The sequence below is a fragment of the Pelecanus crispus genome, chromosome 2 (genome assembly GCF_030463565.1).
Source record: "Pelecanus crispus isolate bPelCri1 chromosome 2, bPelCri1.pri, whole genome shotgun sequence".
In the NCBI taxonomy this organism is placed as follows: Eukaryota; Metazoa; Chordata; class Aves; order Pelecaniformes; family Pelecanidae; genus Pelecanus; species Pelecanus crispus.
This window is the reverse complement of record NC_134644.1, coordinates 160461638-160522585: the sequence shown is the minus strand read 5'-3', so window position 1 is coordinate 160522585 and position 60948 is coordinate 160461638. Positions and strand designations below refer to the sequence as shown.

Sequence of the window (60948 nt, the reverse complement as noted above, 5' to 3'; positions counted from 1 at the left end):
AATAAAATGAGCAGGAACAGCTATTGGCCGCTGCAACATAAGAAAGCCCTGCTTTGCCAGAGGAAACCACATAAAAGCGTGCGTGTGTGTGTTTGGGGGGAGGGCGCAGCGAGGGATGATGCCTGGAGCTTCTTGCACTCGGAGCTGCGATTTGTGAGCGAAACATGATGAAATCACCCCCTGGACAAATCACACGAGCCTGTCAACCTCACCAGGTGGGATTACTTGTAGCTAATAGCCCGAACTCCCAGCGCAAACAGAGCTCTGCGCTTACTATAAAGAAAAGGCGACGGTGCAGCACAGGCTTTTCAAGAATTCTCTAGTATGGCTAAGAAGGGCTGCGTCCACTCACACCAGGTAGGGGAGGAGAGGAGAGTGTTTGCTTTTCGAGGAGGAGCAGCCCATCTCTCCCGAATAAGTTCCTACAAAAAGGAGCGTTTCAGCTTCGGACAGAGATGTTTTATTCATAAACCCCTTCTGGTTTGTGTTACTCTCCAACGGTGACGCTGTCAGCTGCTGCTCCAGTGATGGGAACTGCAGTGCTGGGGAGCTCGAATGTACAGAGGACCATCTCTGCCCCTTTAATCGTCATGCTCTTAGCTCCAAAGTCCTGCTTTTTGCACAGTTTGCTCACTTTGCTGTTTTACTTTTGCAGGTTATATCTTTATTTGCTTTTGCCTTTGGAGTAAACGTCTGCATGGGATTTACAACAAATCGATTTAGGAGATCTGAAGAATGGGATGAGGGCCCAGTCTCAGGTACAGTAACGGTCATAAATTGTACATCGCAATACCCTTATGTTATATACTGTGGTTAGAAACCACTCCTACTCCGAAACAGTAGTTTGCTTGTTCCTTTTCCCTCTAGGATATAGAGAAGAATAAATAACTCACCGAGCCCGAGTCAGTTGACCTTTGGGACTCACCTATAGGTCTCCTATTTACTTAAACTTTTGCTCTGTGTGCATGTGACTATGGAAAATCTAGCTTATTTTAGGACTGAGCACTGTCAGTCTCACAGAGACCAGTCTCATCAGCTCGTACATAGCATTTGCTATGTTTTGTGCTCCACACAGTCTCCTTCTAGAGCTAAGAGAAACACCCCGATGAGTTTAAGGGTACTGTTTTGATTTTGGTAGCTATTGAAGCGGTTTTTCGAAACTTGATTAATGCTTTCAAGAGGCGCTGGTGAGAAAAGCTTTGGGGATTTCTGTGGCTCCTGAGGTCATGCTGGTTTGTGAACAGTAGACGGCAGACATCTGACGGCAGAGAGGGCTGGGGAGAGGAGAGCAGGTGTTCGTGCAGATGTGCTGTCACCGAGCAGTCTGTTTTTCTTTCACCTCCTACTTTTTTCTTTGGAGGAAAGCAAGAACATGCCACAGAAGGGACTGTTGTTTGTGTTCTGGGGCAGTATAGGGTTTTGTGAGCTCAGGCATAGTCCAAGTGGAAAAACATGTAAAATGGAAAACTAGTCTTTTTTCCTTTAAAAAAAAAAAAAAATAGTAGGCTTGACTTGTGTCTCTGTTCCTTCCTGTGGCAGGAGAAAGGAAATCTGTGGTCACTGACTTAGCGGTGGTTAATACAACTGAAGTGAAAGGGTTTCACTTCCAATACCTGTCTGTAATGGTAGCTTGTGAATTTTAATTATAAAATTGTTTACCGTGGCCTGAGTTTGTTGCGTCCCTCGTAATGAATCTGTGTCCCTCTCTCCCCCGTCTTTCACAGGAATTGGTGTCTAATCACAGCCACAATCAGGGCTGCTGATCACTGAGCAGAGGCATTTTAGGTAACCAAAAAGATAGCGGCTGTTGCTTTTGATCTTTATCTATGCTTGAAAAAAATTATTTCTATTTTTGTCTCCTCGTATGTTAACTGTAGAGCAGTTGCGTAGTGTGTGTAATCGTGACGTGAAGGATTTGTGTTTCATGTCTTCAACACCTGAGTGCCAGTTGCTTTGCTTTCGCTGGTGACCGTCTAGGCTTTAGGGCAGGACTGCTCAGCTGATTTTTACTCAAGTCCCAAAGGTTGGATATCAGGGACCCATTGCAGCTCATCAGTGCCAACTCTGCTGAGCCAACCAGCACTGTTCAATACCGCCAGGGCTGGGATCAGTTGCTACGGGCTGTTTCTGATAGGTTTAGCTTAGCATTCCAGGAAAATAGGAAGAAAAGCAGGATCTCTTGCAAGAGGGCAGGACATGGGGTACTTTTGGCAGTCTATTGAGAATTTGCTTACAGGTGGGATTGGACCAGCATCTGGCATTGAAATAGTCCAGTCCAGGGTGCACCAAGGAGAGACAGAAAAGTAATGGAGGGTTTTGTCCCTTCTGTGTTTATGCAGCTTGGTTACTTTTATTGCAATAAGAAAAAGGATGTGATAGCAAAGAATAAAGTATTATAATCACATCTGTCTAAAGGAGAAAGTAAAATGTTACACTGGAGAGGTGCTTTTCTTAATAAAATTAAACGACTAAAACACTGTGATGAAAGAACCTGTTTAGGCTCTCGTACTTGCATGACTTCAGTTGTAGTTCTTCAGAAGCCCAGTGCAATGAAATATCCAGAATGAGAGATTGTTATAAATTCTTTTTCAACTCCACTCTGCTTTGGCTTATTTATTTCCATGTTTCTTGGTGTTTAGAATTAATTATTTTGCATTGACAGAACACTGTCTCTTTACCAGCCATTACTGTATATGACTAATTTGTTATTTTTCCAGGGGTATGCCATGATTGTAAGGACATTTCAGTTTTCATCTAGCATAGAACTCATCTACAAGTCAAAATCAACTTTTTTTTCCCTAGTCCCTTAAAAATGCATGTCAAAGAAGTACCATAATGCCTAAACCCTCCTCTTGTTCTCTTTTTACAGTGTGTAGATATATATGCCTCTATACATTTGAGATGTTTAATATTTGTACCCAACAAATTATTTCACTGAAATAATTTTTTGACTTAAAATTTCTAAAAGACATTAGAGAACGAAGGATCCTATTTTTTTATAACTTCGCCTTTGTAAATTATTTGCTTTATGAGCTTTCTAGACATCTTTGTAAGCACTTTCAGGGAAAATTGCCTTAGTAGTAGTCTCCTGAAGCATGTTCCTTGGTCATGATAGGATGATATCTGACATTTTGGAAGGAGAAACACTGAAGTTTTTCTATCCCTTCTCACTGGATTTTTAAGCATGTCATTAAAAATGGAGTCATAAATTTCTTGTATTGGAACAGTTAGGAGGTATTTTTTCCCTTATGTGACATTTCATTGAAATTTTACTCCTTGCAATGGCATTCTGCAAAATGAAATGCAAGTTCATAATACGAATATTATGTAGTAAAACTGGCATTCCAGATATTTTGTACAGGTATTTGGTTGATCCATATAGGTTCCATACAGGATTCATAGGATCCAAAATGACAAATTCTTACCAGGTAGCCTCCTTCCTGTAATGACTGTGTAGGCATGTCTATATTGTGTAGTCCTATGATTGAAATACTACTGGAAGTAAATGGATTTGATTTTTTTTTTTTTTTAAATATTGTAATCAGACAGAATCAGAGCGGGTAGTTTGATATGGCATTTTCCAAGGTAAATATAACATATTTACAATGGAAATGTAATAACCTCCATGGACTGAATCAGGAAGGCACTATTGCCCTGTGTAACTTCTCTCTCTACCCTATGACATAAGAGACAATCCTTAGATGATTGTTTTGAGCTTAGTTGGCCAAGAAGAGAATGCATGGAAGAAGATAAGAGAAGTTTTATGTATTAAATAAGGAGGGGAGGATCTTCACGTTGCGGTCGCTCTGCTATCAGACCATGCAGCAAGCAGGAGCTGTGGAGGGATGCAGGAATTTTGAAAAGGACTTTGAAATTGTGTGTGTTTGTTCTGTACAGGGGCTTCTGTTAATTTGAAAATGCTCACCAGGGATGGAGCTCCTGATGATATATTTTCAAACTATTCTGCATGCACCAGTACCCATGCCATGGCATTGTGCACGACCTGAAAATCATGGTCTGGCTGCAAAGGCAAGGTCAAGCATGATAAACAAAGGAATGATCTTAATGTATTCAGAGATCAGAGGAATTAAACCAAGTCCTCTTTTGTGTTGTGATATGCAAAGTGTCCTACATTGACTCATGAGGTGTGACTTGATTTTGCTAAGTAATGTGGGATAATTTGTCACATCAGTAATAAAGCGGTTGTCAACAGATGTGAATAACAGACAAGGTAGCTAGGCTAAACCTTTCTTATGTGAAACAGAAACCCTACTTGCAGTTATAAAAGATGGAGCTAGAGGAGACCTTGAACAGCTATGTAGACCTTCTCTATATCCCAAGACATGGTCAGTTATTACTGAAGTGCTCCTGACAGATCTTGGTCTAACCTGTTCTTCAAAATCTCCAGGATCAGAGATTGCACAGCCTCTGTGGGCAATCTGTTCCTCTGGTTTCCTGACAAATAAGCTGGTCTTTGCAACAGCGAGACATTCCATGAGCTGCAGTTGACTCTGTCCCTTATGTAATCTGCAGTCAGATTTACACCTTCTCTTTCCTAAACACATGTTGACATGTGTTTTTTGACCTTCTGAAATTATGTCCCTCTCATCCCTTTGAAATGAAGAGGGCAATGCCAGTGTAAGGGGTATACAGTATATGCTAGTATGTAATACCTTTGAATACGTAATACCTTTGATTTGCAGCTTACTGGATCTGTGATTATATATTACCTAGCTTCCAAAAAGGGAAGTAGTAGAAGAGGTTAAATAACACAGAAATATTCTTTAGTAACAGATTTTCAGAAGCATTTGGCAGGAAGCAGCTGTCATTAAGAATAAGGAACAAGACTTCATATCTCTGAAAATCTGAGTGTTAGCATGCTTTGAAACAATTCTCATGTGATTAATTTCTAACATAACTTTGTGGCCTGTTTATGTGAGCAAAGAAAACACCGATCCATGTGTTGCCACCATAGACACACAACCTTTAGCTTCTTGGAACTCCAGACAGCCAAAACATTGATGGCTCATTACAAGCATGCTTGCAGCATATGTACCTATAGAGTGAAACTTCACTGTGTGTATGATGTTACTTGCTGTGATCATTACTGACCTGACTGAAAAAACGCAGAAGCAGAGAGAGACATAGTTGTCTACTACTGCCTTTTCAGCAGTTGTATGAATGTGCTTTGCCACTGCCATGATCCATGGCTGCAACCATGGTAGGTTTGTTTTTTTCACCCGTTATCTTGCTGTAAGGTTGATTTGCTGCCAGGTTTGCTCCCTGAAGTGGTTTATGCTGGTGTCCAACCAGTGCCAGTGCCACTCCAAGGGAAGCGGTGGAGTAGTAGTGCCGGGGATGGGAGCTGGTGGGACATCAGCTACTACAATGTCACCTCCAAATTCCCCCTTCATCTTCTTTTCCATTCATTCTCACAGTGTTGGGATAATGCCATAAAGAGATTTTCCCTCAGTTTATGTGGAGACTAAACTTTCAGCTATGTAAAAGAGTAGGGGAAAAAAATCTATAAGAAAAGATCAGAGCAACTGTTTCCCAAAAGTGCCATTGCATCAGTCCTCTTAAAATCATACTGGTAATCATGGTGAGGTTTGCCAAAACCAAAACCAAACCCTGGTCTAAAAGAAAACAAACCCCCAGACAATTTCAAAGACTTAATTTTAATAGGTCTCTCAAGGAACAAAGGGCATTGTGAAATTTTCCTTGGAGCACCTCTGTTTTTAAAGAATAACATACCTTTGTTACTCTGTTTCATAAAATATGATTAATCCTGGAGAGTAGCACACAATTTTCCTGCTTCATATAAGCTGCTATGTAGGATTCTCTTATAGGAAAAATGCATAAAATGCATAAAATATATAAAGTGTATAAATTACTAAGTTTTGAGAAAAGAGCAGAGACATACATATCAGCTTTGACAGTAAGGGCCCTTACTAATAACTAGATTATTGAAGTCTAATACATTATTCATGGTTTTCAGACTGGCAGTCCTGCATTTAGTTATACACATCAAATAGATTGTTTTCTTACATGCTTTTGTATTTTAGTAAGTTTTTATAATTTAATGCTCTGCTGAAGCCCACCAAAAAGCCTTGCTTTGTCTCTCCATTAATTTATAGAGCATCTTACAGTTTTCTTTCATGCTTGACATTGATTTGGCGCCTTCCAGTATAGCAAACCAAGTCCTGCTGACTGCATGTAGATTAATTGCAGTCCTTTCCTATGCAAACTGCCCAGCCAGCCATGAAAATGTCACTTGTTTCTGAAAACAAAGGCCTGCTTCTGAGGAATAGCTGCAGCTCCTGGACTGGGGCCTTGGAGACTTCAATGCATTTCTGCTAATGATCTCTTGATTGTTACAGAGGTAAAGCCAGGGCTGTTTCTTTGCAGGACATTATCACAGCATGCTGCTTCCTCCTTCCCCTACCTCCCCCCTTTTCTTTCCCTCCACAAAAAGAGCAACCTTTCTGAAATTTGTTCTCTTTTTTGTTTTTGTTTCTTCAAGCAGCTCTTCTCCTCTCCCTGCTCCCTTCCCCATAGCAGGCAGCCGAGGTTTTGCTCATCTGAGTGGCTCAGGGCTGAGCCACCCATCCCACCACTGCTGGCCTGACAGATGTTACCCTGTTTCTTGTTCCACACAGTCCTGTCAGATTCCCCCTGGATCAGTACCTCCGGCTCCTGCAAAAACAGATGCTTTGAACTTCAAGAGGCAGAGCCTCCTGGCTGCCGCTGTGACAACCTGTGCAAGAGCTACAACAGCTGCTGCTTCGACTTTGATGAGCTGTGCTTAAAGACAGGTATGATGGGTTTCCTGTCCTGCACCACCAGGCACTGCTGATGCCTGGCTTATGCCAGCAGTTGGAACCTGCCATGATAAACCAGAGCTCCCTGCCATAACCTGCATCTCCTCTGCATGTCACCTTGCCAGGCAGGCGTGGCTCAGCCCAAAATGCAGCCCATGTTTCCTTGCAAGGAGCAGTAGGGATGCGCACCTATTGCTTCTCTCTGCTGGGCTTTGCCCATGGTTTCCAGGGCAGAAAAAGCAGGGTACTATTCGTACCACATGAAAAATAGGTCTTCAGATACTCAGTTAAAAGCAATAATCAGCATTCAGGCACCAGTTTGACCTCCAGGTTACAATGAAAAGAGCCATGGTAAAGGCTGGAGGTTGGTCATTCCGTGTCGGCCATCCTTTTTTCTCCCAAGTGATAACTTAATATTGGAGCAATTCACGCTTGCTTGTGGACTGAGCATTACGGTTACTCATGAAGGCACCTCTGAAACTGGGAGCGTTGAAGCGGCGCGGGTCCTCTTGGAGTCAGCTGCAGGTGACAGGCTGGGCTCGTTACCCTTGCCCCAGACTCCGATTTCCAGATGTCAGGATGCATATAACACACTGGTAAAAACATTTGACTTCAATTCATTGGACCCTGAGGGATGGAAATACAGCACTGGGCTCATTTTCTCTTTGTTTTTTTCATGAGTCATAGTCAAGGAAAACTTCAAAGAGGGCCATGAGTTATGTTTTACTTCTTAGCGTAGTGCATTTAAATTATTAGTTGTACCTATCTCCTTGAGTGTTTGCACAGTGGTCAGAGTTGACACAGGTGCCTTCTACTTTTGCCATTAAACATTTTCTTGCTTTATCAAAGAATTACACTTACTAAATGGCCAGAAGAGAAGTCTAATGATTAAAAATATCATTGTCCATGGATGTGCTGTGCTTGAGAGTCCTGACTTCCTTAGTTCTGTTTATAATGATATCATTTTAATAGCTTGGTACCAAAGAATGGTGAGCCAGTCCAGTATGAAAAACTACTTTGGTTCCAGGCCAAAAACTTCTGAATTGCTGACACTATTTTGCTCCTGATGTAAATGACTGTAGAATGAGAGGCTCTTTTTGAAGACTTCCAGCACAACACAAGATGTTTGCTACCAAAGGGCAGATTTTCAATTCCTCAGCCTCCTGTCCGCAGCACACCATGTCCACGTATGTGTATGGATACCTGCATAGCCCTTGGGACTGTTGTGTGAATTGTCATATACTCCCATAAGCATTTATTAAATGTATAATCTGTAAATATTACTTATTTATAGAAAAAAGCCCCAAATGAAGAAGAAAAGGGCATAAAAGACATTGCTCTGATGTGGTGTGGTTTTTACTGGGTGCATGTTGTCTAAAGTGATTTTTAAAGTTCCTTGTTGGTTGGGCCAGGACATGGAAAACCATATGCTTACATCCTTAGGCCCTTAGGCCCTATTCTAAAGTATAGCAATGTACTGCCCTTGAGAGAGCACCCTAATTTAGACAGTCCCTTAGATCCTAACTTCATTCTCAAGATGAAAAGAGCTGGAGTGTTTTACAGCAGCCATGCTATGCTCTTCCTTGAAGAGCATCTCTTGTTCTCATAACTTTGCAGTTGGTGCTGAATCTTCTCCTGTGGGTGAGGAACCCATGGGAGTAAAGCATCAGTTTGTATCTACATAGTCTGTTTTCAACTTTCTCTTATTTCCCATGGATTGAACTGGGGACTCGAATAGTTGGGGGAAAAAGAATGGATTACCCAAGAAACACCAGAATTCTTAGTTTGTGCTCCGGGCCCCACCTTTTATCTTTCAAGATCCTTTCTTGTCATCTTCTTTCCACACTCCTTCTGGCATTCAGGTTATACAAAGCCTGGAGTGTAACACCTGAGGGTAGCAGAAGCACTTGTGTGTGAGTGGAGGAGCCCTCCTGCACCTGCAGGACACAAGGGTCCTTTTTGTTTCTGGTTGACATGCCTACTTCAGAGGTCTTGAAATCACTAAAGTAGGGCCATAAACTTTACATCCAACTTTAACGACTAGAGTGTTGTCATTATGGCTTGAGTGAGTACTTTTTGTTTTGATTATAATCTCTCATTCTTGCTTACCTTGTGAATATTTTAGCTCGGGGCTGGGAATGTACCAAAGATCGCTGTGGAGAAACCAGGAATGATGACAATGCTTGTCACTGCTCTGAAGACTGCTTAAGTAGAGGAGATTGTTGTACTAATTACCAAGTCATTTGCAAAGGTACGACTTGGGTCTTTCTACCTCTTATCTTTCCAAACCTGACAGAAGACAGCCCTGTGGGTATATAATTTTCTTCTAAAGAAGGAACAGTCTCCCTGTTTAGTTCTGATTTTGGGGAGGAGCGGGGGAAGAATGGGGAATTACATGTGTAGTTTTCTGGGCACTAGCAGAGGTGAATAATTCTAATTTGTTGATAGCAGAAGGACATTGTCTTTGCCTGTAGAGATACTGAGAACGAGAAGAGGCGTGGGTGGATGAAGGAGAGTTTAAAGCAAAACTCAAAAGTGTTCAGATGCATTTGTCTGCATCACAGGGAAAGCAGGGATATCTGATGGTCTCAGAAGGAATGGAGCATTCCTAGATATGTTATCTCCATCTCAAAGACTTCCCCCCACCCCCACCACAAAAGCTCCAGCTCAAACTACTTGGCCTAACACCTGTAGGCTTTGTTTCTTGTGGGAGAGGGGTTGTGAGAATACAAGGGCTGTATTTCGCAGATGGGTGGCATGGACTTCAGATAACATGTTGGGGATGACCATGCCAACTTCTAGACACACCATGGATGCAGTATGGCCTGCACTGGTTGGTAGGTGGATGGGCTGTGAAGGCTTAATTTTCATCCTCTGCCCTGATCACTTGGAGCATGTCCTGCCTTGTGTAATGTGTCTCCCATTCAGAGCAGGTCTGCTGATCCTTGGTAAGGAGCTTTACAGGTTCTCACTTTTGTATCCCATCTAGTTCGTAGTTTTTTCATTGATTAACTTTACTGGTGGAAGGGTTACATTTTGAAATTTTTTCTTCCACACCATTTTTGCCAACTGCATATGTTCAGAAAATGATAATAGTCCAGATCCATGCTTTCTTTACTTCTTTCTTCTTTGCTTGAGTTTTGCTGTTGGCAATCCAAATGAAATATGTATCTTCCAGCAAGTCCCCTTAGATTACGTTCTTTCCCTTCCCAAGGAAACCCAAGGCTGAGACCACTTAAATACTGGTATAGTTCCTGCCTTTTTTGTGAGCTCCCTCTTACAAGGGTCAAGACAGAGGAATTTACATGTCTCCAGCTTTAATGTACATAATCTTTGTTTAATGGCTAATAACAAATGATCTCAGTGACCCTGGCACTCTGACAGGAGTAAGCCTTATGTGAGAACAGTGTTTCCTCTTTATTCGTGCCTTGCCTATCTGAGGATAGTGTGGTGATTTTTTTCTTTTTCCTTGGAAATTGTCCCTCCACCTCCTGTCATGGTCAGTTGGAATTGCTGCAGGACACATTTCCTGCAGATCTTTTCTATGGTGCTTTTTGTTTTGTTCTTTTAATTGAACTGCAGTTCCTTTAATAGTGCCAGGTTCGGGAAGCGAGACTCATTAGCTAATAATTTGTTTTTCAATTGACCTGTGAAAGTGCAAGTCACAAGCCACTCTATAGTCAGCATTCAGCAGTGAAAAACCTTAAGAAAATAGTTGATTACATAAGCAATTTTAACTAATCTAGCTCTGAAAGAGTATTAATGCTTTTTTTAGCTGTGTCTGAGTCTCACCTGATCCATGAGCTGATCATCTCTCTAAACCAGATGGAAACTATTTAGGGTTGTTTTTCTTCCCCAGAATGAATTTTGTTTTGTGTCTTTAGCCAGCTGAATCAGCTCATGGAGACATCAGAGCTGGTGGGGAGGAGGGTGGGAATTCACAGCCAGAAGCAGCACTACCTGTTTTTGACAGATCGAAAATAAAAAATATTAAAATAGATGACCACTGTGCCTAAAGTGTTACCACTGTCTCCTGCGGTCAAAAGGATGCTTTTAACTCCAGGCTTAACAGCTACTTCTAGGAGTGCTAGTTTGGATATTCTTGTTGAATAGAATATAACCAGATCATTTGTTCAGCTTTCTGAAAAGACCTGCTCATTATTCATGGGAAGTATGACAAGACAGGCCATTAACTGGAGCTAGACTCTATTTTTTTGACATTTTCTGTGAAACCTGTAGCTATGCCCATGGATATTTTTTTTTCTTTCCATTTTTTTTGAAACTCTGCTGTGACTCTTCTGGTAGGAGAAACCCACTGGGTGGATGATGATTGTGAAGAGATAAAGGCTCCAGAATGTCCAGCAGGGTAAGTGTTTTGCACGCAACTGCGAAGTCAAATGCAGCAACGCCAATGGTCCCCGGCTCTGCCCTGGACCTCTGAACACTGCATTTCTGCACTGGCCCTGTCACGCAGGCTGAATGGCTGTGGGTTGGATGCTTTCACCATTTGTACAATTAGGCTGATAATGTTGTAACGCACTTGCCTTTGACCTTCTGGATGAGTAGTGGTGTATGATATGTGCGCTTGAACTCTTGGTCTTTGATCACCTGCTGGTGTGTTTGCCTGCTTTGCTTACCCCCATGGTAAGGTAACCAAACTCCCTTGAAGACAGTGGAAAGGTTTAGGTTTTCCTGATTTCAATAAAATTCAGGTTCAGCAATATGTGAACACAGTTCAGGCCAATTTTTTTTAATTGAATTTGGTACTTCTGGTGTTCTCTTCCTAAATGGAAGGATTTCTAAATTGCAGTGGGATACAGGCTTGACTTAGTGAGGTATTTGAGCACATGAATAACATTGAGAAAGTAAGCACTTTTGAAAACAATTGGCTCACTATTATCCTTAAAGGCAAGTGTCTGCTCAGGTGCTGCGTTGGGTTGCAGCTCAGTCTATGCTATGAGGAGGATAGTTTGGAGGAGATAGGAGCCTCTGCTTCTCCTGGTGATAGTAATGGCTGCTTACCCATGCAGCGGGTGACTAACATTAAAAGCCCAAGTGTGTCTGTCCAGGACACATCTCTGGTTGCTTAGGGTCAACTCCCAGTAGTGGTAGTAAATAAAAATGTAATAAAATAACATGAAATACTGTCAGCTTTAGCATGTGACAATGAGGTGGAGCTCACTCAAAACGTCACATGGACTTTTTTTTGTGAAGAGAGAAGACCAGCTGTCATGAGATGTGTGGTTTTTAACTACAGATTGTATGCTAGAGTGGGTACTCATGCATACTATTTTTTTTTTCCTTCTCCATCTTCTATAAGCACTTGCCTTTTTGGGCTATATGCTTTTAGTTGCTCATGGAAGATGTCTTTTCTGTTGGAGCTCAGCCCTTTCACTGACTATGAGTGAACACTAGATGTTACTAAGTGTGAAGATTATCAGTTTGTGCTGATCTGTTAAGTAAGCAAAAAAACTAAAGACATATAACATATGCAGTAACTGTACTTTAGATTCTCTGGAGTCTCAGTGAGCAAGTGGAAATAAAAAAAATTCATTCTGAAATGCTGCTTTACACTCCTGCTGCTTTTGCTTTTAGCTTTGTTCGTCCTCCTTTGATCATCTTCTCTGTTGATGGTTTCCGTGCATCATATATGAAGAAAGGGAACAAGGTCATGCCCAATATTGAAAAACTGAGTGAGTACATCTGTTTTCTTACAATAAACAAAAGACAATCTCTTGCAGCCCAGTTGTTTTCATTGTTCATTGAGCAACAGAAGGCAGTGTGGAGCTGGCGGGCAGAAGGGCTGCACCAAATGCAGGGCTCCTCTGACTGAAAGGTCTAACAAAGTTTAAGTCTTTTTTTGTGAAAGTGAAATGGCAGAAGCCCCCTTTGGTTTAGATGGTATCAACAAAGCACCCTGGCTAAAGCAGTGCGGAGGAACTGGAGAGAGGGGAGAGAGCTGCTGCTTTGGGAAGCGCTGCTCAGAATTGGTGACCTTCACACCGTTTTGGCGGGAAAGAAATGCATCTTCAGTACATGATATGTATCATGCACTTTTATGGGCTAGTTGGGAGGTGCCCACAGAATTTTCTACTTGATTCAGAACTGTTGAAGATATGGGTAAGTGGGTGCAGGAGCTGCAGTGAATGTGTGATAACAGGTGGGGGATGTGCCCCAGCAGTGAGGAGCCCTGCACTCACCTCTGGGGGAGTGGGCATTCACCTGGGTTTGTGGACTACTGGATGCAATGCATATTTGAGCTTCTCAGTATAGCATGTAGTTTGTGTGTGTGCCCATACCCTTGAAAGGTGTTTGGTTTTTTTTTCTCCCTCTGTGTGTGCTGGCCCTCATATTTGTGTAGACATCTGGAGAGCTGTGGCCAAAGCCCATTGTGAAACTGCAGCTTTGGTATATTTGTCACTTAAGATTAGCCTGCGTTTTCTCATGTTGTTTTACTTAGCAAGATACCTTCAATGACTCTGGACTCTGGAAGGAGGCTAGCTCAGAAAGGAAAACAGTCTATGGAAATGTAGCTGGTTCTATAGTCGTCTGGCTGCATTGTTTCGTTTGTTTATTGTGAAGTACAAAGAGTATGTGAGTGGATTTACTCCTGTCTTGCAGGAAGACGTGCCAATGTTAAGCAGCAGAATGTTCATTTAAGTTGGTTAAAATTTAACCAGTTTCTGCAGCGTTTTGAGTCACAGCAAATGACTTCCTCTGTTTTTGTTCTCCATGTCCGAGAGCTTCAGTTCCTAATGTTTGCATTCCCTATTGATTTTTCAGGATCTTGTGGAACACATTCTCCTTACATGAGACCTGTCTACCCTACAAAAACCTTCCCCAACTTGTACACCCTTGCTACTGTAAGTCCCTGGGAAGGACTTTTTGATGATAAAATGTTGCATTGCAGTAGAAACGTGGGTTGTGGGAAGCAAGTTTTTTTTTTTTTTTTTTAATAGAACAACTTCACTGTCCATCCTTTTCGGCCTTCAGTTATATTAAGTATTTTCTTCAGTATTTTGAAGTTCTGAGATAAAGTGTATCTCACCATTACACACTGTGTTACAGCTTTCCTGTGCTTTCTTATGCCTGCTTTTGCAGTTATTTGTACTGCTGTGTAATTACAGGTCACAGTTTTTCTAGGGGGGAAGAACCACCCCTGAAACCCTACCCAGAATACAACCAGCAGTTGTTCCTTCATTGGAGCAGCTGAAGTCAGCGGTGCTGGCCAATTTACAGCTGCTGAGTGTGTCTGGATGCTACGTTGGCCCTGCAGTAAAACAAACCATCACTTCTGCTCTCCGGCGGCACAGCTAGTGGCCAGGCTGTCCCCACACTGGGATGCAAATGGTCCTGTGTGACAGTGTTCCCAAAGCTGGGCTAAGGGACTTCCTACTTGCAGCTGCATTTTTTTTCCCCTTCCTTTTTTCCTGCAGCCTCTGCACAAATGTTAAATGGGAAGAGAAAGGAGGGGATGGAGAAACAAATAGCTGGTGATGAGAGAGGGCCAAGAGAAAGGGAGAAGAGCAGAAATCTCTTAAATTGCCTTTACTGCTGATATAAATTGTGATAGAAAGCCATGGCTTTGTGTGACTTGCCTTGTTTTTTTCTTGGAAACATCTCACAGAGGCTCTGGTGAAGATAAAACATTATAAAATGGAAACGCTGTGTTACTCTTGCAACCAGAGAAAGAACTACTGTTTCCAGGAAGGGAATTCATGAAGAAGAACTGAAAGTTCCAATCAGTCTTCTTTTCATAAATTTTTGCTTACTTTAGATGGCCTCAAACTAACTTTTAACCAGTGTGAAAATACTTTAAAGTATTGACTAACAGGAGTTTTTGTGCCTTTTAGCACCATTCAATCATCTCCTACTGCTTTCATTACTACAGCCAGTTTTAAATGTGCTTATCTTAAAGTTACAAACTTTTCTGGAGTGCAGTTACAAAGATACCTATTTTAAAATAATTTAGTGGCATTTTCAGATAGCTATGAAGAACTGGATTTGTATGCATTAGGATTTTACTAATTAATCTACTTCTGCACAAAGGGACTCTATCCTGAATCACATGGAATCGTTGGCAATTCGATGTATGACCCGGTGTTTGATGCCAGCTTCAGTCTTCGAGGGCGAGAGAAATTCAATCACAGATGGTGGGGAGGTCAACCAGTAAGTTTCAGATTCCCTCCTCCTCCTTCCCTCCTCCCTCTTCTCCCCCTCCTCCCCTCCTTCTGTGCTGTGGAACATAGCCAATAATAATAATTAAAAAAATACATCTGTGAACAATTTGTACCTAATCTCCGCCCCCCCCCCCCCGGCTGGCCCTGTGTCTATCAATTTAATGTAACATTTTGAGTTGGCTTTTGCTTTTCAGAATAATAGAGCCATTGATTATGGAAAGGTGCTTGCGTTGATAAGTATAAATTAGATGTGGCTAGGAAAAAAACCCCTCACTTTAGGCAGCAGTTTAACACGAATTACTATATTTTCGTCACCGTGGCATAATGTTTCCTTTTCATTATGGGTTTCTCCGGTTTTCGTCCTAGTAATGTTCTTGTGGCAGTTTTAGTATTAATGTTCTGTCAGCATAGCATGGCACAACTTCATAATTATTATTTGTTAAGTCCACAAGCGATTGCTGTTACCTGACTTGCTGCAGAGGCTGTAGAAGTCTGTGAATTAATTTCTGCCTTGAGCACAGCAGCAGTGGCTGAACTAGGCCCTCTCTCTTAGATTAGTGTTGGACTTAGTGGTTTCTGTAGCTCTGAATCCTTATTCTGGGCAAGGAAATGGCCTCCTGCAAAGTATTCTGCTTTACTACAGCTAAGAAGGTCCCCTTGCTTCCGCTGCACTTTCCCCTATTAGTGCATGCTGTGGTGGCTTGCTTTGCCAACAGAAGTGGGTTTAAAGTAAACTAATAAGTTTTATGTGCAAGCAGCCAAGGTGCATGCATGTTTCATTGCACTGGTTGCTTAGGGAACTATAGTTTAAAACCTCCCTGACCAGTTAAGCCTGGAAAAGAGTGGGATGATAGAGGTAGGGAAGTCGGAAGGGGACTGGGAACACCATAATCTGTCATTGTTGTTTGCTAAAGTGATCAGTGTCATCCCCCAAATCTCTTGAGACAGAAATATGCCAGGGAGGTTATTCAGGTGGTTTTAGGCTGTGTTATTTGTCTGCATGTGGTTTTAGTCTGCAACAAATGCAATACAAGACAATTTAGAGCTGCAGGCAGATGTGTCTGGCTGTAGCTGAGCCAGAATGAGGTATTTGTGCTCTTGTAAAATTTGTCAGCATAACAGCGAGCACAGTCACTCCCTCGCCGAGCTATGACCCGGGTTAGCTTTTCGCATGGGTTGTGTGGAGAGGAGAGGGTGAGGAATGTGTCTGGCTATTATCCCCCTAGATGTGAGCAAAGAAGCAGGATCAAAACTAGGAGCAGCGAAAGGGCAGCAGTGAGTAGCCTCTTCCTCCATCTCGGCTATAGCCAGAGCCACCCGGCTAACAAACGGTGCCAGCTGCAGTCAGGTATTGAGCTCATAGACAGTATTGGGGCTCAGCTGCTGTATGACAACTTGTTAAGCAGCTGTAATTTAATTATGCATTGCAAATTTAATTGTGCATCTTACCTTAATCACAATTAGGTAGGAGTTAGTGGAGAACTAACTTCTGGGGACTGTACAAATGTCTCTATTTTTTAACTACGATATTTTTAAAGTAAAATATAAGTCCATAAATACCTCATCACCTGCTGTGTTGGTAATTCCCACACCCATCCATTAGAAACACCTGTGCTGCTCCAGAGAATTGAAGTCACTCTGGATTGTAAACAAGGGTCATGAAAAATGTCAGCGGAGAAGAGTTCAAGAAAGTTACACAACAGTGGACGACCATACACTGGATGAAACCCTCAGAGGACAGGGGGAGTGTTACATACGCAAGCAAGGATGATAAAATAAACCAGCTGATCTGAAGAAGTGTTAAAAAGGAAAAACACACAAATAATGTAATAAACTGGAAATGCCTTTGGAGAATTGGAAACGAATGCATAGAGGAAGGGCTATAATTCAATCCCTACACACTTAGTATGAAGGAAACCTGTAAGTCTGGCAAACCTGGTAGAGTGGCCATAGTGGTTTGGTAAGGAGGTGGTAGATCTTTTGTAGAAATACGATATAAATGATAGTCTCTCTGCATGTGGAAGTATTGCACATTTCAGAGAATCATAGAATTGTTTAGGTTGGAAAAGACCTTCAAGAAAGGTCTTGATAAGAGAATTGCAGATTATAGTAAGAGAAAAAATTACCTCCATCTATATATGGATTAGATACAGACCCTTCCTAACTCCTTTTTATAATCTTCTCTAAATACCACATTGCCATAGACTGCCAAAAATAGCTGGGTATTGAAAGACAAGGCAGTTGAATTAAGGGGAGAGGAAGGGAAATCTGGTCTGCATATCACAGAAATATTGTCTGTCATATCACACATTCATCTGGTTCTTTTTAGGTCTTGGGTCTCAAACTGCACAACTCAAACTGCAGAGTGGTACTTGGTTTGCACAGAATTGGGAATTAATACTTTTCTGCCCAGGAAGGCAGGAAAAGTGTCTGGGACCCCCCAGCCTCATATTATGGCTAAAAGTGTCTAGAAGAGAATGTCATTTAATGCTGATAATTTCTGAAATACTTTCTTGCTCCTGGAAACTGGCTTATTGTATATGGCTGTGTTAAAAGATGGGGGTTTTGGTGTTTTATCTTTTTTTTTTTTTTTTTTAAATTACTTGTTCTAATACTCAGCATCTTGCTGGGAAACAGCAAGACCATGGACATCAGTGGGATTTGGCAGATGAGTAGGTGAATGTTTCTACACCAGGAATTATGAGAAACTAATATTAAGAGCATTAGGAAAAGGAGAAGCAGGGAGAAGGTAGCCTGGAAGTGTTTTGAGGTGCTCTAGCTGGTTGTGGGCCTTCTGAAGTCCCGTATTCTGATTTAGTATACAACCTTGATTTATTATATAAGCTTAAAACCACCTTGTTTTCAAAACAAAAGTGTTTGACAGGAAACAGCCACAAAACCACTCCTCTTACTGCTACAGCATCTCACAGAAATGGTGAGCATTAGGGCTCATGCTCCCAAGGGGGAAACTAAGTTTATTGCTCATTTTTCATGACACTGAGACTCTGTTTTCATCCCAAGTAACTTTAAGCCCTAAATTAGGCCCCAGATGCCTCTGGCTTCTCTTAAGCAGTAGTTTTCCATGTCTTGATTTGACGTAGTGAGCTTAAGCTTACACTACAGACAATACATTGGGTTTTTTTAGTGATCTTTCATGATCCTTAGAAATAATCCACTGGCCTCCCCAAGGTCAGAAGATGACAGGTATAAAAATGCCTGTCTGTGGTTAATGGGGACAGAGAGGCTTCTTCAGAAGGTAACCCAGCTCAGATCTGATTTTGGCTCCAAAGATGCCTCTCTCTTCAGAAGTATCTTAATTATAAAAGTATTGAAGGTTGTTTAGGGCACCTTGTGTGAAGCTTTATTTTCACTATTAACCTTTTAAAGAGAATGCAACCCTCAAAATGGACCCAGTTTGAGATCCTGAGATAATCATTAAAAAGGGCCATGACATTCCTAGATAAGTGACAGCATGTTATGAAGATGTCTTTACAGTCTGCAAGGTATGTCTGTAGACAATAGGCATCATCACTCCGCATCTTAACTGGATATTCCTGATTTTAGCTAATTTTCACATTCTATATCAATCTTTGGGATAGAAACATTTTGCTCTTGTGTTTATTGGAATTTTGTTGGTTTTGACTATAACAATTACAGAAAGAACTTTTTTCATTTTCTTGCCTAGTCAGCCTGAACATTGGCAGGATAGTTGTCTAAGGAGCCTAGGCTCTGCTGAAAGCTGTCATCTGCCTTTTTGTCCTGAATGCATTTTGCAATCACATGATTGGTGGGGGAAGCAGAAGAAGGCATGTCTGTAATTCTCTTTTTATAAGTATTTCTTTTTGTCTAGCTTGAGCCGTGAACAAACAACAGGGCTCTTAGAGTCTGCTTAATTATTTGATAGGCTTCTTGTACCAAACTCTTCTGTCTGGGCAAGAAGACAATGCTTAGTTGTCAAGGCTGTGAGATCTTTTGTGTCCTGTTAAAAAGTAAGGAGTGCGGAAGTAGCTACTCCACATTTTACCTTGCTGGCAGGAAAAATTGCAAATGGTGCAGGAGTGTAATGTTTGGCACCACCCTGGTATTAATTCTGCACATTTGCACTTACCTTGTACATGTTTCTTTACCTGGGAAATGCTGTGTTTTCCCCCTTCCCACCTTTGCTTGGACGTGGAAGGGATTTCCCATTCATACATTACCAACTCTCCATTCCACTGTGTACGTGATTCCTCTGCTCCTGGCATGAATCTCCTTCCCTGGTTGGCAAGTGGGAGCATGTTGGCACAACTTGGCTCAAAGGGCAGACTTCAGGGCTGTCCCTCCCAGCAGCGTGACCTGAGACGTGCTGCTGCCAGTCCTTTCATAGTGCGACAAATACAGGGCAGCCTTTGCAAAGTTATGGGCTCTAATTTATTCATGGAAGAGTAAAAAGACAGAGGTGCCCCGCTTTCTGTGCAGGTTTTCAAAGACAATTCAGCAGCTGTCTTGAATAACTCTGTATGTAGTATCTGTGTGCAAATGTGTCTAGCAGTTAGAAGGGAGAACTTGGGACTTCCATGTTCCATATGGCATTGCCACCTAAACTATTGCTTAGCCTGTCTATTTTTATCCATAAATAAAGGAGAAGAGTTGTAGTCGTTCAACACAGAGGATATAAATATGACAGTAATTCAACTTACAGGCTATGTTTCATATACATCTAGAAAAGCACGTATATTATTTCTTGGGACATTTGCCCATGTATTAGGGTTGAATCTGTGGGTCCATAATTTAACAGATCTTTCTGCATTGGAAAGGTTAGATATTCTCTAATTCCTGTGGCATGGTATGAAGACAGAGTGGTTAATTTTTGATTTTTTTTTTTTTTTAAATATTTATTCCCCTCCTCTCTGCTTAAGCAAATTAATTCAGAAATACGGCCTTTATGTAGCCTGCAATACAGTAAGGTTTGTCCCATATGCAAACCAGGGGTGCACATCTGACGTAGTTAAACAGCTGACTATAAAATTCTAACATATTAACAGTTAAAACCAACGTATTTGCATATGGCAAATAAATTACATAAGCTCACAAATGGTACTGACCTTGCAACACCTAACACAGCAAACTTTATGATAAGTGACCTGAACAGATGTGACCAGCCATAGAGTGTGTATAACTCATTGCATTTACATGCTCAGTACTGGAACATCTAGGTTTAGTTAACTTTAAGACTATAACTCTAACCAGCAGAGAGGAAATGGAACAATAACCCTTCTTCCCTTCTTAACTTCAATTGTTTTGGATGGACAAGGTTGAGAAGGCATCAGCTAAATTTTTTTTTCCTATCCTACATTGACTGACAGTGTAGACTCATGTTAGCCTGGGAGAGGCATGACTTGTAGTGAAACTGGCAGGTTTAAACCAAACAAAAAGAAAAATACACTCGTGCAGTGTGTGACTACGTTGTGGAACTTGCTGCTACAAACTGATTTATAGCCAGAAAAATATTTGAATTTTTGATTCAAATTTGAAGGATTGAAAAAAGGATTTGAAAAATTCATGGATATTGTTTCTGTCATTTCCATCAATCACTTCAGGTGAGCTCGGAAAGTTCTTAAATGTCTATGGAGGAAGGTGTCCCTCCCTGCTTTCTTCATACCCCTGCTCACTCATCTGCACCCTTTTTTGGGTACTCTTTCCTAAAGTGTTTTCTGTTGATGGCTACAGACAGTAGAATATGGGGAAAGAGGGATGTTTATGCAGACACTGATTAGCGTTAAGCCATGTTCTTTCCCAACTGAGTATCCTCCAAAATTTGAACACTAAAAGGCTCCGGTGACTAGTGGCTGGTTTTTGAAAATTAAATGGAATACTGGAGAAATTCCTGGCCATGAATCTTAATGCTTTGCATTAAAAGCAACACAGAGATTTAGGGGTGAAAGTCTACAGCACAGTGGCTGATCCGCTGCTACAGCATTTGCACAGGTTTCTCGCTCCACGTGTTCAAATTAGGGGCACAGGCTGAAGACTGCAATTTTCACTTCTATGCTCAGGGTAGAAGAATGTGTCTTGAAAACATTTTCTTTTGATTTCAGAAGGTCATTAAAGATCTGAACACATTCTAATCCTCTTATATTTTCCTCATTAGATTTGGATTACTGCAGCCAAGCAAGGGGTGAAAGCTGGCACGTTCTTCTGGTCTGTGTAAGTGCCCTCTGTTTTCTGGAGATTTGTAACTAATAACTCAGAATTAATTTGATGAAAGTGTTTGTTAAGTCATTTTCTTTACTCTAAGCATTTGGTAGCTTGGAGACTGTACCTGTAACCCTCCCTTGTTTCATTTTTGCAATGTTTCTGATAACTAAAGATAGTGCTACAGTTTGCTGCTTTAAGTTCATACACTGATTTTTAGGAGTTGTCTGAAGAAAAGGTGTGTGACTATGTAAAAAATTACTTTCTTTCATTTCACGGTGTGTTGTTTTGCCTCCTTAGTATTGCTAGCAACGTCTCCTAGTCCTCTGAGTATTTGTGGAAGACTCTTTTATTGTCCTCTTATGTCATCTGACATCAACAGCCTAATTGACACAAAAGCCTGACTCACACATTTTACAATCCAGTCTGACCTTTGAGTAAGATCTCCAATTTCCCTTTCCTAAAAGACAGCCTTGAGGATCTTTGCTGTTTATTCTTTTGCTTAATGGTTCCAAATTATTTTCCCATGTCCCAACTAAGACTTACCTTCCTAACTGAAAATGAATGAATTGTGATAATTTCTGAGCTCTGAAGAACTGAGGACCACTGTTGTTCTACCAGGCATTAAAACTGAATTTATTTCAAAATGGCTGTTGACATTTCTATTTCTCTGTCAGACATTTCCAAAGAGTGCTGAATTCAATTCAGCATGGTGAATCCAAGACTGTTGTATTTGATTCCTGCCCTGGGATTCTGCTATTGATCTAATGGAATCTGGACTGACTGTGCTATTGTATTAAAATAACTGCATGGTCACTGACCTGCAGAGCTTTCCTAACATGAGATATTTGGAAGTTTAACAGCTGTTTATAAGGTTAGTCATTCTCATAGCATGAACTTGGCCTCAGCGGCTAAGTGAGAAGTCTCGGGATACAAACAGTGCAAAAGGATGAGTCTGCTCTGCTGAGAGAAGCTGTCAAAGTTGTGCAAGTCACCGTGCTGATGGCCTGGTGTTTCAGGTGGCTCTGTTTTGATTTACACCAGCCTAGCCCTCCGTTTGGTTACTATTAAGTCAATGGGAACTTTTCCAGTGTCTTCAGGACTAACAAAGCAGGATGGTCATTTAAACCCATGCTGATGTCAGCAATTTAATGGTTTTTACTCATGCCAGCTCTTCAATGGCAGCACCACTGTGCATAAAAAAAGGTTCATCTGGGTTAAAGCTACCAGAATGGATCTCCTATTTAGAACAGTTAGATTTACTGCCTTGAGTTCTGGCTCCAGTTACAAACTTTTAATGTATGTGGACATCCAGGAGATCTGAGGTGATTCTGTTTGCAAAATAAGAATCAGTATCAAGCAAGAAAGAAGATACAGCATACTGAAAGCAAATTATGTTATTATGATTGATTTTTAATCATGTTAGAATCAGTTCATAGCAAGGTTTTGTTGATGTTTTCTGTATTTTATGATAATAAGATACCTTTTTGTATTTTGTGGTCCAGTGTCATCCCCCATGAGCGCAGAATATTAACAATATTGCAGTGGCTAACACTTCCAGACAATGAAAGGTAATTCACTTACTGTCATCTGCTGTTGGATAACTGCTAGCTTGTCTTCTCCCTAAAATTAGCTGGAAAAGCAAGGGGAAATTTAGTTCTAAAACTTATTTTTGTCTGTTACATACTTTCACTGATTTAAGGATTTGTTGGGGGTTGGTGTTTGGGGCTTTTTTGTTTGTTTGTTCAGCCCTTAACCATCAGCATTTTGATTCTTATCAATAAATGTATCGTATGAATTTATATCTTATCAAGAAGCATTTAGTTACATGGATTAACTTGGATTGTTCTTATCCTACGGAGTCTAATATAGTTTAACAACCTTACAGGCAATGGCAGTTGCAGAACTGGACCCTGAGGACTGGGAAAATGTTAAGACTTTAATTAGGAGTATTTTTTAGTACACAGGTTCCCACATGCTGCTGGCTGCAAAGCTCAGGCAAGCTGCTGTTGGGATCTCTCCTACAAGACTTAGAAAGAGCATGTGTCCTCAGATGGTACCCCATGTGCCTCCCTGCATGTGCTCTCGGATTTAATAAAACTGTAGAACAACTAATTGCTTAATCATACCATGGAAACATGACTGCGAAAGAGCTCTTTTTCCATAAAGCCAACTCTCATTGGAAGGTTGACTTGATTTGGCTTGACCTAACAGGCCCAGGGGTTTTTTGTTGTTGTCGAAGGAAAGCTATCCTGAACAAGACCTTTCTTTCTTTCTTTCAGGCCTTATGTTTATGCTTTCTACTCTGAACAACCAGATGCTGCTGGCCACAGATATGGTCCTTTCAACTCAGAGGTTAGTATAGATTTTTATTCTGCAGAAAAAGCACGTGGCTCAAATACATTTTTGGAATAATTGCCACTGCTCAGGAGTAACATTTTTAGCAACTTCCTTTTCACCCGTTTCTGCAGAATGCTTCCCAGCTGCCAGAGAAAGCAAAGTTATTGTCATAAGGATTTATCATGTGAGATTCACTTCTGAGAGAAGGAACTGCCTGTGCCTTTCAGGATGCTGTTTCTCTGTGTCATAAGATAATGCAAATGGAAAGATTTATTGGGCAAAGACAGGAGTATACTTGGGTGCAACAGCATAATACAACTTTCCTCAAACAATTTATCCTTTTTAAAAGTAGTAAAAATATAATGCAGAAAATATTGAGGAAAAATGCAGAGAACAAAAAGCTTTCTTTAAAGCTGACAGCCTGCAGTAGCTAAAGTAATAATGCCAGTCTGTTGTGAACGGTAAAAAGCTGCTATTTCCAGTTTCATATAGGGCCTACAGGGGTTCAGAAAGCTTTGCCAGTACTGTTCCCTCAGGACCGGACTGCTGAGTTTGGAAAAAGTTTTGAAGCACTATAAGGTATTTTAATGAAAAATTATGTGCAAAAACCTACAGTAGTTAACCCCTTGTTTGAGCTTTGGGTAGCTGGCTGGGACTGGTGAGTACTGTTTCCCTGCCAACACTGTCCAGGTGACAAGAACTTAAAGACTATGCATTTGCCTGGGATTTGTGGGGAGAGAAAGTAAATTCTGCACCCAGATATCCTGCTACTTCGGGTGGCTGGGATCTGGCATCTCTCATGATCTCTGACGTCTGGCAAAGGTCCCCTAGTTTCAGTGCAAATGTATACCTGCAGATTGCCATCACAAGACTTCAGGAGTTTTTATACATCCTTTTTAAAGAGTAAACAAATGTTTGCACATCTTCAAAAACTGAGGAGTGTATCAGATACCTGCCCTTGGGAAGGTAATACAAACCACCCCCAGCAGCCAGGTACCCAGTGGTAGTTTCCTACTTGTTTAGTATACAAGTATACAATATATCTGATACCTGTTCTCTAGTGGAGGAGAGAGCAAAGAGAAGCAGCATTAATCTTTTTTAATATGCTTGAGTTATTTGGGCTGTTTAAATAAAGTTTGCAGCGGTTATGAACTTCCTGTGGGTAGCATCCCTGGTGGGGATGAGCCATGGTCCCAGAGCAGCGGGTGTGAGGAATTATTCCAAACCAGCACTGAAACATCATGCTGGATAGGAAGAAGTAGTCTTTTTTTCTGGATAAGCAGTGGTTAAAATCTACCAGCACCCTTGCTAAATTGACAGGCATTGGTATGTCTCCATGTTGTCATTTGGCTCAGAACAGGAGAGAGGTTTGACTCAGTAAAGCAACATATCGATAATAAGAGCTCTCTGATTCAAGGATATATTACTCAATGATGCTTTATAGTTCCTCTTATTGAAGTGTTACAAATATTGGGTGTGGCTTATGACTGACAACTCTAACTTTATTTATCTGTAGACAACCACTTCCTTCTGAACAAAGTTGTGGGCCTCTTCCCATGGATTTAAAGTAGAATATGAAGATGATGACATTGAATTTGTTCTTTAAATTCTAGTCTTTAACAAACCAGTTTAGCATCCAATGTGGTAATCTAGTTTCTGGTTATTTATAAGTGTCTAAAAAGTGAAGTGTAATTATATCATCACAGGAAAAGCCATTATAAAAGCAAAAAGATCCCAAAGGCTCTTATTATTTGGGGGTACTTCTAAATAGTTATCTGAAGGCTGATGTCTAACTGTAAGGCAAAGCTTAGGCTCTTAATAAGTGTGAATTAATAGCTTATGAAAGTTTTACAAATAAATTGATTTATGCCATTTGTGTTAAACACAAGAAGAGCATGAAACTGATTTTTAGCAAATTGAGAACAGACAAGTTAGGAGATGAGGATGTATGGGTTTGCAGTTCAAACAGTGGCCATAACTTTGTGAATGGAAATTTAAATAAATGAATACAGCTGTGTAAGTATACAGATGCTAAGATTTGCTGGGGGCCTGGTTTCAGGATGGAAAAGCCAGGAATTATTTTATATTGTTTCTCTTGACACTGTTTTCAATATAATTTTTAGGAGCTATGAAATATACATAAATCAGCTGGGAAGAAAGTCCTCAAAGGGATCCCTTTCAGCTGCTTGCTTGATACCGAGAGCATGACCTCCCCGTGAAATCATTCTTTTCTTGTATACAGCTGGCGGCAGTTAGGCAGTTGGAGTAGTTCTGACCACTTCATTTTTTTCATGCAAAGGCAGCTCAGCCAAACAATAATGCCTGAAAACAAGCTCTTAACAATTCTGTGTTATATTTAAGATTGGCTTCTGATTTCTTCTTTTGAAGACTGAAGATTTTACACTGAGTTTTTCTTGCTGCATTTTGTAGTTCGAGGAATACACCTTGAAAACCGCCAAATCCTACAAATGTCCATTACAGTAAAGTGGGTGTTTACTAGAGTTTCTTATGCCACATGGTGTTCTAAATGTATTTTAAATTTATTGCCTTTAAGGACTAATGGCATCCATGACTGATAATTTTCAGCTTCTAGGCTTGTGGCACTCAGAGCTTCACAGGACATGCACAACAGCCTATGTGCAGAGTGTCTTAAAAGCTAGAAATAAAGGGACTTAGATACACTTAAGCTTTATTGGTGAATTGCCAGTGTTGCTGATATAAATGGAGTACAGATTATGGCCAGTGTCCGCTAGTGTAACTTTGCATGTCCTCTAACATTATGAATTTCAGTGTAAATGAGTTGGTTGTCTAGGTTTTGGAGGGGTTTTTTTTTTGCCTTTGGGTTTGGGGTTTTTTTGTGGGACATGAATAAACTTCTTAGGAAGTATTTTAGTGGATTCCATTACATTTCCAGGAGTAGTTACGGGACTTATCAAATATGTGCTTGCTCTTGATTTACTTCTGCATATTTTTTTTCTTTCCCTCTGTGCTTCTGCAGTTGAACTCTGGTAGGTTGGTCCGTCCGGGTCAAGAAGCAGAGCTTTGGCTGGCTAGTTACCCTTGTGATGTTACAGTTCCCTTCTGTAAGCAGGGAGGGATTCGTTTCCCTCCTCCGTAACTCTGTTCTGACTCTTCTCAAGCAAGACTAAGATTTGGCTGGTTAATAAGAACTTGGCTTTTTTTTTTTTCCCCCTCCAAGCTATCTTTAAAAAAAAAACAAACCCTCTAGAAATATGCTACCGTAAGAGCTCTAAAACACGTCAAAATCTGGCACTGCTAAGCCGTTCCTGCTGCTCCTCTAACATGCTGTCGTGAGACGGCCATTTTCAGTGTTCAGACCTGGGTCTCCTGCGCTCGCGTGTTTCTTGCATCGTGGAGCTCTGTCTGAGCCAATTCAGAGACAGTAAAACGAGAATCCTTCCTTTCCCTGCCGCTCCTCTCATCAGGACTGCACAAAGCTTGAAGCGTTTTTAAAACAGAAAACTCTGGTGCTGCTTTATTAAAATGCCTTTCTGGAGAGAGACGAATGAGACTGGACTAGAATCTCCTTTCCAGCTGCTTGCCTTGGAAGCAATGAAACAGCATGGCAGATGGTAACATCCCCTTCCTTCCCTTCCTTGTTTACATAGCTCTGTAACTGAACAACTGTGAGAAGCTGCCTAAGTACACAGAAGTTAAATATCATCCTAAATCTCCGACTCTTCTCAAGCCCACTCAGCGTGCTCCATTATACGCAGCATATCGTAGTTACTATTTCCCAGTAGGCGTCATCTACCAGCACTTCACACGAAATCCCAAGCAGTGCCAAGAGCCTGCTACTTGCGTTAAAGTCAGTGAGCGTGGTACAGTTTAAAATTATGAGCAGGCTGATTAATGGGATAGTAGTTTTTCCAGTTATGTCTTAAAAAATTTTTTCCCTTCTGTAAGCTTATCTCAGGTAGTATTTGTACATTTATGAACAATATTACCCAACAAGATGCCATACTGAAAGTGCTAGGATATTAAATTCTCAAATTGCCCATAAAGCTGGTAATAAGGCAGGTAGCAGTGCAGCTTTCTGATGCGCTGCCACTAATAAGTATGCCCTGCCTAGCTGATTTGAAGGGTACTAGCTCCATGCTAACCGAGTCTCACCTTCGTAGCTCTGTCCTGCAGACCTGCAGTCCCCAAATAGTGGCTAGTGGGGTTCTGGTGATTTCAGTGGGGTGTGTGGCCTGGCACACAATCGTGGCACCTGCTAATGATACTGATGAAGGTACCTGGCATCACTGATTCAGCCAGAAAGTGGGTGTGGGAAGCCTTGCAGAAAGCCGTTTGGACTGGACAGTTTCTAGTACTCATACCTGAACCATCATCCAAGTGAGGTGTTGCGTTTCCACCAGCACTCTACCCCAGACACTTATTAAATTGTATGCAATGAATTTTATGTAAATTGAAATGAAGTTTACTTAGATTTTGATAATATTAATGGATTAATATTTGATCAATAAAAAACCCCACATAACTATGTATTTTCAAAACCAGAAGCCCCACCTATCTTCTGAAACACCAATTTCATTTGCTTTGATGCTGTCTGCTCTCATAACTGCTGTTCTGCTTTCAGTACAATTTGGTGGATTCCTCCTTAAAGAGAGACAGATCCTAAATTGTCCAAATGCCAGAATTTTTGAAAAGGCCACAGTATTTATGCTTCAGAATTAGCTGGCACAGGTAGCTTTACTATCTGATGTGAGTCGAGACAGGCTTTTTTTCTGAGTCCAGACATCTCTCCCTGCCAGTACAGGAGAGTAGTTATGGCTCCCCTCTTACTCCGCCCAAGAGACCTAAGAGAAAGCTTCCTCCTAAGAGGAGACAGGAAAGACCAGTTGCAGCTCCAAAGAAAAGAAGAAGAAAAGTACATAGAGTGGATCAATATGCTGCGGAAGCTCGTCGGAAGAAAGTAAGTTTACATACGTTCCAAAATTTTATGATGGAAGTGCCACTTTTTAGGCACTACTCTAGCTTTACTTTTTTCAAATTGGGAGTTCACTCCATACTTCAGGTTGGGATTTTGCAGACAAAACTTCTATAAATGTACTGAAGGACCAAAAGGAAAGCAGCCAAACCAGACCAACTCTTCTGGGAGCTATGTTTTTCTTGTTTCAGACTCTGTTTGCGTTAGGGAAAGTAATTTTTATAATCTCTTTTTATTTTTAAATCCAGCCATCAGCTGGAGGCAATGTTAGATAAATCCCTGGGAAGACCCTACCAGTGTTGCTAACCCTTCTGAGCTATTACAAATTCTGCAATATGTTGTAGCCTCCTTAACTCCCCAGCTCTTGGGAGCCTGGTAATTATTTGAGATTCTGTGTCTAGTCATCGTGGTTGTGGAAAAGTCCTGAAAATGTGACTCATAACATCTAAAAAGGAAAGAACTTTAAAAAGTTGTTGTAAAAAAAATATACATTTTAAAGCCAGTTTGTGACTTTGGAGGGTAGAGGATTCTTGATTACATGATTTCTGAATACTGTATTTGCAATAGAATTCGTGCAGTCTATTTTCATGAGAAAAAGGTCAATAGAAATTGCTTTACTAGGAAAAGGTGCAAGTGGAGGAAAAGGGTATTCCTTAGTGTACTGTCTTTCTCTACCTGGCACTAACACATGGGGAGGGGTTATAGACCGCTTCAGTATTATTTTTGTTTCAGAAATTTAACTAAATAATTCAAACACTCTTCAAATAAACAGCCTAAATATTTCTCCTTTAGGCTTTAAACAAAAGCCTTTACACTCCACTGTACCCTACAAGAGGCTCTAAACAATCTTCTCTAGCTTTTTTGTGAGGGTGTTTTTTGACTTGTTGCATGATTCAACTTAAAACAGTTATTTTGAAACCAATTCTTCAAGTGTAAAGACATGGCAGACAGGGACATGCAAAAAAATTATCAGGTATAAGAAAACAGGAATTTTCCAGAGAACTTTTAACACAGATTTACCTGAGAGGACAACTGATAACTGCTATGGATGATATTGCTATTACTCATTAATTTGCCATTCCAAGTTATACCCTTCTGGCATGAAGTATAGCAGATAGCTTATAACATTCCTACTGATGTGAGCATATGTGACTCTCTGCGTTTTTTTCCTTCCTTTCTCTAGATGAAAAGGTCATCCAAACTTATCCCTAAAGAACTCTTTGTTATAAGTAAACTGTGAAAATTTTTCACTATTATTTCAGAAAAAAAAATCCTAATGTTAAACAATAGTTCCCATCATATCTGCAAGTTAATCTTTGCTGTTTGAGAGCAATGTAATATAGTGAAAGTGGATAAAGTGAAATTCCTTCTTCCTTCTAATCAAGCTTCTTCTAAGGGAAAACTCAGGAGAGAATCCAGCTGTGGTCTGTATGTCTCAGATCCCATACCCATTGCTTTCCCAATAGTACCAACTCTTTATTTTAGCACCATCTTAGAGATCCATGTATCTTCAAAGATAAAATGTTTCTATATAGCCTTCCAAAGTCTTGATATCAACGTATTAGGTGAAGAAAGGTATATGAAAGAGTTTTATCTGATTACCAATAACTCTTTGGAAGTTGCATCTGGGAAAGAACATGAGCTGTAAAAGCACATCCACACAAAAAATCCTTGCCTGAATATGCCACCTACAGCCAGCCTTAGACTGCAAAGACCATTTGGGGAAACACCAGCGTCATATAGAATAATAAAGGATAGCTGAATTTAAAAATTGAAGAGAGACAGAATGCAATGAGATGAAGAAATATTGGTGAGGGCCTTTCTAAGAGCTGCTTTGAACACTGTTGAGTAGTTAAAACTGCAAAGTTGAAGGGGTTTTTTTTTTTTTTTGTGGTTTTCTGTGTGAGTTTTTTGTTTCTTTTAAAAACAGGATTTTTCATTTATATTGACTTTCCTACAGTTTCAGAAATATCTCTGCAGTTTTAAAGATTAAATTGGTGAAGAGGTGAACAAAATTACCATCACTCATGAATCCTTGAAATCTCTGGAAAAATTGTTGCCTTTTTTTTTTCTTTTTTAAAGAAACCTCAAGCCTGGTGACAAAAGTAAATATTAATGGGAAATCCATCTGGATTTCCAGCTTCCTTGAATAAGCTTTGGATTCTGAATAAAAGTTGTATTCTTTATATGATTGATGTTATCCAAATAGACTCTCATAAAAATGGAATTCCCATTCGTTGAAGAAATTCTTTGTATTTGAGAGTGGAAGAATGCTGAAAAAGAAAATTTTCTTTTATTCTAAACTCGAAATGTTTCAAAGTTTTAACTAAACCGACTACTTAGGCTTTCCGGAATTAAAATACTTCAAAATTTCACCCTTCGTCTGAACCAATTCCATGTGTTGCAGAAACTGTTCCTCCTGTTTCCCACCATGATTCCATCCCTCATGAGCCGCTTCTTCATGTATTTATTGTGCCACATGGGAGATGACATTTCCTGTCTCATCTTATAACCTATCAGACTTGTTTAACATCCATTCCTTAATGACTCAGGTAGAGGGAGAATTTCTGAAACATCTCTTTCTGGGTCACACTAACATGGTGTTTTGTTGTTTTTTTTTTCTTCTCAGAAAATTCTGCCAAAATATAATTTTTTCTCATCCAAAATTTTTAGCATTGTGCTTCTCACTGGGATGATATTTTGTTGTGGATGCTTGGACCAGCCAAATCAAACAGACAAGTGAGGAGGAAGTTGGCATATAGTGACAAGAAATGTTTTCTTCTCAAAAGCAAAACAAAATCTCAGTCCTCTGCCTAAAATCTTGCTTTAAAATGTTTCCCTTCTCTGTACCATCTGGTAAAAAATGTTGAAAAAATAGCTGAAAACACAATCCTGTGAACGTGTCTTGGTGTTTTCTGTTGTGTTTCTTAATGAAAAGGAAACTTAAATGAAGAAATCACAGTACTCTATCCATGTCTTCTGGGGCCTGCCTGGCTTTGAAGCTGAAGAATGCTCCCCCTGAGACCCATGTGCTACTCAAGCAACTTGCATGTTGTCATCATAGTATCAGATGTCCTTTGAAGTGAATTTCATTAAGTGACTTGGCATATGAATCCCAAGTCCAAAGCTTCATTTCATGTTCATGTTTTGACTAAACCATTCACATAAAATAGCCTTTTAAAAGTACTGCAATTTATCTATAAGAAACAAACTGAACCCCAAAGTTACATGTGTTTTTCTACTATCTATACTTTGCTTTACCAAACGTACACATGTCCATGGGAGGCCTACGATCAGCCATAAAGATCTTTTGCTGTCTTGTGTCAGCACCTCAGCAGGGCTTTCTCATGATGAAATCACAGTGTGGATATAGGAAAGGAAATGCTATGATAGTTGTAGGTGTAACAGCTCAGCCAAGGCTTTGCCTCCTGACCTGGATGGTTATCCTATCAGAGTTTTGCCAAAGGACCTCCACTTGTAGAACAAGTGGGAACATTGCAATGACAGAATTAACTTTTTTCTTTTCTGCATATTTATACAGATGATGGTGAATCCCCTGAGAGAGATTGACAAGACAGTAGGACAACTAATGGATGGACTGAAACAGTTGAAACTACATCGATGTGTCAATGTCATCTTTGTTGGTGATCATGGTAAAATAAACAATATTCTTTATCAGTATATAAACACTTGAGCAATGTAGCTGTACATATAATAGGTGGCTTAAATGAAAGTTCCGTTTAAGATATTTTTGTGCTGATTTTTTCTGATAGTTTAAATCCCCCAAACCAGCCAGTCGGTGTAGACTAGCCACTCAGCTTGCCTGCTAATTGTCATTGGAGGACACTTCTTTTTCATAACAGGGATCTGGGTATTCAAATCTCCACTTAGAGTTTTTCAAAGCTTGGCATTTTTGATATCACATCCAAGTGCATATCTCCTTGCATGTATTGGAAGGCCATAATGTGCCCAAAGTAATCTTTTTGGCAGTTTTTATGGAAGAAAATGATTTAGTAGCACTGTTCTCCTTTCCATGAGAGGAGGAGTATGACTTTAGAGCTAGACGTTTCCATGGCAATTAGTGGGTCAAGTTATCCTACTAGGAGAAAGAGTGGAATATCTGTAAGGGACTGTGTCCAGCTTGGAAGGAAAATGTCATCAAAATAATGAGGAAGGAGGAAAATGGTAAAAAGATCTTTCAGGGTCAGATGGAGAGTCACCCAAAAGCAGAGATACTATTTGGTAAGTCTCATTCTTTCAGACATCAGAAGAAACCTTGTAATAGAAGAAATAGTAAATACTAGCAAAGACAAAAAGAAAAAGACAGTTTTACTAAATGTGACCATGTTTGAGATAAATGTATTTTTGCATAACTTTTCAGCAATGCTACCAAAGGTCCTGTTCTGTTTAGATCTTTGTTTATGAAAGTGTCACAAGAACTGCTACATTAGCAATAAAATGGAATATGCCTCCTTTCTGGCTGTGGGGAGAGAAGGGTAAGGGGCAGGAAGGATTTCCAGGGGAGGCAGTTTTTTGCTGAGAACTGCCTGTGACTGGCAATACATTCCTCCCCGCCACAAATGGCTGTAGGAGAGAATTGTTTATCTGCAGCTGCCTTAGAACAGACCACCAACAGACAATACCTTTTGTGTGCAACTTCTCTTAAAATCCTTTGTTTAAAAAAAAAAAAAGAATCCCAAAGTAGTACGCTAAACTAGAAACAGACTTTGATTTTTCCATGAGCTTAGTTTGGAGATGTGTCAGTGCACACATGGTGTATGTGGTGATTGTTTCTACGACGTTGAGACTGGCATTTCTCTTGTGTAGGCAAGTGCTAAAATCACCCCTAGTTTGGCTCCTGTCAGTGTCTGATGTTGGAATTAGATGACTGGAAGGAACAAGATTAGTCATCCAAAAGAAAAGAACACATAAGCTGTTTGGGGTCTCTTCCTGTGCTGTTTTGGAAAACATGTTTATTTTCAAGCTGGATTAATTTTGCATTTTCCTTCTGCAGGGATGGAAGACACTACTTGTGAAAGAACTGAATTTTTAAGCAATTACCTGACTAATGTGGAAGATATAATTTTGCTGCCTGGATCTTTAGGGCGAATTCGCCCTAGGTCTAGCAATAACCTAAAATGTAAGTTAATTTAATTGTACCCCTTATGTCCTGAGAACTAGACTCCATCCCTTCCTTGGGCTGACATTGTATGAAGGGTGTAAGTTTGCAGTGTGTTGGCAGGACATTCAGAGGGAAGCCCACTAAAGACCAGCTGCTCACCACCTTCCCAGTCTGTAGCTCACAGATCCCACAGTGGCAGAGCTGTGTCAAGTGGATGGCTGAAATAGTCTGGGTTGAAATCCCCCCTTTTATGGCAAGGAGAAGTGGGAACTCTTGAAGCTAGTTTCACATGGCAGCATACGTGTCATGAGTTTATTCACAGACTTCTCCCCTCCGTCAATGAAGATCATAGAATCATAGAATGGCTTTGGGTTGGAAGGGACCTTTAGAGGTCATCTAGCCCAACCCCCAGTAAGATGAGACTTGAGGGAGCTCAACACTGCATGGATTGGATATTAAAAAAGGCGTCTGGTACCTCTGCTGAGCTAATGGAAAAAAAAGTGAATTGTTAATTTTGAATTCAGTAGCTTCTTCATACCTTTGGCGTAGATGAGAAGCAGCATGGGTTGCTAAATAGCAACAGGCTGGAGGTGTTGAAGGATATAAGGGAGCTGTAGAGCATGCATTCAGGGCCAATGGTGACAGTAAAACTTGCTGCTTTTTTTGTACCATGCTGTTAGAAACTCGCCCTGACTTGGTGTTTGAGATTAGCTGATCTTCGATGAGAGCACTCAGGACTCAGGCAGGAGTCCTCTGGTGAAGCTAAGTCTGTGATTTAAAGCGTTACAGACCCAGCTGCCCCGTTACTGCTCCGCTGTGGACTACTACCTCCAGGGCAGCAGTACCAGGACGTGGCTTGTACCAGCACTGTGGCCGCTCTGGTTCAGCATACCAGGGCAGACCTGGCTTTGCCAGCAGTTTAAGCGACCATGCAAACTGTGAACCTCATAAACTAACCATAACTACCTACGTTTTTGCAGTGTATGCTACAAGAATGATAACCTCTGGTAGAGGGGAAGATCAAGGTCAGGTTGGATGGGGCTCTGAGCAACCTGATCTGGTTAAAGCTGTCCCTGGTCACTGCAGGGGGGTTGGGCTAGATGACCTCTAAAGGTTCCTTCCAACCCAAAGCATTCTATGATTCTATGATTCTATGATCAGATAGCTGGGACAGCCCTCATAACACTTCAGATATACTTTGGTTGAGGACAGATTTCACAAAAAATTGATCTTTGAAGATTAAAGATTTCCAGAATAGAATGTGGTAAAATTTTCTTAGATACTGATTTAAGTATGTATGTATTTTACTAGAAACTAAGTTATCTGGGTATTTATGCTCTAGGAATATGGGATGAATGTGTACAGAGCTGCTGCAAATAGCGTGTGTGTAGATACAACTTACTAGACTAGCATAAAGACTGAATTCCTGCACTTCACAGTCTACTGAAAACTTGTATTTCAGTTCTGAGAAGATTTTTTTAAAGATCTTTCAACCCTTGAATTCCCAAATTGCTGAGAAAAATTAGTTTTCTTTGGAGGATGAATTGCAATCTCTTCCAAGAAGATCAGCTAGTCTGACTGACGTCTGAGTCATACTACTGGTGCTCCCGCAATACCATTTTCCTCTTTTGGCCTCTATCCACAGCTTCCTTGTTTGAATATTTGCTATTGCTTATAAATCAGCACTTTGACCATAGAACAAGGAGGCATAGTCCTCAGTTTTAGAACCGGGGTTTGCCCCCTTAAATGGCAAATTACCAGCTTTTTTATTCCTCCTCCATTTTCTTATTGATAACACTGCCTTAAGGCCTGCAGACACACCTTTGCAATGGATAAGCCTATAGCTTGTGTTTTGAGATTCAGTAGAGCTCATTTCAAGCTCAGCAAGATAGTGCTTTAAGCAACCAAAACAATAATAGTTAAGCAAGAGATTTTAGCTTCCTGAGATTTTCTCTTAGCCTGTTTTTTCTCTCAGGACTGAAAAATGCTTTCCCTCCGCTCACCCCCCCGCCTCTGGAAGAAGGCAGAGTTAGTGTGGACTGTTGCTTGTTTTGGGCTTTCTACATCTTGCACGTGCATTTAATAGTCCAAAGACATATCTAGCGTATTTTACTGTGGCTTTTCACTTACTCCATAGTAGCCTATGAAATATGTAAAATGTTAAAAGAGACAAAAAAATGCTATATATTTCTCTTACTGCTTCTAAGGAAGTGCATTGTTGCATTCAAACATGCGTTCATAATTTTTCAAGGAAACTCTTTGTGTTTGGGGATGATTTTTTATTTTAAAGGAAAGCAGTCAAAAGACTCAAAATTATATGTTTTCACAAAATAGAATAAATATTAAGCTAAGGCCCAAATCATAAAACAGTGAGCAACATTACCTAAGCAACTAAAATATCATTAAGTAAAGGGTATACAGTTAAACTTTAGTTCATATTCAGGATATCTTATCTGATATATACAGTGTACTTTGAGTAAAGATCAGCCAACTTTTAGGAAGAATGCTTCTGTAAAACTGCATTATTACCTTGTGTTTTCTTCTGCAAATTGTTCATCTTTTCTATTTTTGTCTTTTTTTTCCTTTGCTTAACAGATGACCCTAAAGTGATTGTTGCCAACCTTACAGTAAGTATTTAGGACTGGGAGGTACCCCTGTTTATACTGCACTGCTCACTTCACATCTTAATTTGGAGCATTATTCAGCATTCTCTCCTCACTCTTTAGGCATGAAAGCCAACCATTACCATGAATAAAGAGTGTTAAATGGTCCCCTTCATGAGTACAGATTAATGTTAGTCATAAATTCCACTGTTTGCTGCTGTAGTAGCTTTTATAACCTTTTTGGGCAGTACAGAGCCAGAATCTCCCTGATCCTCTTGACTCCCTGAATTGAGTCTATGTATTCATTCTTTCAGAAATGGAAAGTAATCTTTTAGGGTAAATATTTTACTAGCACTTTGAAGACGCTGAAAAAGTTCATTTGATAGCCTTCAGCTATAACTTTGTTTTTAATGGGAAAAAAGTGTTTAAAATAAAAGCTGATTAAAAAAAAATCACATTTTATAACCAGATGGCTTTAAATATATCTGCAGATAAGATATATTTTGAGCATTCAGCTTTCCTCTGAAACTTAAGCTTTGGTCCAGTTAGCATAAAATTCTTCATCTGTGAGCTAAGCAAGTCTGATGTTTTGCATGATGCTTTCAAAAAGACTGTCACGAGAACGAAGCTTTCCAAATACATCTTTGAAAGACTCCCTGGGCCCTGGTCTTAGGTAAATACAGCACAGAAAGGGCTGGACCACGTACTCTAGATGTACACTTTGTTTTCAAGGCATCATCAATAATGACCTTAACAGCTTGATTTCTGTAGTTCAAGGTTTTATGCGCGTCTAAGCTAACTGTCAGCAGTGTCGTTTGAACCATTTATTTTTCAGTGTAGAAAGCCAGACCAGCACTTCAAGCCTTACTTGAAACAGCACCTGCCTAAACGCTTGCACTACGCTTACAACCGAAGAATTGAGGATGTCCATTTACTAGTGGATCGCAAATGGCATGTGGCAAGGTAAACTCTTGCTTTTGCTTCCATCCTGATTTTCAGCCTTTTTTTCTGAGGAAACAAGACATGCGGGATTGCCCTGCCTGTCAGCATCCTGTCCCTCTACCCCGTGAGCAAGAGGAGTTTTGAACTCCAGGTGAGGTTCAATCACAGTTGCTGCAGGGCAATGTGGCTCAGAACACAAAATTGTTCTAAAATTTGGGAAAATCAGTAGCTGGATAGAGGGTAGAAACCCAGACTGGTTTCCTCAAGCAGCTGTGTAGATTTTGACTGATCAGCTCAAGTACAGGAGCTGATAGGATTTTTGATGAGGTGCAAGCTTATTCCAACCAGTAAGCAGGGAATATGGGAGGAAGGGAAGGCATATGTGACCAGGTGATGTTAGGGAACAAGAGGCTGAGTGCATGCAATGTGTGAATGGAAAGAAAATGGACATATTGGCAGAGTGGGTGAATGCCTGAGAACATGTGGAAGGGTATGACAGAGTGGCCCTCAAAGTGCTGGCAGCGTATTGTGTTGCAAAACAAATCCCCAGAAAACCAGGATGCTGTTGCTCAGACAAAACCCTGTTTTGGGTTGTTCTTCCCCATATGCCTCTGAATTTTCAGTTATAAAATATGGGCGATTTTTAATATTCTTAGTTAGCTAAAAATTGAGCAAGGAAAAACAAATTGGCACACATGTATAGAGTTAACAGGAGAGGAGTAGCCTTTGTTTATGAATTGTGCACCCCTCTCTGGTTTAATATATATTATTTTTCTTGCTTTGATCTTTTGGCACATGTTGTGTATTACAGTATGCGAAAGGCTGGGTCTTTCTGCATAAAGCTGACTCAGTGGTTCTTGGAAAATGACACAGCTTTTGGCTCATGGTGATCTGTTATGAGCTTCAAATTATGGTAGGGTTTTTTGCCTGTATAGCTGCCAGGCAAACACACGGTGTGTTGTAAATGCCTTTTGACATCTGTGCTTATCTTTCTGTGAATTATGCAAGGATCACTCTGCTGAAGCAGTGAATGAGAAACCCCAATTGCTTTCTTGCATAACTCCACTAGCCAGCTGGCTGGTTGCCCCATACAGTTTCTGTGGCTAGGGTTCATGTACATTTCAAAGAATCACACTCCGAGTTTAGTTTTAGTTTTAAGAATTTTACTGGAACTGATGGGATGGCCCAAGCTGATTTATATTTAGTAATTTCTTATTAATTACATCAGACTTTCTTTGGCTTGTTCATGAGATTTTCTGAAATCTCATTCACCAATAACCCATTTGTTAATGTAACTGTAATTCATTGTACATTCACAGCCAGGAAAATGGTAGCTACAGACCTGATTGGTGTAACTAGTAATTTACAAGGCCAAAATCAAACTTTGGTTGAACATCATTTTATTGCAGATGAAGAAATAACTTGCAGGGGATAATCTGGTCCACTGCATGTATTGCCTGCACATGGCCCTCATAAAACTGTAAAAAAGTACTCTGGAACAAGCTGGTAATTATAACTCCTATGACACAACACTTATTTTTCCACATATTTTATATAAAAAAAAAAATCCTCAGTAACAAGCTGATGATTAGCATTCCTATGATATAGCACTTATTTTCTCAGCTATTTATCTTCATTACAATCCTTCTTTTTTCCCTCCAGCTTTGTTTCTGCTCCCCATTTTTGTTTATTGGGTGGAAAGCAAACAGGTGAAAGCACTTTACAGCATTATATGTCATCTGCAGCATTGTAACATCACAAAAGTGCTTTATTAGAAGCCTCTGTTGGCCTTTTGAGGATTGGAAGAGTATGGTACAAAATACCTCCAGTCTGTTGGAGATGATGTGATATGAGAAAGCCTGAGAAAATAAGTAGATAGATGCTAAGGTTGTTATCAATGAGTAAGAGTTAGCTCTTAGGATTGCACCACCTTATAGTGGGAGCAGAGGGAGAAACCCTGGGGTTGCTGGATGAGCCTGCAGTCCCCACTACTGCTATTCAAGAAAGATGAGCAATGCACTGCCTTGTAACCTTATCCCTTCCACCCCCAAAGTACGTTGTCAGGTCAGCCACCACACATACACCTTTGAGGAAATTTTCTAATAATTTTTCAATTTAGGAAAGCTGTGGATGTTTACAAGAAACCAACGGGAAAATGTTTCTTCCATGGAGACCATGGCTATGACAACAAGATAAACAGCATGCAGGTATGAGCAATGCAGTAACCTTTGCAGGAGGGTCATTGAAGGCAGAAGAAATTGGAGGTCTCTAAAATGTAAATATTCACTGAAAAAAACCCTCTCTTTTAATGCTCTTCTTTTGTATTCTTCTCTCTTTTTTTTTTTTTTTTTAAGACTGTCTTTATAGGTTATGGCCCTACATTCAAATACAAGACCAAAGTACCTCCTTTTGAAAATATTGAACTTTACAACGTCATGTGTGGTAAGCTACCTGCTTGAGAAATTGCAGGAGAAACGCTGTTGTAGCTAACAGGGCTTCACTTAGGCACCCATGAGCTCATGCCCTGCCCCCCTCCCAGTGTCCTTTCCCCAGTCCCCATTTCCCAAGCACTTGCCTTTTGGCCAGGAGGGCTGAAGGTACTCCTCGGGGGCCTCAGTTTGCTCTACTCTAGCAACTGGCCAATAAAAGGGGTTACCATAGTTTTGCTGTGTCCAGCTTGGCAGAGATTGAATATACACCACTACAGTGTGTGGTGTCCACACCTCAGCAGGCTAGGAAGGTTTCTGTTCAGAGACTGCTTCTGCACCTGTATGTCTCATGGAGCAACTCAGGGGCATCACTTAGTTTTCTGTGGCATCTACTGGTATGATTATGTTTCCTACACTCCTACTATAGCCATGAAGCAGAATCTGATGATGTACACAGATATTCATTATGATTGTTTCTTTAATACTGATTTTCCAGGGTAAAAAAAAACTTTCTAGCTGAAGTTGTAATTCACTTATTTCTTTTTTCAAACATGAAATACCAAAAAGGTAATTATCCCTTATCTCTAAATCAGGTGACTAATAACACTGCATTTCAGGTGGTTGGTGTAAATTCAACATATTGACTGTAGGTTTGCACTGGAAGCTGCAGGAGTAGTTATAATAGAGCTGTTTTCCAGTGTCTTGATGCACATTAATCTTCTTGCCGTAAGGGCCACCACACTATTCAGACAGCATTTGCAATTTTTGAGATTTGGACAAAAGGTTAGTATTTTTATTACATTAAAAGCATTCATTAACATGTCATGGGTGTAAACAGTATTGCAAATAAATGTCTTAGCTCAGCAGAGATGCTGCTGCGTACGTGTTTGCAATCTAACCATCATTCATTTATCTTTCGTGTTTTCATAGATCTGCTTGGATTAAAGCCTGCTCCAAATAATGGCACCCATGGAAGTTTAAATCACCTGCTGAGAGCCAATGTTTATAAACCAACTGTGCCAGATGAAGTTGCTAAACCACTCTATCCTGTTGCTCTACCTTCTGCATCAGATTCTGATATAGGATGTACATGTGATGATAAGGTAAGTGTTTAGGATCTGCTGGTGCTTCCCCTATTAGCAGGAGTTGTCTAGTAAAGTTGTAGCCATTTTATTTTGAGAGGGTTTGATCTGTAAGAATTTCCCAGATCTTTCCTGTGAAGTGTTTGTGCCCTTTTGGAACAATTATGGCTTTTTTTAAAGCAGTAAACAAAAAAATATTTTTGTGCTTTATAGCACTAGTTTTGTTTTGCCAGATGCCTAGTAAAACGAGATGTCAGAATGCTCCAGTGATCCTAATCTTGTTCCTTTTTTCTATTCTTGAGAAGAACAAGTTGGATGAACTCAACAAGCGCTTTCATGTCAAGGGAACAGAAGGTAAGAGCCTGGTACCTCAGCTGAGAAAAGCTATTTTGGGGTTTTTTTGCAAGTTAGTTTGCATCGTTGATACCAGACAAACTCCTGCTTTGGTTTAGTTAATGTGTAGTATAATGTCTTTTCAAGTAACTATCAAAATAGCACATAGACACACATGAGATACATGGGCAAGATTAAGTGCCGCTCATGCGAGGAAGTGCACACTGTCTTTTGCTGTAACCAGGACTCAAGTATCGCTCAAAGTGATAAGAGTTTTAGCTCTTCCTTTCCATCACTGTTAGGAGGTTTAATCTCTGCTGTGGAAGAGATGAGGAAAGGAGAGGGAGCATGAGACAGTGCTCCACTCAACCACAAGCGATAAACGGGGTAAAAAACATAGACCACATCTGCACGGTGTGTTTTACCAGTATTGTTCAGGCTTAGGTTTCACCAGGCCAGTATTAGAAAGGATGGTACAGCTGCTTTGACAATCCCTGACTGGGTCTTTAATGCTTGGTTTTTAGGGTGCAGGCTATCGACTGAAACAAGTGCAGAAATGCTCTGCTAGTTCAGGGATGCTCAGTGCAATTCTGTCCCTTATCAGCATTCAAGTCAACGCTACTCCCAGGAGAAAGCATCCCCTGCTCCCCTGGACACTAGTTCCTGCACCCTCCCTGCTCTACGCCAGCGCTGACCTCTGTGTGGCTGCACTCTCAGCCGCGTCAGGGCTGTGGTCCAGGTTAAAACGTAGCAATCGCACCAGAGTGGAGGGGATGGGAACTGCTTTTCTGAGCAGCAATACTAACTGAAAGGTGCACCAAAGCAGAGCTTTCCTTCTCACAGCAGTGATCCGGTTCAGCATAACAATTCACAGCATTCCCCTCACCATAACAATTGTCCAAATTAGCAAATTCTGAAGCTTTGAGTTTAGACATGGACTTTTGAGATACTTCAAATCATATTGCTCAAATGACTGAGGAGATTTTTTTTTTTTTAATTCCCTTGTGAAGCTACTTCTTCAGTTTTTCTGTTGTGAACAGGCAATACAGCCTATCCTTTAGTATCTAGAGGTGAAATTATTCCTTTTCTTTGCAAGTTAAATTGTCTTTCTGCAGCTTTCATCTTGTTAAACTGATTTTTCCAATTAGCGAAGAGCTACTCCCTGCTGTGGCAATTTCTAGCATCAGGAAAATGTTGTACTCCTGGATATCTCAAGATCTTTATTTTGGTTTAAGGTTTTGATGCTTCTTTACTTCAGTAGTATAAAAATAGGTTTTTTGATGTATTTTAAGATATAAGCATTTACACCAATTGCACTTGCTCATTTGTAAGTTGTCTCTAAGTGGAATGAAGTGCCCCTTATTTAAACAACAAGCATTTCTGCTACATGCAAGTTGTTTTGTTGTATTTGATGACGGGCTGTAGCACCTCTTCAGGGATCTTCCTGCATTTAGTTGGTAATTCCCTTCTCTTGCATGGTGCACCATGCATATTTAGTTGATGTTGTTATTCACATGCAGAAGACAAAGATTCCTTCACCTTCTCTCAAATAAAACAATTTTATCATCTTTGTCCTTAGACAAGGTTTTTCCTACGTTTCTTTCTTGTGTCCTATAAAAATACCCTGTATTTGGACACATACACTAATAAAACATGCCCTTTTCTTTCAGGTTAAATGCCTATCTGTGAACAGTGTTAGGCTGCTTTCCTTGTTTCTGTGTTTTGATTTCCAAAAGCGAGCTAAGCCTGTTTGCCAAATGGTTATCAAAATCAATGAACGGTGCAGCACAATGCAAGACTAGCCAGGAAATTTATTTTTCATCGATGTCTTTCAATGTCTTTGTCTTTTTATAAGCAAGCTTATCAGAGGTACCTACTGATGTTTAACCATAGCGTATCGCCAAAAGAGAAAGAAAACAAGTTTTGCAGAGTTGGAGGTGTCGTTTTGTAGCCAAAGCTAGGAAAAGGGTTTTTTTATTTGTTTGTTTTCTTTACTGTTACTGGCAGGAAATAGCACATCAGTCTTCAGGACATCATCTGTATCAGCCAAGTGGAAAAAAATAGTCTTTTAATGAGTGAGCACCTTCGACTCCCTTTTGCGAAGGACTTTACAAAAAACATAGGAAGGAGAGAAAGTCTGGAGAAAAGCAGCAGGAGTGATAGGATAGGGACAGATTTAAAGGTACAAAGAAGTTCTTTTCACCTCATGTGTGACTGAAATGTGGACATGAAGATCCTTGTGGAGTCTTCTGTGTTTGGAGAAACACCTTCTCTCCATGCTGTGTTCCCAACAAGCTTTCAAGTGCAGAAGGGACTCAACCTCAAAGCGGATTGTGAGCCTAGAACAGGGATCCCAACCAAAAAGAACTGCTGCTCTCTCTGTTACAAGATTTCTTTAGCAGTTATTCAGTGTCAGTATCCCGTTAAGGATCACTGTAAAATCAGCATGTGCTGGAAAGCCAACCCCCCCCTTTTTTTTCCTCCATCTTTAAGGCTTTCAGTAATAAATGCAAATGTAATTTCTTCTGATCTGTAGAGAAGCATCTCCTATATGGGCGCCCTGCAGTACTGTACCGCACAAAATACAATATCTTGCATCACCATGACTTTGAAAGTGGCTACAGCGAAACATTCCTGATGCCTCTCTGGACTTCCTACACTATTTCCAAACAGGTCAGTGCTGTCTTTGCTCTTGGAAAATGCTTAAAAAATCCTGGGGAAATCTGTTCGGTACTTTTATTCTTGAAGTCCTGAAATTCTTTTTCCCCAAGTAGAGTTTCCCACCAGAAATTATGTCAAATACCATTGAAAACAATGCCAACATCCCTTTTTCCCTGAAAAGAGTTTTAAGGCGGAAGGGCTGTATATTGCTTTTCCTGTTTTCGTTTTGTTTCTATGTTTTGCTCGATGGGGGGTTGTTTCATTATGATAGTCTAATCAGCGACTTCATTTCGATTATTTCCCATGGTGACTTCTGCTACCTGAAGAAGGGGCTCTGCGGCAGGTACAGGAGCTGGACTTGGTTGTAGAGCTAGGTGGTTTATTTTACTCCACACGAGGCCTTCCATCTAATCTGTTGACCGTATGAAATTATTTTCTTTTGGCTATAAATGGTGGAATTGCCTTTCTTTTCATTTCTGCGTATGTTCCTCAATGCAGGCAGAGGTATCGGGTGTCCCAGAGCACCTGGCCAGCTGTGTGAGGCCCGACCTCCGCATTTCTCCAGGAAACAGCCAGAGCTGCGCAGCCTACAGAGGCGACAAACAGCTCTCCTATGGCTTCCTTTTCCCTCCCCGTAAGTTCAGATAGCTTCTTAATACCTAGAGGTTTTGTAATTTTCTTTTTTGTTAGGGAAAACTTTGGGTATGGAAAAAACCTCCCATCAGATATAAGCAGACTAAAGGTTTTTTTGAGATTGTTGGGAAAGAATACAGGTAGGAATGGTTTAATTTCCCCCGCTCCGGGGTGATTTCTTCCTCTGTGATATCTTCTCCTCAGAGGACCTGCTTCTGCACTGACGTCACATATGGGGCTAAATGGGATGGATGCATTACTCTTGCTGCACTTGCTGAGACCACGGGCCCAATGCTACAAGTTGCCATCACATCTGTGGTCCCTCAACTCTGTGAGAGATTCTCCAAACTGGTGCCCAGCTTCATGCACCAGAAGTGAAGTGTCCCAGTTTAGTTAACAAAAATAATGGTGAATGAAGAATTGCACAGAATAGGAGTACAAACTAGAAGACAGTCTTCAAAAGCTGGCCCTTTAAAGTCAGTGGATAGATACCAGCTCATGTGAACTGGGAATCCAGTCAGAGTTTTTAATTTTTAATTAAAACAGCAGAAAGATAAACATATTTAATTTCTAAATCCGTATTAGACTCTTGCATACCGTAAAAATTTCTACCATCCTATAGAAACAGTGCTAGTAGCAAACCTGTGTAAATGAGTGTCCTGGATTCTCCTGTTGCAGTTACACTGGTTCAGTATCGGAGCAGTGATCTTCTGGGATTAGTAAATGTTCAAGGGACACAGCTGTCTCACAGCTGTGAACTTCATTGCTCTGCCTTCCTCACTCAGTGGCTGAAATATTTTATGGTGGATTTCTGATATGGAATTACTGGTGCAGAGGCTTGCTCAGAACTAGAAAATAATCCCGCACTCCTCTCCCTGGAAAGTGTAACAGCCTCTCCTTCTTTTGTAACAGCCTGCAGAGCAGCTCTCTGACTTTTGAGACTGCAAAAATATATGAGCTATAAAAATATTTTGAAATGGTTGACAGTTGAAGCAAAGATAAAATCCTTACTTTCCATGTCCAGCTGTCACATCAAAGAAAAATTTTGTGCATATAACGTGCACTTCTGCATATAACATTCAGATTGCTGTTTCGATGACAGTTTTCCCTTTGGTTGATCTCTGAAGCCATTTTTCAAAATATTGTTATGTTCCTTGAATTTCTGATATTATTAATATTTTTCTGGTTTATTGTTTTCAGAATTAAGTTCCTCTGCAGAAGCAAAATATGATGCTTTTCTAATAACAAATATAATTCCAATGTATCCTGCCTTCAAAAGTAAGTGCCCTTTCCATGGCTTTACTTCTCTTTCCCAACATTTTATCTTTTTTAATGGTATGTGTGTTGGACTCTGGAATGAATTGATGGGAGAAGTTTAGAACATAAAGTTCAGTTACTTGTAGCCAGCAGATAATACATGTGGGCACCTGTATAGTTCTAGGTATAGGCAAGCAAAATACCACAAGAAAGGTTTAAGCTTTCAGAAAGGTTTCTTTTCCTTGGTACTGGGCTAAGATAAGAGCACAGACATACTGTAGTTCAGCAATTTTGCTTCATGCCACAGTAATTCAGTTTGTGCAAGACCATTCAGATTTTCTTCTCTGTAGCCCAAGCTAGTGCAGAATGTACTTAGGCAACGTGTTTTTACTTCTCAACTGGAGCTGCCTGGGAATGTGCACAAACCTGGGAGTGTGTACGTAGCATGTTGTTGTAGTTCAGGGACAAGTGGTTATTTTGTATTTTCTATTCATGCCCTTAAAGGGAGACCAAACATATTTATTACCTATGAAGAAAAAGGAAGAGGAAACCAATTTATGGAAAATGAGGAATGACTTAACCCTGGCTGAAACTTTCAGTGCTGCAGGGGTATAATATTAACGTTTCTTTTGTCTGCACATCCCTTTTCTCTCTAGTTTTGCCAAGAGGTAGGAAAACCATCAGACTATTCTGGTGGCATTTTTGGCTTGGCAGGAATTGAGAAGCCTTGGAAGAATCTCAAGAGCCTGTTCTTGTGAGATTTCCAATTCAGATTTTAAGCCAGAGAGGTTTGGATAAACATCAAAGCTTATGGGAGGCTTTTTCTTTTTAACCAGAAAAGAGTGTTTTTAACTGAAAAACCTCTGAGTAGCAACAAATGGTGATGTTTGCTGGAAATTTGAGCAAAGGCACTTAACTGATTACAGAGTGCAAAATTATTGGGGATTTCCCACTCTCAAATCACTTCATAAAAATGCTCTTTATGCTAGTGTTAGTCTAAGCAAATTAGCTGAGATGCTAAGCACAGGAGAACAACCCACCACCAGCAACTCATTTTGTCTGGTGGCCTTCCTTTTCATCACAAGTGGATGAAGGATTGGATGAAGGATGAAGATACGGAACTAATATCACTACTGGGGAGTTACGAACCACTACATGTGTGCAGGTTGGAATGTAGAGAGCTGATTATAAGCTCACTGTACGGAGCTTTTTCCACAACAGGGAAAATACAAGGTGGCACTTTTAGACTGTGCTGGCTTCGGTGGCAGTGCTGGCTGCACAGGCCACCTTCTCTGCTTTGTTTTTTTTAATTCACTGTTCCATCCCATCCCCCCAGGCAATAATTCTGTATCCATCTTTTCTGTAATGAGTCTGGCTTAAGCAGCTCCCACTTTGCTGGAGCTGCAGAATGATGCCCCTGTGCTGGTCCCCCATTGCACTGGCATTGCTGTCTATGTGGCTGCAGCGGGAACCAAGTGGGGAACTGATTCAGCTGGAAAACTCAAGGGGGAAAAAAAAAAAAAAACGCTTTCCTTTTTGGGCTATTTTTATTGTTAAGGCTGATGCATTGGAGGAGCGAGCAGCTGGAGGATTGGTACTGCCAAGTGGTTACCGCAGCTGAGGTTCTTGTTAGAGCATTGCTTGTGGGGCCCTCTGCATCAGCCCGAGCAGGGAGTTCAGGTGCACTGAGCAGCCTTCGGGCAAGGTGTGCTTGCTGCGGCTGGTGTTGCTGTCAGTACCAGGGAACCACGGACTTAACGGTCTGAGCTGGCAAGACAGAAGTTAAACGTCTGCAAGTTTGAGATGCTTTGTTTACACACACTTCTGTTAGTGTTAAAAAGGAAAAAACAAGGAAAAGAATGATGTAATTGGAGATTCCGATGTGTTTCCCACCTCTGCAAGCATCTTAACTTGTTTAGGTTGAGGAGGGTGTGGTGGGAGAAAGAGTATCATGGTCTTCCCAAAAGTGGCTGTAATGAGATGCCATGCCATAATTTGGCCTTCCTTGTTGGCACCTAATTTAAAAGTTAGACATTTTATATCTGAGCATAATTTAATTGGAAAATTATGACCTTTGTACTTCCCTTTCTTTTAAAATGTTTGTGTTTTGCTTTTAATTTTGGTGCTGTTTCCTTTCTAGAATTAAAAAAACCAGCACCATTCCCTGTAATTAGATAAGAAAGACAAAAGAAGTGTTTACAGGGACATCAAAAGTGTGTGAATAGCTGTTTCTACTGCTTGGTGAAGGAACAGCAAGCTCTCTGTGCAATGTCTATGGTGATGCCAGCCTGGGAGTGGTACCATGCATTTCCTTTATCACTGGTTAGGGAAAAAAATCAACAGAGAACAAAGAAGTCTGAATAGGCTTTATTGACCAAGCTGAATGAAGCTGCAGTAAATCTGTAATACTTAGTCTTTGATTTCCCCTGTCATCGTGTGAATGATGTCCACTGGATTTTTATTTCCAGGAAAAAAAAGTTGTTTATAATTTTGACATGTTTTGGCTTATCCAAATTTTGGTGTGTTTTATTTTTTGTTTTTTTTTTTTTTCCCCACAGGGGTATGGAACTATTTCCAAAGGGTTCTGGTGAAGAGATATGCCACTGAACGAAACGGAGTCAATGTTATAAGTGGACCAATCTTTGACTATGACTATGATGGGTTACATGACACACCTGACAAAATAAAACAGTAAGAGTTTGTCTTTAAATTGGTTTGCTGTTGTTTCTCTTAATGGTAGCTTTATCTTAAACAATTCATTATCTGCATATTATTTGATTTTTGGGAGGAGATATAATTTTCTAGCTCTTTCTAAAATTATTATCAGGACTGAATGCCCCTGTAGGTAGGACAGAAGTGAAAATAAGGAGATGGCAATTCAGCAGGTAACTGCTCACCTTGACTTTGAAATTAAGTGTTCATTCATCCTTGAGACAAAGCTGAATTATGTTCCAAATACTCTATTTTCTCTAAAATTCTCCAGAACTTTAGAGCTGACAACTGGATGCCAGAGCAAACCATAGCAGTGCTATTGAGCTAGGTACTCAAGTCTTTCATTAATTCAGTAATGCTTTCTCTTTATGTCCCTGAACTGAAGAAGCCTTTCAGCACTGTCGTGTGGTATTTCTATAACACAGTATCAAAACATGAACTAATTGAATGCTCATTTTCAGACAGTGTCTAGGAGTCAAACACATCTCAACAACATATGTGTGTCCTCACATGTAGGGGAGGAAACTCCATGCTGCTTGTGTAACCTTCTTCTAAACAGGTTTATCCTTTGTGGCCAAGTGTTTGCCTTATTCCCCCAGGTTTGTGGAAGGCAGCGCCATCCCTGTTCCTACTCATTACTACACCATCATAACCAGCTGCTTAGATTTCACTCAGCCAGCCGACAAGTGTGATGGACCACTCTCCGTTCTCTCGTACATCCTTCCCCACCGGCCTGACAATGACGAGAGCTGCAATGTAAGTTCTACTTCACTGCCGTAACCCCATGGTAAATATGTCGCTGGGACATGTGAAACCCCGTTACAGTTAGATACTAGTGCTCACTGATGTCTTGAATGAAAGCACAGGGTGGGACTCTTAAGTGTCATGTTCAACTCATTAGACAGAAGCACTCCTCCATGATATCAGAGAAAATACGGAACTATTACTGGATCTAAAATCGTCTGGAAGAGCTGACATACAGTAGGTTGGCAGTAAACAACCTGTGGGCTTCTATGTTTTGGCAGACACTGCCAGTGTGTAACCTCAGAGCAGATTGGGGGGAGGCTGTATGCATAGATGTATTGTGCTGGCGGCCAGCCTGATGTTTTTATTGAGGTCTGTTTCCATATGCAGGTACAATACAGTCTGCTACAGCAGTCTGGGTGCATTCAGACAGCATGATTACATCCAGCCCACACAGTATTAAAACTATATGCTAAAACCTGCCGAGTGTAGAGTGCCAGCTCTTGCTGTTTCCAGAACATGTCTTGATTCAAGGGAAAAGTTTGGATTCTCATTACCAGAGGTGACTAGACACCATCCTGGTTCCTTTCCTGTCTTCCTTTAGGATGCAAGATCCTATAGTGTAAGAACCTTGGTGAAATACAAAGGCTTCGGTCTGATCAGCACTGCAGAAAGTAACACGCACACTCAGCAGCTGATCGCGTGGCAGGAGAGCGGTCGGGTCCCCGTGGGCTCCTGCGCTCTGCAAGGACAGCAGTCCTCCCAGGCAGCTGTATTTAGACTTGTCCTTCCGCCTGAACTTGTTCTCCCATTACACAGCTGTGTGGATTCCTGCACACAGACGCTTCACTATAGGCTGCCAGGAGACTGTTTCCTGAATGAACGCATTAATGTTATGAATTTTGTATTGGCATAAAAAGTTAAGACTCCTATTCCAGCTACGGGCAGAAACAGTCATTCCAACTCTACACAATTCACCTGGAACACTGTCCTTTTCTCATTCATCAAACTGCCTGCTTTCAGGTCCCTCTTTTTAAAACCATGCTTTTGGAGCAGTATCCCTCTCTCTTGAGCAGGTCTGGCTTCCCCCTGTTTAGACTCTTAACTGCTTTGGGCAGTGATGTCTTCCATCAGAAGTCTTGGAAAGTCCTACATGTACTTCATCGTGGTTTTTCTCTGGACTGCTTTCCTCTGAATCAAAGTCCAGTTGGTGATCTGGAAGGTACTAATCTGGCAGTTATTAGTGCCTCTGTCCTTGTATCTCTGCCCATATGTAATTATATGACAAAGTCAATCTTTTCCCCTCCCTGTATTGCGTGTCATGGTCCTCTTAAACTGCTGAATTTTTTTACGAATTATTTAGTATAATGGCATCTTTTACTCTTTGATTTCTTATATTCCAACCCAGGCTTATTTCATGCTGCTTATGGTGTATGTATTTACAGTTCTGGGACGAACTTCGGTGCTACTACAAGGTCATTAGCAGATACTGGTCTATGCTTTTTACATAGCAAAGAACCACTCCAAAAATTTTTAAATGTAGGTCTTGAATGAAAACACAGGCAAAATTTTGCCATTCAAATACAGTGTCAGTCTTACTTTTGCACATGGTGTTCCATCTGATTTGTTCAAAGAAGTGATTGTGTAAAACCTCACATACTTCATGGATGAAATGCAGGGGATAATATAGGAACTTTTCCTTAATCTCTCCACAGCTTTCTTTTAAGATCTGAAGAAATATTAGCTTTCCCCTCACTTTGCTCTTGTTGCACACACTTTCTCTTCACAGGGCTGTTGGAGAACACCACTACTCTTCTCATTTGAATTTGTTCCATTTCCAAACCATGTTTATTCATGGTGAGGTTATACCCATTTATTCTTGTGTCAACATTTTTCTATGGCTTAAATAGCCCTTCGCTGGACTTCTTTGGGATTTACCCTAGTGATGATTTATGATGATTCTCAAGGCATATACTTCTCTCTATTCATGGGAGACCCAGGATCATTTTTGCTCATCGTGTGAGAGAGGATGAACATTTTAGTAGCCCTCCTATGCATGTGTTCCAGCCTGATTTTTTTTTTTTTTTTTTTTTTTCCCTGGAACATGAATGAGATAAAGTACTCCAGCTGAGTTTTCAAAATGAAAATGGTTTTCTTTCCACTGGACACAACTCCTCTGATATGGTGCCTCGCAGTCATGTGCAACCAGTACACCCAGCTCCTTCTCTTCTATCTGCTGTTTCACCTGAGAAGCTCCCAGCTTCGCAGAAATTTTTGCCGTCAATGTGGATAACCCAATTTCATACCATACCAGGGACTCCCCCATCTGCATCCTCCAGTATGCTATTCCAGTCTTCCTTTGCATTGACACAAGCTCCCAATTGTTTTGGTATTTTTTTTTTATTTTTTTATGACTAGCACACTAATGACCTTGGCACAAAAAAAACATGTATGAAAACATTACACAAAATCCTTTCCAAGACCAAGGCTGGAGGAACCCTGCTAGAAACTTCCTCCAGGCCACTATTTTCTCTTTCAGCAAAACCGTTAAATTTCTCTTTTAATAAGTGAGTTCCTCAGCCACCTGTCTACACTCTGATCATGTTCAGCTTTCCAGCTAATAATTTGATATCCGGAGAGATTCTTTTGTCCAGAATTTCTGCTCTTTTCCAATGGATTTTAGGTTAGCCTTCTAATTGATTGCCAATTTGTATTTACCTGCATGTTTTCAGTTGTTATTTTTTCCTTCTAAGACTCACTGTATTATTGAGGTGAGACTAACCAGCACAGATGGATATAACTGTAATTTTAAATGTATACACTTCATTTGTTGTTCTGCAGTAATACAATACCATGTTAGCTGATCACTGTGTTTAAAATCCTTGCTGCTGGACCTGAGGTTTCATGGGCCAGTTGTGGAATGGAAAAACAAAAACCTAGATCAGTTGATTGATTTTCTGGGGTCACGCAAATGCTGTCTTGCTGGACTTGGTTTAAAACCAGCCTCACAGTCCTGTGATTTATTCATATTGAAGATCTTTTGCAAACTCTTGTTTGCAAGTCCTCCTTGTATTCCAAAAAGTGAGCTTTGTTGCAATGGGACTTCCCTTTGAGCGCTGTAAAGCGCAGATTTCCTGCTCATAAGGAAGGCTTGAAGACAACAAAAACGTCACAGTCATAGCATTTGCAGTAATAACCCTGTTGAGGCCTGTTTGCAAAATAGCAACGTGGTCGCCAGGCTGAAGGCTGAGCAGGCGGCTTCCTGCAGCCGTGTACTGCCAGGCGTCGTTCCTGGAGCATGGCACTGCAGGCAAAGGGGAGCAGGCAGGGCATGCTCCCTTCTTTGTTGCTTTGTTGTCCCTCTTAAGCTGCAGCTCTCTTTTCATGCTCCAGACCTGGTTTTGGGCCCCAGGTTGCTAGCGATATGGAGAGGAAAGTTGGTTTGGAGCTGAAAAACTTCAACACAGACAAGTGCTGACTGGGTCATGGATGTTTGCTTTAGAGCAGCCAGCTGTGACCTAGGCTGGTACTTTGTGTCCTCTCTGTGCAAACGATCGTGCTCACCCTCCTGGCCTTTGCGAGGTGACCCACAGCCTGGTCTGTGGCACATCTGCTGCATTGGGTAGGCTCTGGCATTGCTGAAGCTTAGTCTTGAACGGCGAGAGGATCACTTTGTAGGAGGACCTGGCCGAGACAGTCAGAAAGGGACTCATTTCCAGGAGTAAGCCCAGAAATAGAGTTTTATCAGCAAGATTTCCAAGACACATGGGGTCCAAATGTCCGGAGGCACAACCCTCCTTTCCTAACTTGCTTCCCTGACAGCAGTGTAGACGTACCAGCCTGAGAAGCCAAAGCGGGAAAAGTCCTGTTTGCTCTGTCCTTTTCCCACATCTGCTCCCTGCCGTGCAGTGCCCGGGGCTGGCTGCAGTGTTCATGGGACATGTTGCTGGGCTGGTCGATGCCCTCAAACAGCCAGTAACTGTGGTGTTTTGCAGGCCTGATTTTCTGATGTGTTAATGAGTTACATTAGTTTGTGGATGGCTCCAACAAGTGTTGGAGCTGGCACAAGGCATGCAGTAGAAGCAGTCCCCTAAGAGAGATTACACCTACACAACCAGACCCCGATCACTCTGGCAGCATTATCTTCCTCTTTTTTTTTTTTTCTTTTTTCTTTTTTCTTTTTTTAGTTTGTATTAGGAAATGCTTAGTGAGTGTCTTTTTTCTGTCAGTGAATAATGTGTATGTTCTAGTAACTGGATTTTACAGGTACCAACATAAACCATAGTCCCAACTGTGTAATGAATCAAATGATCCTGTAACAGTAAAGTGGAAAGATTAAAAATAATATTGTGTTAGATGAGGTGCTGGTCAGATGAGAATAATGTGTAGGGGTAGGGTTCAAAGCTAAATAGCCTAGAGTTTGGGCTTTGGTAATACACAACTGATTAATATGGAGCGCACTCTGTGAGATAAAAAAAATATGTAGTGACCAATGGATCTTCTAAAAGCATATTCTTCTGAAACACCTGCAACACGGGGCCAGCTTCTCCCAGATGGCTATGGTCATTGTCTCAAGCTCATCCTAAAATGTGTCCCGAAATAAAACTAGGAATCATCTTGCATGTGAAGTTTCAAATCTGTTTTCTTGGAACTTGTTTACTTTAGTCATTCTTGAATAGGGCACAGAGATGGTTCAGATGGACCCAATCTTCAGAAAAGTTGCATTTGCTTTTGGAGCTGACTTTTGACATGGCATGTTATGAAACCTTTTTTTTTTCCTGTTTTTTTTTTCTTTTTTCTTTTTTTACATTTCAGAGCTTGGAGGATGAATCAAAGTGGGTTGAAGATCTTCTTAAGATGCACACTGCGCGTGTGCGTGACATCGAACAGCTCACAAGCTTGGACTTCTTCCGAAAGACCAGTCGCAGCTACACAGAAATCCTCTCCCTAAAGACATACCTGCATACGTTTGAAAGTGAAATTTAACTTTCTAACCTTACTCAGTGCATCTTTTTATCAACTGGTGTATATTTTTATATTGTTTTTATATTTATTAATTTGAAACCAGGACATTAAAAATATTAGTATTTTAATCCTGTATCAAATCTTAAATATTAAACCCTTGTGTCATTTGTTTTGTTTCTCTAATGTTTAATATAGGTATGTTTCTTGGTTTATTTAGTAGCGCTTGTAATACTGCAGCTTGAGTCCTTACTCCAAACTTTTAAGTGGTGCCGCAGGATTTGATACATGCATCAAGGAAATATTAATTTCCCATGCTCCTTTACCACACTTGTAGTCCTGTAATGTGTATCAAAATACTGAACATGTAAAATTACATTCATTTACTGTTAACTATGTGACAGACATATTTAAACCCTATAGACAAATAGCATCTTAAATATAATAAACCACACATTCAGTTTTTTTAATGTGTTTTGATTTCCTTTCACAGGGACATTCAGAGGGACTTGCGGGCAGCTGAGTGCTGCCAGATCTCTCTTATTCACCAGGCACAGCCCTTCTCAAGAGCTTAGGTGTGCTGGTAAGCAGACTGCCAGGAGCCCAGGTGCCCTGCCCTGGTACTCAGCAGTGAGACCATAAACCAGACAGCCGCAGTAGTCGTTACTGGTTAGGTTTTGCCACAGGGGCAAAGCTGGGAGAGGAGGTTGGTAGGTGTCATAAGCTACCAGGGGTACCCAACGCTTGAGGCCATTTGGCCCTGCTCTGGAGCCGTGGGGAGGATGCAAGGTGACAACATCCACTGTCACCAGTCAGGCTGTGTCCCACCCCTTCTCCACCACCGCTGCTCTGGGCTGGTTCCTAGCAATACCTGTTCCATCGTCTTTTGCTTTGACTTTGAGGGAAGCTGAGATAAGGCAGATGCTGATAGAGGTGACATTGCTAAACACCCAGCAGTGGGCTTTTACCTGGGAGGAGAAAATCTGATTTTCGTCATCTTGTTCTAATGGCCAGAATTTGCAGATTTTTCCCCTAATCTGAGGCTGAGTGTGAGGTTTAATGCCAGCCCTCATTCTCAGAGGAAGCCCCTTGGCCTGACTGCACTGTGTAACTTCTGGTGCTGTGAACCCCATGCAGTGCACGTGATTTACAACCATCACCTACCTGGTCAAGTGGGTCAAGTCTCTGTTGGCTACATCTGTGCAGTCACAGTCTCATAATCCTGGCAAGCCCCTACAAGTGACACTGATGTCCTAACCCAATGACACTGTTGCATACTGGTATCTAGATAATGGCCTGATTTGGCCTGGACAGCTTTTATAGAAGGCATACGGTATGGAGCATTAGCGTCAGTGTGATTAGATGATGTAAAAGATAAATTATTGTTTAAAATGCCTCTTGAGACTGAACCCACTAGTGACACTATTACAAAGCCATCATTTCAGGTTACAGATTTCCCTCTCTCTACCAAAGTGGTTTGTGTCTATTTTCTCTTCAAGGGTTGCAAATGCTGGAGGGAAGTGGGAAGGGCTGGAAAGCATCTGAGCCATGCACACAGACAAATAGGCAGGTCTCTAAGTAAAATTAATCTGGCACAATTTTAGCAATTTGCATCCCTGTAGCATCCATCTAAGAGAAAGTAGTAAAGCAGAATTGATCATGTTAACACTGATGATAAGTTCTTGTGACCAATAGGCAAAATTTCATTATTCTAGTTGTCAAATTCTGTTTAAATTAGAAGAGCACAAAACTTGAATGCTTTAAAATCCCCCCAAAATGTTAGGATGGAAACTCTAATAACTGCACAAAGCTCTGGGAAACATCCTATTCTTGCAACTTAAAAATTGTCTCTTGTGGTTGTCTGGTAGCACAGAAATATTTTTCTGTAAGCTTTTGACAGGGCTTCCTGCCATGATAAACTTCACGTTCTTACATGTGCTACAAAGGGTATTTCCTCTGGATTTAAAACAGTTTTCAGTTAAGACCTAATTCCTCCAACACCGACTTTAGTGATGATATAACATGGCTGTTCATAAACTAAAGACCACCACTACTGCGTTGCTTTGACATTCATCTGTTGCTTTGTTTGTTTGGGTTTTTTAATGCAATCTATAATTCTTTTATTTTCTTTGAAAATAAGATAACATTTATACCAAAGGAACATTTAAGTTCTGAAAGATACTCTTCTTGTATTCAGAGAAGTTTGCTTTTGAAATACAATAAGTGATGATTGTTGGGAGAGATAGTTTAACTCTATCTTGGTTTCACTAAAGAATGACAACTAGTGTGTAGGGAAATGTGATTTTTTTTTTTTTTTTTTTTTTTACTCAGTTGCTTGCTGTGAGAATAAATACCAGTAATTTATTTCTGTTCTACTTACTTCTCTTCAGCCTTTGGCCTCATGCTCTTGTGTGGTATTGCTGTTTTATTTTACCATGCTGGCAGAAGTAGCTGTGCTGGGGCATGTTTGTGGTGATTTGTGTGAATTGCATGGGGTTTTTTTTGCTGTTGAAAGATGCCTTATCAACACACAAGCTCCAGTGCAAAGCTAAAAGCTTTGTAAATCCCTCTAAGCAACATGAGCTCTGCAGGAACAACAGACATTTTAAAGGAAACTTGTAATTTCCCTTTGGTATTCATCAGGGTGAATGTTAGCTTAGGGTAGCATGTAGGAAGGAACCCCTCTGCTTTCCATTCCTGTTAGACCATTTTGAAAATATGAAATACCACTTGCTTCTGTTACATGTTTCCTTTTGTTGATATTGCTCTGGCTTCTGCAAGAGGTCCACTGAGGAGAACAAGTACTGAATTTTTCTGTCGAGCAAACACTAGTTTTGAGGGTTTGGGTAATTACTGTTTGCAATTGGTGATGTAAATTTGAGGCATGTTTAATGAGTTAGAAGCAGTTCAGTTGAGCAACTGTCAAGGGAACAAAAGCTGTAGGTGTCCTGCACACCTAACAAAGTCCTTTTGCTCTGGGAAAAATCCTCCAGAGGTAGTTACGCAACTGGAATATCCCTGTAGCAGGAAACTGTACTTTTTTTTAACCCCTTTTTCACAGTCACATATCCTTAATGGATAAGCATTGAAAGCAGGTCACGTAACCTCACCAACAGCATGGTTATGATGGCAAAATTATAGCAAAACTTACCATCCTATACTGGCAGTACTGACATACTTAATTGCCACTGATTATATTCTGTCCCTGTCAGCTAACAGCTTGGTTAGATTGATACTTTCTGCATGCTGCTGCTTCCCTGTTCTTCATTTCCAGCCTTCAGTCCCTTTATGGTGTTAGGTGCAGTGTTCAACAGTTTCTGCACTCACTTGGACACTGGGCACTGTTTCGGTAATAGCAGATTAGTTTGTATTGTGTTTACAAAGCAGTTTCAGCTCCAGATGAACAAGAAAATTAAAGTATATAATTGTCAGGTCTGTGCTGTCTTGTGAAGGTTTTGCAGTATTCACAGGGTTATCCTGTGAGTAAATTTAAACACCAGTGTTTCATTAGGCCAATCTTGCTGTGTCCCTGGAGGCTGCTCCGAACCAATCCTGCCAGAGTCCCCAGCTTCTCAGTGCATAAAGATATGCAAACAGTCGGTCAACTGATTGTGCGAAGATTTTAACAAATGCTTCTTGTAGGAGAGGCCTGAAAACAAAAGCGATGATAAAGAGATAAAAGAGGAAGTTTCCCACTTCAGGAGACAGAAGAGGCTGAACAGGTTGAAGGTCCAGGAGGTGCAGCCAGAAGGGAACAGGGGCAGGAGAAGATTTATTTGACAGGTTTATGAAGTCCCTGTTCTCCCTGCATCCGGCTTCTTCTGGAAGATCAGTCCTTCATGTACAACAGATGAAATAGCTCCCTAATTTCTCCACACAGCCAGGAAGCAGAAAACTGCTCAGGAAAGTTGAAGGAGTTCCCCTCTGAAGGTGTTGCTGGCTGCAGGAGCAGCACATGAACTCCAGAAGTGTCGGGGCCTGTACAGTGAGGACAGCGTGCAGGATCTGACCTGAGAGAAACAAATTTGTAGCAGCTGGAGCTGATGTTCTAGCAGTCCTTTCCTTCAGTCTCACATCCACCCCAAACGTCTTTAATTAACTTTAAATACACATTCTAGAGCTGTGCAGCTTACCTCAGTTGCTCTCTGCAGGAGACGGAGGAGAAACTGCTTGTGGTGCTAAGCAGCATGAGCAAATTAACTTTTTTTTTAAAAAAAAAAAACAAACCTGCAAGCCCCCCTACCCACAGGGGGGCAAATGCACTTGTTCTGCCTTGTGAAGGAGATGGGAGAAAACCAGGCTTTCCTGGGGCAAGGGAGTGTGTGTGTGCTGCAGACCTGCCCACCTCCCCTTCGCTCCAGTATGGTGCTCTTCAAACACATTTTGCGCTTATGGCAGTGGGGTTTATTCTGCTGTTTTGGCACAGAGGACCAAGAAAACTTCACAGCCTTCCTGGGAAGCGGCTGTTATCACAGGCATGGATGAAACTGTGGCATGGAGAGGTTGAATAATATGTTTAAGGACATGTGTGCGGTAAGCCCAGTAAACCTCGTCAGAGCAGTCCTGCATGAGGTTTGATATGTGGTATTTTTAAAACGCTTCTGATGGTGCTACCACTGTTGGGAGGGCACAGGGTAAGTTTTGTAAAGCAGAAGCCTCAGAATCACTGAGGCTGAAATAAAATTTGAATACAGGGCTATAGAAGCAAAACTCCCTTCCTTTGGAGACAATAAACCATGCTGAATTAGTTTTCTATCAATCCCATCCATCAAAACGCTTGTGATAGGCCTGGTTCCTTACCAGAGTCCTCCCCTGTCTTCAGAGGGGTGCCACACTACGTGTCTGTCCATCTTGTCTGTAGTCCTAGTCCAGCTCAGTTTTGTGACTCTCATTTCCATTTCCCTTGCTGCAGTCCCAGACAACCGTTGCACTTGACCTGAGATACATGGTATAGTCATGGTAATACAAGTATACTCTGATCAGGCTAGCCAGCAAATGATTAGTACCACGTTAACTGTGTATCTTCCAAGTGGGGCCGTATGCGTTTGAAATGTTGAAAGTTCAGCCCTTGTTCAAGACAGGAGGTAAAAAAGGCATTTTAAACATTGTGGAAAAATACCTAATCTCCTTTCTTTGCACTTGTTGTGTAAATATAAGATAAGAGCAGTATTTCCAAGGTTACTGCAAACAGCCCATCACTACAGAGTACAAGCTAACATTTACTAAAATGTATGTTGACATAAAAAGCGGCGTTGCTGCAGTCAACCGTGGTAAACAAAACCACAGGTTTCTTTGCCTTTACAAGTCAAAAGTTTGGGATGGAACCTATTCGGACCTGCCCTGCCGTAGCATCCACAGAATGTGCGCAGCTGTTCTGGAGCCTTACCTTACCTGCTGGTTTCTAAATGTCGAAAGGCAGATGGAGGTCATCCTGGTTTCATCTGCAGGTTTCACCATGGAGAGATCAGCAGGCAAAGTCAGTAATTGTGGATTAGCACAGCTGTAACTGATTGACCCTAAAACTGGAATTTGCTAGAAAAGAGGTGGGATTATTTATCATCATAAAACCTCAAAGAGAAAAGGATGAAATCCTTCTCAGGGGATATTTTCCTGAGAAGTTTCCTGTTTCCCGGCTGTGTGCAGGTAGCTATTTCATCCGTTGTATGTGAGGGCCTGATCTATTGGAAGATGCTGGATACAGGGGAAACAAGGATTTCATAAACCTGTCAAATAATTCTTATCCATCCCCAATTCCCTTCTGGCAGCATCTCCTGGACCTTCAACCTGTTCAGCCTCTTCTGTCTCCTGAAGTGGGAAACTTCCGCTCTTATCTCTTTATCACTGCTATTTGTGGGGTTTTTTTGCTGGCCTCCCTGTTTTCTTCCAGCTTTGATCTGTTCATCATCTCCAAATAGCTCTAGTGTTAGCCTAGCCAGTGCAATTTCTGTGCACGTGCATGTCTCTGCAGCATGCACAGCTACCAGCTCTCCCAGCTCTTAGCTCTGTCAGGTCTTACACACTCCTCCTGCAGAAGAGAGGTTGTGAAAGATCCTGATATATTCCCAGTTTTTTTTTCTAGTACAGTTAAAAACTCAGGGCCAGCTTTTGCAGGTAAAAACACTCTTCAGAGTATTTAAGGTAGTGACCTTTATCTATGTGAGTGGCTTTGTATGGAGGCATTTAATGTCATTGGGGGTTGGATGTCAAAGATCTGATCTATCAACCAGACTAGACCATTACTAACAAATGAGAAAATTAACTATTAATAATGTAATTTTTTTCTCCTCTGGGACTGGGAAGTTCAGACCAAATCCAGATGCATCAGAGGTCAGGATCTGTCTCAGCATTGACTTCAGTGGGAATTGTGGCAGACCATATTCCCCTGGCTGAACTTATGGTCTGTAGTCCGCTTACTGGCCGCATCTGCAGAGTCGAGAGAAAAAGTCGAGAGGAAGCAGGTCACAGCTGATGTGTTATCTTCGGTCAGACTATATCTAATCTGTGTGGGCTGCAAACTGGTCAGATGTTGATAGTTCTTTCCCATGTGAGAAAAATTGAATGCCCAAATATTATTCTCTAGCAAAACCCTATTTAATTTAAAAGGTTCTCATTACTGGTAACGCCAGAAGAAACACTGCTGGCTCAGGGCTCTAACACCTGACATTTTCATAATGGTTCTTGTATGGGAATAGAGAAAAAGAAGTTTGCAGAAAAATAGTTCCTCTTGTTTCTCTATTTTATTGAAGAAGAAAGCCATTATATGTAGCGTGCTCAGCTGGCTTAGCAGGCATTCAGTCTGAACTAAGGGTGCAACTCCATCACTTTCATCTTCCATGCCTCATGAGCTATTTCTAGCCTTTGTCAAAAGGTTTCCATATGCATTCATGAAACCTGGGAGCCCTCCGGTGGTCAAAGTCATGAGCTATTCTTCTGGTTGGTACCCCAAATCTGATGTAGTACTTAATCCAGTTTTATCCTTGGAATACTCATTGAGAAAAA

General features: G+C 40.9%; 1 protein-coding gene across 1 annotated transcript; it reads left to right on the top strand.

Moving 5' to 3' along the window:
* Nucleotides 1-324: 324 nt before the first annotated feature.
* Nucleotides 325-53973, top strand: ENPP2 (ectonucleotide pyrophosphatase/phosphodiesterase 2). Its single transcript, XM_009482943.2, has 25 exons — nucleotides 325-357; nucleotides 656-758; nucleotides 6660-6815; nucleotides 8947-9072; nucleotides 11127-11187; nucleotides 12417-12514; nucleotides 13605-13684; nucleotides 14871-14990; nucleotides 21132-21187; nucleotides 22681-22746; nucleotides 23458-23530; nucleotides 32011-32122; nucleotides 33484-33609; nucleotides 36187-36218; nucleotides 37030-37157; nucleotides 39256-39343; nucleotides 39491-39578; nucleotides 40496-40668; nucleotides 40953-41001; nucleotides 43517-43653; nucleotides 44140-44275; nucleotides 45475-45552; nucleotides 48090-48222; nucleotides 48843-48999; nucleotides 53803-53973. Exons 1-25 carry the CDS (start codon nucleotides 325-327, stop codon nucleotides 53971-53973), a joined length of 2580 nt encoding a protein of 859 aa, XP_009481218.1.
* Nucleotides 53974-60948: the final 6975 nt, after the last annotated feature.

Bases quoted from the DNA above. Each gene is read 5' to 3' on its own strand.
- ENPP2 (XM_009482943.2), top strand. From the start codon at position 325: ATGGCTAAGAAGGGCTGCGTCCACTCACACCAG. The intron at 6,816-8,946 runs GTATGATGGGTT...TGAATATTTTAG, and splicing joins TGAGCTGTGCTTAAAGACAG to CTCGGGGCTGGGAATGTACC. The intron at 49,000-53,802 runs GTAAGTTCTACT...TTTACATTTCAG, and splicing joins ACAATGACGAGAGCTGCAAT to AGCTTGGAGGATGAATCAAA.